The 72,089-nt window shown below is 41.7% G+C and overlaps 3 protein-coding genes across 3 annotated transcripts; 2 read left to right on the top strand and 1 right to left on the bottom strand.

Moving 5' to 3' along the window:
* The first annotated feature begins 6,470 nt into the window (after window positions 1-6,470).
* Window positions 6,471-15,010, top strand: LOC125897113 (proteasome subunit alpha type-6). Its single transcript, XM_049590193.1, has 7 exons — window positions 6,471-6,655; window positions 7,604-7,698; window positions 10,340-10,421; window positions 11,982-12,137; window positions 12,250-12,428; window positions 12,604-12,698; window positions 14,803-15,010. Exons 1-7 carry the CDS (start codon window positions 6,580-6,582, stop codon window positions 14,858-14,860), a joined length of 741 nt encoding a protein of 246 aa, XP_049446150.1. The 5' UTR covers window positions 6,471-6,579; the 3' UTR covers window positions 14,861-15,010.
* A 4,120-nt stretch (window positions 15,011-19,130) lies between these two features.
* On the bottom strand, window positions 19,131-21,425 carry nfkbiaa (nuclear factor of kappa light polypeptide gene enhancer in B-cells inhibitor, alpha a). Its single transcript, XM_049590191.1, has 6 exons — window positions 21,128-21,425; window positions 20,494-20,599; window positions 20,195-20,402; window positions 20,004-20,092; window positions 19,646-19,906; window positions 19,131-19,556 (listed from the first exon to the last, which is right to left on the bottom strand). Exons 1-6 carry the CDS (start codon window positions 21,358-21,360, stop codon window positions 19,527-19,529), a joined length of 927 nt encoding a protein of 308 aa, XP_049446148.1. The 5' UTR covers window positions 21,361-21,425; the 3' UTR covers window positions 19,131-19,526.
* A 17,400-nt stretch (window positions 21,426-38,825) lies between these two features.
* On the top strand, window positions 38,826-54,231 carry LOC125897110 (breast cancer metastasis-suppressor 1-like protein-A). Its single transcript, XM_049590190.1, has 10 exons — window positions 38,826-39,113; window positions 39,311-39,401; window positions 43,036-43,163; window positions 45,059-45,138; window positions 45,264-45,360; window positions 48,028-48,117; window positions 48,251-48,315; window positions 48,400-48,439; window positions 48,639-48,768; window positions 50,633-54,231. The coding sequence occupies exons 1-10, from the start codon at window positions 38,978-38,980 to the stop codon at window positions 50,748-50,750; spliced, it is 975 nt and encodes a 324-aa protein (XP_049446147.1). The 5' UTR covers window positions 38,826-38,977; the 3' UTR covers window positions 50,751-54,231.
* Window positions 54,232-72,089: the final 17,858 nt, after the last annotated feature.

Genomic DNA, 72,089 nt, shown 5'->3' with positions numbered 1-72,089 from the left:
GAAGCTAAAACAGGAGAAATATGATCTTGTTTCTTAGTTCCTGTTAGTACACGTGCTGCTGCATTCTGAATTAGCTGGAGAGTTTTTAAAGACTTACTAGAGCTACCAGATAATAGAGAGTTACAGTAATCCAGCCTTAGCTATGTCACATTTTTCACGTCACTATATCACCGTTTAGACTAATCTGATGTTTGTAACGTCTATAAACACAATGAATGAACAAACATTACTATTTCTGTGTGCACGTTTTGTAATTAATAACATGGTTATCGTAGATTAGCTGGGCTAACCGTTAGCTGTTAGCCGTTAGCGGTGTCTGTAATAACTCAGTAACTCAATAAACGGTCTGTGAAAAAAATATTTTCTCCAGCGGATGTCTTAGTTACAACATGATTGAGCTAACTGGAGTAGTTTCATGACGTATCCGACAACAGGAGGCTTTTAACAGATGACGTCCTGATGTTAGCTTTGCTGCTGCAGCCACTGATTCTAGACATCGTGATTTCCCAAAACTGAATAAATACCACACATAGCAACAAAAAACTGCTTTGCTAGCTCAATCATGTTGTAACTAAGATATCCGCTAGAAAAAATACTTTTTTCACAGACCATTTATTGAGTTACTGAGTTATTACAGACACCGCTAACAGCTAACAGCTAACGGTTAGCCCAGCTAATCTACGATAATCTATTATAACCAACCTTATTAATTACAAAACGTGCACACAGAAATAGTAATGTTTGTTCAGTCATTGTGTTTATAGACTTTACAAACATCAGATTAGTCTAAATGGTGAAATAGTGATGTGAAAAATGTGAGATATAGCTAAACTCTGCTGGTTTTCTACCCGGAAGTATTTGTAAACAACAAGGCGATTCCCTCTGTAGAGGCAGCATATAATCACATCTAACTGGGTGAATTGAGGCTTAATTTAAACTAAACCAGAGTTGGTGATTGTTGGAACAGTGGAAAGATGAACCAAGACGGTTTTTGCAAGTTTTATTTTGTTTCTGTCAACCTGAAGTGTGTTTTATGATGTTAAAATTACTGTTTAATTAAATGGAGTCTGGTGGGTCTGGTGATAGCAATTTCTGGGCTGTTTCTGGTTAAGACACAAAGGATAGTACTCTTTAATGCAAAGGTCTATCTCTGCAGGGATCCTTTGTATAATGTTGTCAGAAACTTAAAATACCAATCTGAGCCTGTCAGTGACAAAAATAAACACTTTAAGTGGATGAAAATTGACAGTGCGTAATTGCCCTGAGAGGTTACAGTGCAGCCTGATTCATGGCTGCCAGCTGCAGCACTTTCTCTCAATGCTGTGGCAATTTCAAAAATTGTTTTTCCTATTACTCACTTAGACACAAAAGCATAGAAAAATCAAATCCTTGATGAAGGACCCTTTAACTGGCCCCTGGATAAAGCAATCTAAACTTCTCTAAGTGACTGCAGGATGTTTATTTTGGAGTTAAACTCTTGTCTTTATCTCTAGCTCTGTTTAGTCAGACTGAATCCTCGTGGTTGTGCAGGAGTGGACAAATGTTTTGCAATCCTGGACTTTGCATTAATTTTAGATGATGAACTGTTTGTTGTTAAAATACCTTATTGCATACATGCTGTGTGATTGTGTCACATCTGTGGTTCTGTGGTTGGACACAAATACTCCCATGTATGTCATCTATGAGTATGTGGCCAATTATATACATTTCAAAATAGGATACTGACGCAGTAATCAAACATGGGGACTTTTTGCTGTAAAACCATATCAGAATATTTTTAATATGATCGCAAACCAAAGGCTGAACTTCGATTCAGCTGCTTATCGCTGCTCATGATACCACACTGAGTCATTATCTAAATGTGTTAGTAACTTATAAAGAGGAAGCAAACATCCTCTTCTCAGCCAAATCAGCTACCTGCAGACCGGTGGGAAAATCCCTGGTGACACACGCACATTTATTTTTCAGGAACAAGGAAACGGGATTTGTGTTTCTCAAATGATCTGTCAGTGATTTTATTCCACGAATTGAAAAAAAAAAAAAAGTCTTGCTTATGTTCCATTTAACAGACAGCACTATTTCCTCTTGGCTTGTCATGTGATAGGAGAAAGTAAACCTGTGGTGTCATAAGGGAGTCTGTTTTCACTTTGTCTCAGTAATATCAGCTACAGTTTTAGCTTCTCCACACAGGTTACACAGATATTATGTTGGTGTCTGTTGCAGGCAAAAGGAAGCTGCTTAGTTTACACAATATTGGTAATATATAGCTACTGTAACAAAACAGGGAGCGAAGGCTGACACTAATAAGAGGAGGTGCAGTTGAAGTATAGTTCAGACTTTCCAAATGAGGGTTTTATGAGGCACTTATAGAAGTCAGTCAGCATGCCCCCAGTATGAAGAAGTGATCAGACTGCAGCCCTGGAAGTTAAGCAGTTTGCTGTATTTTAGCCACCTAAAAAAAATTTAACATCAGTTTAAGCGTACGCTATATTGAGAGTATTTTCACTGCTTTACCTTCCCCTCAGACAGCCGGTTCCAACAGGGACCTGAAAGTGAAACTCATCTGTGCTCTCTTCAAAGCCACCAGACTCCATTGACAAAACCAGTCATTTTAGCTCGCTAAATATAGAGAGCTGCTGGTCAACCACTGCCTCCATCGGAGAGTTAGTTTGTGTTATTTTGTGACTTTGGTGAATCAGAGCTAACGCCTTTAAACACCGAAGTCCCACAAAAAGACAGACAAACGAACCGATCAAAGCAGCGGTAGACCAGCAGCTCTCTATATTCAACAAGCTAAAATCACTGTTTTTCCTCAATGGAGTCTGGCTTCAGTTCCCCATTGGAAATCACTCAGTACATTTACATGACATCAGAGAAAATCAAGTTATTGTGTTAGCCTGACTAACTAAACTGAATTTCTCAAAGTGGGACTAACACACCCAGATCATGTGACTCCTGCATGTTTACAGTCAATCAGACCCAAACTGGCCGAGGCGCTCTGAGCATGCTCCACACTTTCTGCCCTGGGCTTTGACCCAAAAGTCCAATAGCATGTAACAGAAGAAGAGCCGGTGATAACATGGTGAAATCTACATCCAGAGCCGTGACTTTTTGGACGGACCAAATGTACAGAGCTGTAAAGTTGCTGCTAGCTAACCGTAGCTAACTTGTTTGTCCATTGTTTGGTCTGTGACGTAATAGGTCAACAGGAAAAAGGTCCAATACTAACAAGCTGAAAGGGGGCATATCTCCACCTATCGTAGAGGAGTTGCACATACTTGGGTCAATAAATGGATTCCCCTTCCGTGCTTGTATACTGGGACAAGGACAGTAGTCCAGTTAAATGGCCTGGTCGAGTTGTAACTGTAGCTCCACTTCACTGCATGTAAACGTACTGAGTGTCTGACGAAGAGGTAGATAAAGATAGAAAGATAAACACCTCAAACCACATTATTGATCAAGATAGCACATTAACAGACGTGTCAGTGTGTGTGTGTGTAAAAGGGAAGTATGTACAAGACGCAGCAGCACTTGTACGACACACTGTACATTTGACACTTTGCAGATTTGAGGCAGTAGTTTGTGGTGATTTTGTACTGAATTGCATTATACTGTAAGGTGCCATATTGAGTCACCAGCTCCCTGACGCAGTAAAAGTTAAATATTACAAGATTTACGGAGGCAGTGTGGGCCTTCTCCACAGCAGATATTTTGTCTCTTCATCGTAGGGAAAGCACAGGTGTGACCTAATGACATTAATGTCAGTAATGATGGCACCTTTCAGTGCAAGCGTTCCAGTAAGCTGTGTCTGTGAGGGCTTTTTGTAATGGGAGGCATTTTAAAAGCACACATGTAAATAATGAAATGAATCCTTGGCTCCAGGTTCTGTGCACGCTGGCTCACTGGGACACTGGAGTATAGATCAGAGCCATAATCAGTCAAAATGTCAGCCCATATCTTTCCTTATTCCACACTGGATGTTAATTTGTGTATTATTGTGTACAATATCACTATATATTCATATTTTGCAGTTTTTACAAGCTATTGACACACTTAACTGTTTCATACTGACAGGAAATGAAAAATTATTTTGCTTTTCACTGACCTCACTGCCTTGAAATTGCAAAATCTGTATTTTTTTTCCCTTTAAAGTTCCCATATTGTAAAAAGTCAGATTTTCATGTTTTTTTTTTATTATTATATAGCAGGTGTAGGTGCTATATAAATACTGTGAAAGTATCAAAACCTTTAGTCCATAGAGAAGTGCACACAGTCCGTATTCTGAAACTGTGCCTTTAGAAGAGCTGTCAGGGCTTCTGTGATGTCACAACTATACTATATAAAAGAAGAAATGAAGAAACTGGCGCTAAAATGGAGCGTTTCAGACAGAGGGTGCATACAGGTATATTTAGGCAGACAGTGAGTGCGTTTACATGGACAGTTTTATTCCCTTTTCATTCGTAATGAAAGTTCATTCATATTAAAAGTGATGTTGTAAACACCTAATTCGGAATGAAAATGGCCAATGCGATTGAAAATTCAATCCGATGTAAGGGGCTGGAATATTCCGTTTCTAATTCCGAATTAAAGAATTTCTCGCACTTGTATACACTCTTTCCTCTTTAAGTTCATTCCGGTCTTTCTGCGCATGCTCATTTTCTTGCGCGATTACGTATATAGAGGGAATCGCCTTGTTGTTTACAAATACTTCCGGGTAGAAAACCAGCAGAGTTTAGCTATATATATATCTATATCTCACATTTTTCACATCACTATATCACCGTTTAGACTAATCTGATGTTTGTAAAGTCTATAAACACAATGATTGAACAAACATTACTATTTCTGTGTGCACGTTTTGTAATTAACAACATGGTTATGGTAGATTAGCTGGGCTAACCATTAGCTGTTAGCCGTTAGCAGTGTCTGTAATAACTCAGTAACTCAATTAACGGTCTGTGATATAAATATTTTTTCCAGCGGATGTCTTAGTTACAACATGATTGAGCTAACTGGAGTAGTTTCATGTCATATCCGACAATGGGAGGCTTTTAACAGATGACGTCCTGATGTTAGCTTTGCTGCTGCTGTTAGCTGTCCCTGTCAGCTGCAGCCACTGATGCTTTCTAGACATCGTGATTTTCTAAAACTGAATAAATACCACACATAGCAACACAAAACTGCTTTGCTAGCTCAATCATGTATATATATAGCTAAACTTTTCTACCTGGAAGTATTTGTAAACAACAAGGCGATTCCTTCTATAGCATGCGTGCGACAAGATGGCAGCTTCTAAAAACAAGAGATGGTCCTGAGCGGTCTTCTACCTCCCTTCTCCTCCTCAACAGACGAAGCATTAGCAGAACAAGGTTGTTGTCGTACTGCTGCCTCAGGAATATAAGCAAAACAAGCCCGAAAAACGCACTAAGAACGGCGTCGTCAAGCATCTTGTTATCCGGAGCGAGGACTACAGTGTTTTCTTCCGGTACATCCGCCCCGCCCCCTATCCAATCAGAAACCTTCCCTGCCCCAAACCTTGCGCAGACCCGAATAAACACGATTAAAAGGTGATTAAACTGATCTCCTGTGTAAACCCTCATTCAGAATGAATATTGTGTGTGAGGACAATAAAGTGTTTTTTTTAAACTTGAGAGCATGTAGACGTGTTCTTGCAGAAAACCGAAATACAAGTATGAAGCTGAATATGAGCAGACTATGGGACCTTTAAATACTTTATTCCGTCTCTTCTCATGACCTTTATAATAAACTGGACTGAAATTGATGAAGATGACCTTATATGTTTGGGGTCAGTTACTCCACAGAGAGGTATAACTAAGGCCTTTTTAAACGTATTATTGTAATTATTATTACAAATGTATTCAAGTGTAAATATCGTGTTTTTAACTTTTATTCAAGCAGATAAAAAGCAATCTCTTTTTCAGTGGTGACCGGGCCAAGAAGTCAGCAAACTTACAGTTGAGTGAACGTCGATTACATACATCAAATGAAATATGAAACCACAGCCTAAATTAAAAAAAAGTTTACTTTGAAGCTGGTCAAGGTACAGCTCATTTAAATTACTTTATTTACTGCTGGGTAGATAAACTCGTAGCTTAAAAATTTTCTGCACTAATTTGTAGCATAAATGTTTTGTCAGAACAAATGTCCTCTGCTACTTTAATGTTTTTATGGAAGGGAGGGGGGGACAAAATTCACAATATTGAGGGGTAAGTGCCCCCTGTGTCCACCCTGATATCGACACCTGTGCCTGTAGATTTCCTTCTCAAATGCAGTGTACATATAAAGCAGCTTAAATTAGAATTACTCAAGCAAATGCAAGTACCTATAATTAATTCCTCAGTTTAATACCTGAGAATGTTCACTCTACCAAAAACCATTTAGATTTTATCTCATGAAGATCCAGCATGGGAGTGTATCACCATGGAAACGACACAGGCCGCACACCGGATGTAGTTTGGATCCCATTAGTTCAATTTCCGGGTGAAAATATTGTGCATGAAGTAAAGTCTGCCTGCAGATTCATTTGGACGAACTTTTCATCCAACTTAACTTTGTAAAATGTCCCGAGGCTCCAGTGCAGGGTTTGATCGACACATCACCATCTTCTCTCCCGAGGGCAGGCTCTACCAAGTCGGTCAGTATCCGGTTCTTTTCGGACAAAAGCCGGCTCGGATGCTAATCTGTGTGCTAGCTAGCTAAATGCTCTGTCATGGTTCGTTTAGCTTCGCTTCTAGCTGAGAAATAAAACCCAGCCAAAGCGAAAGTAGTGTGATATAATACGATGAAAGTCACACTTGAGTTGTGCTAGTTGTTATTTCTTGTCTAATTTGCTTCAATCAAACAAAAAGCGCGAGTAACAGTAGCTAGCCGGCTAGCAGGCTACTTAGCATGTTTAGCATTACAGTAAAGCAAGCTGATTCATTGCTCAAAGTGTTAACATGCTACAGAGAGAGATGTTTCGGTTCTTTAACGTTAGTTTAATATTTCTTTGTATATTAAATAAACTTAATCATGAGAGCATTTGTCTCAGTGATGGCTGTGTATTATTATTTTCTTATTCGGCATCCATTAGTTGAACTTAAAGGAAAATTCCACCCAAAATATCAACAACAAACATGTTTGTACAGTTTGCAGTACAGTTACATGCCGTGAAATGGATTCTGTCTTCTAACTGAAGTTGAACTTAACATGAGCAGGACTTTGTTGGTGTTGTCTGATCAACAACAGACAGGACACACATCTTAAAAGATGCTTTACAAACAGTAAATAACTAAACAAATCTTTGTAAATGTGCTGAAATACAGCTGAAGCTGCCATAAAGTACCTTGTAATTGATGCAACATCTCAAACAAAACTCACACAGTTATTCAGTGGCAGCTGGTCAATCAGATGACATCTGATAACAGTCCTTGTCTTGTTGCCTTAGGTTTCCTGCTGATGGAAACAGCTGTCTGTGTCCATTCAGTCTGCTGTTCAAAAGCATCAAGTGTTGTGTTTGTTTTTGTTTTGTTCCCTAATGTCCTTGCTGTTGTCAGCTGAACACGTTCACTCAAAGATGCCCTCCTCTCTTGCTTATTTGCAGAATATGCTTTCAAGGCCATAAACCAAGGAGGACTCACATCAGTAGCGGTCAGGGGGAAGGACTGTGCAGTTGTTGTAACACAGAAAAAAGTACCGGTGAGTTGATGTCAGGTCTCTGTGTTCACACACTGAGAGTGAGCATTATAAACTCACTCTGCACGGTTATCCTATTACGTCACAGATCAAACAAACGACAAACATGTTAGCTACGGTTAGCTAGCAGCTAACTGGTACCATGGTGGACAACTTAATGCTACTGGACTTCCAGGTCAAAGCCCGGGGCTGAAACTGTGGAGCATGCTCAGAGCGCCTCAGCCTGTTTGGGTCTGATTGACTGTATACATGCAGGAGTCACATTATCTGGGTGTGTTAGTCCGACTTTGAAAATTTGATTTAGTATGATTTCAGTCTGACTAACGTGTTTACATGGATTTTAAAAGTTCGGTTTTAGTAGGTCTGACGATGTCATGTAAACGTAGTGACTTTGTGGAATGCAAGGTGAATCCACCTGCACTGACAACTCTTCGTATGGATGATGGCACATATGGTGGGAATGGGACTGAGAGTTTGATGTATACAAAGCTCTTTACTTAAAAATTATACTATTTTTGTGGTAACTTGATATGGTTCATACATTTGTTAGTGAATAAATGTACACCCTGTGACCAAATTCAATTTGGAATTGTCTGTCATAGCAAAATGCATTACACTGCACCTCAGTGTCTCTACAGGAGAATCTTCATCTGCTGGTAAAATACTTCCCATTTTAGAGGTTTATCTATCATGCTTTAAAAAAAAAATATTTACAGATGCACATCATGTTTTTAGATCTCAGAGTGGTGACTTAAAGGGACAGTTCAGTCCAAAACCAAAAATGCATATTTTCCCTCTTACCTGTAGTGCTGTTTAAAAGTGTAGATTGTTTTGGTGTGAGTTGCAGAGTGCCTGAGATTTCGGCTATTTTCTATTACTTACCATTACTATTTTCTTTCTACCAAACTACACCCACCAAGCATACAAGTGCACAGAAGGAAGTGTGCATCTACTCATGGATGAGAGGCTTGTGACAGCTCAAGATGTAAACATTAAAGGGGCAAAAAGCGAAATCGTTTCATTGCTAGGTTTGCTGTTGTGCACTGCCTGTAGACCAAAACAAAGTGTGTCATGAGCCACACCTCCCTCTACCTCTGCTCTCCAACTCCAACCCCCCACTCGCCTCGGCTAAACTTAGTTTAGCAGTTAGCGATGTCTTTCACTCACTCTCGGCCTCTGGTGTGTTTAGCTATTCCCCTGCCTACTTCAGTGATGATGGTCCCTGTAATAAATGCAATATATTTGCTGAGATGGAGGCGAGGCTCAGTGACTAGAAGAGCTGGTAGAAGCGCTCCATAACTGTAAGTTACTCCAGTAGCCGGTGGCAGCTGACTCGGCTCGAGCCATTGCCAGATCCCGGCAAGTGCTAACACCGGGAGCTAACGCTAATGTTCCTACTCTTCTCCGTGAGTGAGAGCGATGTTTTAGCCTGGCTACGTTTTACAATGCTAATTGCAAATGTTAGTTGGGCTGCCGGGCTACTCACCTAACACAACCGTAACGCCTGACCCATTGCTGGGACCGAGCCGCTAATAACTCAAGCTCCAGACATTAACCCATGCTACGATTGTAACATTAAATTTAATTGAATCGACATAGCAACATGTGCCTAACGTTGCTGTAACACTAATTAAAACAGACATTTGACTTTATGTTGTTACTTAACGTTACCTGTCCAGGAGAGGAAGAGCTAGCCCCGAGTCAGATTGTAGCCCCTTTAGCTCTCACAGTGCTCTCCACCTTGGAAATGCAAGGCCAATGTTAATCCGGGTTCTGTCCCTTTCTATATCCGACAACTTCTTCGCCAACGACCGTTGTTTCTTTAGAGGTAATGTCAGATCCTGGTCGTCTTCAGGTGAACTTTTGGTTCCAGTTAGTCAGTGTAGTTCGGGAAGAGAGAAAATAGTTCCTACATAAAACTGCTCACAATGAGGTCTGTGTATTATCTTGAGTAACAGGGTCATGATTTCTGTAAAGAGACATTGCGTTGGAGTTTATCAAATGTATTTTTTTGGCGCTTTGAGCACCACAAGCCGAGTGCCATCTAGTTCCATTACATTAGAGAGAAGGCAGACACCTCTACGGCTGATATCTTTAACACTCGGCAACTCACACCAAAACAATCTAGACTGATAAACAGCACTACAGGTAAGAGTGAAAATGTGTATGTTTGATTTGGGGGTGCACTGTCCCTTTACATTGTGTCATGCTCGAACCAGCAGTCTAGACTGTTGTTTTCAACTTACAGTGTACAGTTTTTATTATATGACTAAAAAAAGGATGAACTTGAAGCATTTATGAAGTTTAAACCAGCGAATATTTGGTAAAATACTTAAATGTTTTATTCATAAAGTTTCCATCTGCATAGTTTCGTATTGGCAGGAGACATCATTGCATTTATACTCTTGATTATTTTTCCAAATGCATCTTTGGATGCAGCCACAGAGAACGACGGGATAATTACAGCCTCCTGTCTCGTGACGTTTTTTACCCATTTCACTGCTTTCCGATCAGACAAATACCCGAGGCACGTATTAATTTTAAATGTAATAAATCTTTGGGGTGCAGTGATGACATAAAAAGAAGAGACCTCTGACCTCAAACCACATTCATTTTCTATTAAACTCTTTCTTCTTTGAAACAGGACAAGCTCCTGGATGCTGCCACAGTGACCCACCTTTTCAGAATAACAGATAATATTGGATGTGTAATGTCTGGGATGACGGGTAAGACACAGTTTAATTATGCTGGCACAAACAGTTAGCACCATCTGTTATTAATCATGAGGGTTTATTGTTTTCAGATTTATAAAAACAGTATCTTTCAATATCTTTGTTTATGTTAAATATGGAATAAACTGTATGTAAAAACCTGGGTGAAAATTAGATTTTTGGGGGATTATTTAGCACAAATAATCTGTTTGGGGTTTTTTTTGTTCTATATAGGGAGCACATTCAGTCAGGTGTTTTCATCTTCTCTCATTTTTCTCCTCACTTTCTATTACTGGAAAGATTTTGGAGTTTTGTCTGTAAACTTTTGGTGGTCGGTGTTTTCTTGCAGCAGGAAACGCAGTAGTTTTTCAGTATACTGGAACAAATAAAACATCTGTCTGAAACACAGTTAAACCCCAAAATACCCTTTTTTTTTAAAAACCCCAACAGTATTTTCAGTAAAAATTGAAAGTGATGTGTCTGAATGGATAATCTGACATCTCTGTTCTCAGTCACAGCGTTTACTGTCACTGATGGTTCCTCTTTCCTAACAAGCAGCTGTCTGTGGACTTCATGTAAACATTGCATCAGTGATTGGAAGTGTCATTATTACCCTTTTTTCCACCAAAACATGTGTGCAGGCTTCTCATCTGCAGTAGACGAGTGTGCCTTTCTGTTTTTGTAGTTAGCGAGATAACTTCAGGGTTAACTCTGGGTGTTCAGTACAAAGCTGGTTCTGTTTTTACCTGGATAAATCACCATGGTAACTTATGCTGAACAGTTAACCTGCTTCAAAGCAGTCTCAGGTAAAGAAGAGGAGCCTGTCTATTGATATAGGTCAGTATTTAAAGTTGGTCATTTTATTGTTTCAGGGCTCTATTTCTACAGGTTTTAAGGGTGCTTTCACACCTACCTGTTTGGTTCGGTTCAGTCAAACTCAAGTTCATTTGCCCCCTCAGTGCAGTTCGTTTGAGCAGGTGTGAACACAGCAATGACACTCAGGTGAGCACCAAAACAACCAGACCCTCTTGAAGAGGTGGTCTCAGTCCGGTTACAAACGAGCTCTGGTGCAGTTGGTTTGTGGTGAGAAGGTGTTCCGACCTGGATGTGAACCAACTGCAGTCACATGACACATTGTTTGGGTTAAACATGAGCATGTTACAGTCCTGGAGGATTATTAATGTGCACCTCCTCCTGTACTGCCTTAATATGCACATTCAGCACATCCAATGCATCAGAACATTGTTTTCTAGTTGGAGCCGCGCCTCGTTTTCAAACTGTATGCTTTGACTAAAATGAACAATGACAGCAATATAGTCCACGATGAGCAGCGCTAAAATCAACCTGCGTAGTTGTCCCTCCATTGTGACATTAGAAAGTGTCACATTTATCTTGCAAGTGTACTCTTCTTCAGCATTTTGTTTACTTCCTGGATTTTTCCCACATGGAAATTCTGATCAATCAAGAGCAGCTTTCTCACACCAATTCAGTCATTTAAATAAGCACATTAAATAAGTGAATGATGACGTGTTCAGGACTCAAAACTCAAAGGTTTGGACTGATCTCCTCTTCCAGCTGACAGCAGGTCTCAAGTCCAGCGAGCTCGCTACGAGGCGGCCAACTGGCAGTACAAGTACGGTTATGAGATTCCAGTGGACATGCTGTGTAAGAGAATCGCTGACATCTCACAAGTCTACACGCAGAACGCTGAGATGCGACCACTGGGCTGTTGTGAGTATATTTAATTATATACTACAGTCATTTTTTTGGCATTAGACTCATCTTAAGGCATAAAACACTGAAGCCAAATGGTCACTGTCACCATCCTCTCTGATGCCTGCAGGTATGATCGTGATCGGTATAGACGAGGAGCACGGCCCCCAGGTGTACAAATGTGACCCAGCGGGTTACTACTGCGGCTTCAAGGCCACCGCAGCTGGAGTGAAGCAGACAGAAGCCACCAGCTTCCTGGAGAAGAAAGTGAAAAAGAAACTGGACTGGACCTTTGAACAAACTGTCGAGGTACAAACTCTCTGTACGCTGATGTAACACAGGTCGATAAAGGAGGAACGTGAATGTGAAAGTCACCTGATAGGTGGTTTCCAGCTGTGTGGCCTCTGATTTTATTACCATTACTAAATGTCAGGTAGATTATTATTATATCATAAATCTGATCTCTGATCTGTTCTCCCCTCAGACGGCGATCTCGTGTTTGTCAACTGTTCTCTCCATCGACTTCAAACCCTCTGAGCTCGAGGTGGGCGTTGTCACAACGCAGGACCCCAAGTTCAGGTAAAATAAGAACAATATGTTTTGGTAGTTTGGTTAATATCACTTTTATTGTCAAATGAGAGCTGCAGTCGACCAAAATAATTTCTTGTATCTTTGGTATCTTATTTAAAGTGAAAGCTTTTTCTGAAAGTTTGGTTTCGCTTTAATCATCAGTCAGTAATTACTCAGAAGCTCCAGGATGTTGAGATGTTGCAATCGCAACTGTCAATCCCTGTGAATTCTGTGCAGCCTTGCAAATTTGTCCAATTATTACAGACTTTGCAGCAAATTTTAGTGTTTAAAACTAGAGCACTTGGAGAGCACAGACCTCCGCCAAGCAGCTCGGATTTCACGTCATTTTATTATTTTATCCAACAAAATTTTATCATCTGTTCCTTGTCCCATTATCAACCTTTCCTGAAAATTTCATCAAAATCCGTTCAGAACTTTTTGAGTTATTTTGCAGACAAACAGACCAACGCCGGCGAAAACAACCTCCTTGGCGGAGGTAATAAGTAAAATCTCATTGCATTGTAGACTCAAGATTCAGAGTTAAATTTATTGTCCCACAAAGAGGGAAATTTGTCTTGGGTTCTCCACCCATGCTTCAGCCATGAAAAATACAACATACAACAGGGTTCATGAACACATCAACATTATACTCCAAACATAACAATAACGAAAGAAAACAAAGGAGAGCTACTTCTTAACACCCATGCTAATGTTTTTAGCACAAGCCTATGTTAATTTATATTGTATAAATTAGCCTAGCAGCTAGCAGAGTTTTCCTCTACTCATATGAAGCCAGGGACAACAGCAACATTTACCAAAGGTAATGTTACAAAATTCAGCTCCATTACAACTCACAAGGTTCACTGACAAAACAACTGTCTTATACTAAACACGTTTTCCAAACAAATACAACATGCTAACGTTATTAGCGCCAGCCTATGGCTTTATTGTCTTCACAGTTTATAGTTTCTTATCTGTGAAATTAAAGTAAAAGTAATTCAGCTTACAGAAATATGCAGGAGGTCTGTGAATTGATGCTCCAACAGCAACGTAAGTTCTGCAGAATTCTGACAGGATCACGGGCATTTTCAAGCAGCAGGTGTTTCTTTGTGTTAACTGGTGACTCAGCTGACTGTGTCGTGGTTGCCGACGCCAGCTATTGAAAACGGACTGATTCAGCTGAAAGTCACCAGTTAACACTCAATAAACAGAAACACGGGTGGTGTCAGATGTTACCGCCGGACCAAGGACACAATCAAAGCCTCTCATGTAACAATGAAACAGAAGCAGGATTCATGGTTTTTGAACTAACCTGTTAATATCATCAAGCTGTGAACTATGCTAGCTACTGTAGCAGGCCAACAACACACCCTGCCTGCAGGCACAGTTGAGATGTAATATTAGTTTGTATGGTGTATTAATTATAACCCAGACCTCATGCAGAGCGGTCTTGTGTCCTTGTCTGTGGCTGGAGAGGATTTCCTTCTCCATTTGTCTGTGTTTTCTTCCATTTTTCTTTTTCATCACGAGCTGGTGATTTTGTTTTGTGTATTTGAAGTTGTGTACGTGACCACAGATAACATACTTGTCAGCATGTAGTGACTTGTGTGCTCGTAGTTTCTCATCAGTGTAAACGCTACTTATCTCCACAAATGCGTGTAAATATCTGGCCACCAATGTCTTCTACACACTCACAAAAGTCATAGTCGGTTTGTTGAGGCAGCATCAGGCCAACTGTCAAAGAGTAAAGCTGATCCTGGCCATCAAAAACACCCAGAGGGAATTTTTTCAAATTTAGCGCAAATGTCCAGATGCACTAAAGGCTCAGTTTTGAAGCTACAGCTAAAGCACATGTATCATATGAAACTAGAGGACCTGAGGCATAAAGACATGTACTCAAAATGTTGTTTTTATATATATATATATATATATATATGGCAGAGAAAAGCATCAAATACTCAAGTGTATCAGTCTAGAACCAGCTTATGTTCGGCTTTAAAAATAGTCAGGGAACTCGGTTATCGTTGAACTGCTGCAGCTGTAGTTGGAGGTTAAAGTAGATTTTTTTTTGGACATGAGAGTCATCGTCCACCTTTCTGTCTTCTGTCTACAGGATGCTGACAGAGAGCGAAGTGGACGTCCACCTGGTGTCCCTGGCAGAGCGGGACTGAGCGAGCAGAGAGGCGTCACCTGTTGGATTAAGTTAGAGCATGGTGGGATCTGCAGTTCCCAGATGGAGGCTGGTGTTATCTTTGTTTGCTGTACATTTACCCCACTGTTTCATTCAACAATAAAAAAAAGTTTTTCGAGTAAAATAACCATTGCTGTTGTACCTGTTTCTTATTGATCCTGAAGATTTAACCTGCACGTGGAGCTGTGTGTGCGTTTAATTTACACTCTATAAATACGCACTGAAGCTTCTAACCTCTCACTCATGTAAACAGAAGGTTGTTTTCTGTCAGTGGAGTATAGCAGCAGTGGAAACGTTTATGGGAACGTGAGCGTGTGCAGAGCTCTACCTCTGAGCTTCCTGTTGTGGCTCTGAATGCACTAAATCACATGACACACCGCGGTGCTGCACAGAGGTGATTCTACTACACGCTGATGTACGCCTGATTTGACCTCATTCTCTCAACATTTAAGCTTCTTCTTTTTTTTTAGATGCACATGTAGCATGTCAGAAATAGATTGCTTCGACTCACCGGATACATCATACAAGTAGTTTCTCTTTGCAAAGGGAAAATTTGTTCCCCCAATACATAACGATACATCAGCTGTGTGTCAGCGTCTGGTCCGGCCAAACATTTAAAAGCTTCGTCATCAACATATGATCAGAAGTGATGATTAGTCCTCAGAACAGTTCCCGTCAGTCTTCTTCCCCTAAAGTCTCTCTGTGTCTTTATGGGGCTGTTACAGAATCAGAAATACACCTAAATGTGCTCTGCATGCCTCCGCTCTGGTGATAGCCACGGCTGGAGACTTTGCGTTTACAGGTTGTAGATATGTCTGTACATCTGTCCCATTCTTGTAGACATGATGAACTGGTTAGATTTGGTGATCAAAGGTCAGAGGTCACTGGCCTTGCATGCATTCTCATGAATGCGAAAGCACAAGAATTTGTTTTCAGATTTGGCAAATTTGGATTAAAGGTGCAGTGGGTTAGATTTTAATGATCAAAGGTCAAAGTCACTGTGACCTTGTCCATCTCATTTTGGTATCACAACAGCTTAAGAGTGCCTTGATGGATTTTTTTTTTTTTTTAAATTTTGGCACAAATTTTCACTTTGTCTGAGGAATGAACTGATTAAAAAGTGGTGGTCACAGGTGAAAGGTTAAGGTCACTGTTACCTCGTGTGTTTCATTCTTGTGAACGTGATATCTCAGGAACACCTTGAGGATTTTTCTTTTCAAATTTGTCACAAACGTCCAGCTGGACTAAGGGACAAATATTTTAGATTTTAGTGATCACAGGTGAAAGATCAAGGTCACCTTTACTTCGTCTGTCTCATTCTCATTAACGTGATATCTCAAGAACACCTTGAGGAATTTTTTTCAAATGGGCACAAACGTCCACTTGGACTCAGCGACAAACTGGTTGGATTTGGTGATCAAAGGTCTCTGTGGCCTTGCATGCATCTCATTCTCATGAATGCCATATGACAGAAAAACCTTGAAGGAATTGTTTCAAATTTGGCACAAATGACTCAGGGATGAGCAAATTAAATTTTAGTGATCAAAGGTCAAAGTCACTGTTACCTCATCTGTCTCATTCTCATGAATGTTAATATCTCAGGAACACCTTGAGAAAGTTTTTTTTTTTTTTTTAAATTTGGCACAAACGTCTAGTTGAACTGATCAGAATATGCTGGTCAAAGGTCACTGTGACCTCACAAAACATGTTTTTTGCCATGACTCAAGAATTCATTCATGAGTGACAAATCTTCACACACAAAAAAAGAAGTTATCTAATTTTTATCAAAAAGGTCAAAGGTCAGCTTGACTGTGACATCATCATGTTTTAAGGTCATATTTCGGGAGGAGAAGGGGAGACATTTGGTCAGATACTGAAACTTGAAACTGTGCTGATTGTATAGATCTTCTGTACTGCTGGGGGGAGGCTCTGTGTGAAGCTGTCAGTGCAACTTGACTGGATCGTGGCGGCAAACAACCACGAGGTGGTAATTCTAGTTCATCTCAAATGCAGCGATAATCCTCAGGATTGTACTTCAGTTATTTAAAGCCTTTGTCTCTTATGTAATTTCCACCGTCCTCAATGTCAGGGCTCCTGTGACCTGCCTTCTTTGGTGTGAGGTGGTTATAAAACGGCTGCCCTTTTTCTCATCTTAATGTTCGATAAAATCAAACTTTAAATATTATTGCACATTCTGAGTCCTGTGTGATGTAAACACTGAAGTTCAATGACGTAAACACTGTCAACAACCAATAGCTGTGCCCTCTGCAGCACCAAACAGGAAGCTAGTCGACAGTAAACACTGAGAAACTGGTGCTTTCCGCACCTCACAATTTCACACAATCTTAAAGTATGGCTTCCTAACGTCTTTTATTTTCTGCCCTACAGCTGTACGATGACGTAAAGTGGTGTTTAATTTGTATCTGATCAACCAACTGGCTCTTATCTTATGGTGGAAAATTTACACCAAACTCCCTTTAAGAAATATGACATTTTAACAATTCCTTACATGTCTCCAAAAACACATAACTCCAGAAACACCAGATAAAAGGCGTCATATGTCGACAGTGTTCCTGTCAATTTTGCATCAATATAATCCATAAAGATAAACTGTATTTGAAACAAACTTTACATTTTGCATTTTTTTTGCTTATACCAGTGTGTATCGGCTTATTTTTGATAGAAAACTTCATTTTTGATACAGCTCACCACCAAGTTTTTACACAAATACAGCTTATTTTTATGGATTAAATTGATGGCGAATTGACCAGAACACTGTCGACACCTGACGCCTTTTATCTGGTGTTTGTAGAGTTATGTGTTTCTGCAGACATGTAAGGAATTGTTAAAATGTCATATTTCTTAAAGGGAGTTTGGTGTAATATTTTCCACCAGGAGCAGGATGGCAAAGAATCTCAAAGGAAATGTTGTTGTAGTCTTGCAAATGGTGACCCTGCAAGATCCCCAGTCTTTGTATGATCTTATAGGGAGTGTGACTAAAAACTTACATTGTCAATATGTCTACCATACACTACAACACTTTTAAAAGCCTGAAGTGTGAAACGCCAAACTCCCTTTAAGAAATATGACATTTTAACAATTCCTTACATGTCTACAAAAACACACAGCTCTACAAACACCATATAAAAGGCGTCATATGTTGACAGTGTTCTGATCAATTTGGCATCAATATAATCCATAAAGATAAACTGTATTTGTGTACAGACTTTACATTTTGCATTTTTTGGCTTAATTCAATGTGTTACCAGCACTTTTTGTAGTGAGAAATCTTTGTTTTTGAAACACTTCACCACCCAGTTTTTAAACAAATAAGAGTTTATATTTATGGATTATATTGATGCCAAATTGATCTGAATACCGTCGACATATGACGCCTTTTATCTGGTGTTTGTGGAGTTGTGTGTTTCTGCAGACATGTAAGGAATTGTTAAAATGTCATATTTTGTAAGGGGAGTTTGGTGTAGCATTTTCCACCAGGAGCAGGATGGGAAAATGTATTTTAATTTAAAAGGAATTAAATTTAAATCATGTACATAGTGACCCTCAGTCAGTGCAACATCTTGTGACTTAAAGCTCACAGTGTCTATAGACATGAGAAGGTGTCAGACTTTAGCCTTCAAAGTCTGCTGGTGTATGGTAACAACCTTGTCCTTGGAAAACCCCTCACAGTCTGTACACATCTACAAACCGGTTAATGTTTACAGTCATGATGACAATTACAGGCTACACGCTGCCATTAAACCTAATCAGGAACATTTTCTGAGCAGCAGATACGTGCTGGCTCCAGGTTGACTTCATACTGGGAAAAAAAATTCCTCATCAGCTGACAGGGAAGTCTTGTACTTCCCAAACTCCAACGTTTCCTGGTCACTGTGACACAGCAGTTGGTCTCATCTGTCTGTGGCTCATTTCCAGTCTTGCTTAAAGACATTTCCTCCTCAAACAAAAAAAAATTCCTCGGTATTTCTAGTCCCCAGCGTCTACAGTAGGGTGGAATATTTAAGTACATTATGTTCCCCTTATGCCGCCTGGGGACTTTCAACGCGGTGACTCAGAGACCTGGTGACCTCGCCCCGACAAGGAAATCCCAGACTGTTCCAAGTGTGATCATTTTTGTCTGTGTGTCATTCACAAGTCTGGGCTATGACTCTGCTCCTCGTCACTTCATGTGAAGTGAGAACTAACGCTTGTTTTACAACGTGGAAAAGAAACTCAAACACACAAAGCTCTTTATGTTCATAAACTTCTTTTTATTCTCAAGGTTTTTTTTGTTAATAGTGTTTAAATTCACACAGCATATGTACAGGTACAAAAATAATATCTCTGTATTTACAATATATTACACGTCTTTGTCTCATATATACACATCAATATATATTTATACAGTATATAGAAGGACTATATGTGTGGAGGTCGTGGTCTTCTTTGGTGTTTGGTGCAGATCTTTCTGTGATCTGGACCGGGCTCGACCCGACCGGACGCCATCTTCATTCATGTTTTCGGACCAGCACCTGTGGACTTGGACCTGGACGGGGGACTGACGTGTCCCTCACTGTGGGGGGGGGCCGAGGCTGGGCGACCCAGTAGCAGCTTTCATTCACACCAATCAGAGTGGACGCTTATGTTTACTTTCCGAACTTTATGTCGTCGTACAGCTGTAGGACAGAGGAGACAGGACGTTAGGACGCTGTACTTTAAGATGAGGTGAGATTTTCAGGTGATATCGACTGATTGAGTAACTTACTTCGTCTCCCGATGAGTCCAGATCCTCCATGTCGCTCTCGTCTGATTCGCTGTCGGGCAGTTCCCGCAGCTCCTGCGCCGTCTTCTCGTACAGCTGGCAGCGGATCTCTTCGTTCTGGCGCCCGTAGGTGAGGTGGTACGGCGTGAAGCCACCGTAGTTCAAGCAGTTGACGTCGGCGCCAAGTTCTAAGAGGCGACGCACCAGCGTGGGGTTCTGGAGGTCTACGGCCAGATGGAGTGACGTCCGACCGCTGCACTGCTCCTGTGGGCAACAAGGTAAAGAAACTGTTAAGCTCCTGAAGTTTTCTTTGAGACATCACTTTCCAAAACTGTCTGCCTTTGGAGGTAACGACACCTACCTGTGCATTGATGTCAGCTCCGAGGCGAACAAGGCTTTCAACCAATGAGATGTAGCCGTTAATGGAGGCCAAGTGGAGACAGTTGTGTCCTGTGAGGAGGAAATGAGGAACAGATCAGTCAAACAGATTCAAGAGCTGCTTCAGTGAAACATAAAGTGTGTGTTTGAGGGTTTAAGGTTGTTGTAACTCACCGCTGTAGTTGGGGAAGGACACCATGGAAGTGATGTGCTGCTGGCTGTTCTGCGTGATGACGCCAAAGCAGGCGAGGGAGCCCCTCTTGCAGGCGATGTGGAGAGCTGTGTTGCCGCTGTCGTCAGCAAGACGTGGGTCACAGCCGGCCTTCAGGAGTCTCTCTACTAACTGAGGCTGCTCTGTGATCACTGCGAGGTGGAGGGCAGTCTGGAGAGGACACATTTATAGGATTATTATCTTGGATTTAGGAGGAATATATGTGTGTGAGATGAGGTTTGTGTTTGAGTGCGGGTCTCACCTGTCTCTGGTGGTTCTGTACGTTGAGGAAGGGGTGATTGTGAGACAGTTTGATCATCTGGAAGGCATGATCAGTGGCTTCATGAATGATGGCCAAGTGGAGAAGCCTGTGTGCAGAGGAGGGGGAGAGAAAAAGAAACAGGTTAGTTAAAATAGTGCTTTTCAAAAAAAGAAAAAAAAACTACGCATGGAGGAAGTGGTTCCAGCCAGATGAGAAAGAACAAAGCCTGAGCAGTGGAGCGTTTCGCAAGAATGGAGTTTTGTCGGGTTATTTCCACCAGTTGTGGCTTGACACATCTGATGCTTTATCAGTTCCTGGCATCGGGCCAGGGACTTTCCTGAACGCGCAGAGCGGACTTTAGCACCGCCCAGACTGCGCTCTCAGCCAAAGTACACACGCACGGCACTGAGCACGCGCTTTGCTGCACACACACACTTTAAAAGGCCTCTTGTTTTCGTGCAACTTTAGACAATTTTCATGCGTAATTTTGCAGCTTTTCACATCGTTTCATTGCATCTGATTCAAAGTCTAGACTGTGTGTCTGAGCGCAAAACTCCAACTTCATTTTACGCACCAGGAAGAAATGTGCAAATGCGCCACTGCTTTGTTAATAATGTCCAAAAATTCAACTTACGTGTCACCGTCTTCAGTCACTGCAGATCTCCAGGGCTCGTATTCCTGTGTGAGCTCCTCGCTTATGTTCAAAGTCATTTCCTCGATCTCGCTCACCAGCTCGTCCTCCTTCAGAGAATCCAGGCCGCTGTCAAAACGGTCCTCCTGGCACGGCAACATTTTCCCGTGTTTGGGCTCCATGTTGTCGAAGTTATAATCCATTACGTTGTGGTTAGACACTCTGTGCACGTCCATGTCTGTTGTCACAGCGAGCTCCGTCTCTTTCAAAGGTCAGGGCAGAGTAGTGCAGCTGAGGGAGGCGCACTCCTTTTTGTGCGCTCGGCGGGCGGAGCCTCGGTGGGGATTTCCAGCTGACTTATCTTAGAAAATGCAAAGGGAAATCACACCGAGCCTGTGCTTTTGTGAGAAAAATCCCCCCCAAAGACACTCAGAATGAAAACTTGTAGTTTCCTATTAGGCACCTATTTTCACCTGTGATGTCGGTTCCAGGGGACAGGACTCCATCTGTGTCAATGGAGACATGATGGGCATGAATGAGAGGAGACAGCCCCTGACAGAGCTGCAAGAATTCCCTTCTGCACTGGGGAAATTATCTCAACTGGCTAAGCAAAGTAGCTTTACTTTTTAGAGATATTTTCCATTTGGGCCTAATTGGCTAAATTTAAATGTATGTAAAAATAAAAAAGAGAAGTTTCCAAAAGTTCAGCATGTGCACTGAAAATGGTCCACACCTCCACTGATAACCACACTGTGTTATCATGTAACTGCTCTGAGCTCTGTGGCTGTCAGAGCCATTTATGTAGTTTAGCTTCATCGTCTCCTACACATGGAGATAACACCAAATGTGAGGAATATGTATTATTTAACTGAAATGATCAGTGCTTTTTATTGCTGACAAAAAAACTTGCAACATTTCACTTAATTTGAGCTTCTGTGTTGGCAAAAATAAAACTTAAGTCAGGCTAAAACTACATTTATATACATGCATGTCTCTGCATTTGTGTGTTTTTAAAATATTTGTTTAAAATTCTGCTAATCATCTGCATTTGCTGTCACAATCTAACACTAATCAGATTCTGTTATAAAAAAGTTTGTGTGATCTGCATATTAGTGGAATTTGCATGAGTGCAGATTTCAGGTGGGCACAGGGGACTGCTCACTATTTAAAACATGTAAATTTGTCCCCTGAATAAAAACATGAAAGTATCTTTTATTTTGACTAAATTAAAGACATTTACCTCATAAACTGCTGCAGAAAATTCACCAGAACTGAGTCAATTAAAGGAGCAGTGTGTCAGATGTAGGGGGATTTAGTGGCATATAATTTGAGATTTATACTTTTGCATCAAATCGACACTATTCCTACGCCGTAGCCTGACGTGCACCTCCCCAGAAATGTAACTCCACATCGCAGCGACGCAGACCTCCTGTCTGTTTCTGTAAGCTGAAACCATTTCCCTCAGTGGAAACAAAGCTTGAATTTACTTTAATTTCACAGATAAAAAATAATAAATTGCTAGCTGCTAGGCTAATTCATACAATGTAAAATGCCATAGGCTTGTGCTAATAACGTTAGCATGTTGTATTTGTGGGGAAAATGTGTCCAGATAAAGACAAGTGTTTGTCTGTGAATGCTGCGAGTTATAGTGAAGCTGATTTGCGTACTCATGTTTGAAACTGTCTCTGTTAAGCCATGTTTAATGTGTGTTTTGGGGGGTGTAACTGCAGTGACACAGACGCACCATTGCACAAGTATAAATGCTCACAATTCCGAAGGCCACATGTGTAGGCTATGGCATAGGGTCTGCATAGAGCTGACGCACAGGAGGACTGCAGATTACAACCTCTCATCAAACTGACAAAAATACCAAATAAAGCAGTTTCATGTTAAAAAAAAAAAATAAAAAAAAAATCAGTTTTTCCATTGCTGCTCATCCTGCAGGGCTGCTAACTATGGAGGCTAACGCAAACTTGCAACTGGCCCTATTTAGAGATAGTGTTTGATTTGTCTGCTCTGGGCTACTGTAGAAACATGGCAGTGCAACATGACAATCTCCGTAGATGAGGACCCGCTCCGTATGTAGATATAAACCTGCCAAGTTGCCCTTGTGCAAGGCACCGAACCCCCAACTGCTCAGGGCAACTGTCCAAGGCAGCCTGACATCACTCCCTGTAATGCATGTATAGGTCCTGTTTGTGCAAATGTGTGTGTGTGTGTGTGTGTGTGTGTGTGTGACAACAGAGTGGAAAAAATTGTATTTCCCCTCTGTGATTAATGAAGTATACCTTCTCCTTCTAAATCCTACACACTGGACATTAAAGTGTTCAAAATGTTCTAGTGTAGGAGCCCCCAAATCCCCAGAGTTAAAACAAAACTTACGCCCTTTAGATTTTGCATGAGTGAAAACAGAAAAAACTGACACCCTGCACACTGAGGGGTCAGACAGAGGAAGGTGGCAGGATTTCCACACTTGTGTCTGAACATAGTTACAGTACAAAGTGAGTTTACGCAGCACAGAGGAAGAAAGAAGATTCTAAAGTTTCCTGGTGGAGACTCCCTGATGAAACCAGCACTGCCTGTTCCACAATAGGAAGTTCTGGACTTACCCGTCTAACCTCACACACCCCTGCAGGTGAAATCCTGCACAAACTGATCCAGGAAAACACTGTGTTTATTAATCATGCAGGAAATACACGACTCTTCTTTGACTTTTGGGAGGAATTTTGAACATATTCCTCCCTTGACTTAACTTGTGGTCTTTTATCTTTTGCAATATTTGCCCCTTTGTTCCTTTGAGCAAAGTCATAAAGAGGAAATTCCTCTCTGTTACACAACTCAGTGGTGCAGTGCGTGACAGAGCTACCTGTCTGTGCTCCCCTGACATTTAAGATAAAACTCCCAGGATCACCTCTGTTTACACTGCGAAAGGCTCAGCGAAAACATAGCAACAGTATCTAAGCGTTCACACCTCTGTGGGGCGACGCGCCAGCAGGGCTGTGATGTCATATGACGTCAGCTGATACAGCCTACTGTATCTCTGTCTTTGTGTGTCACACTGGCATGCCGTCTCCTGTGTGTCTCGTTTGAATTCCAAACATTCTTTCATCTGTGCCAAGTATCACAATGAGGTGTTCTGGGACAAACTGTTCTTGCAGTTCTGTGTTTTTTCTCCTGTTGCTAAGATGGCGTGCTCGTGTGCAGCCTTACATGGTCAGATATTTACCCCACACGGGAAATACTGGAACTTCCACTTCACATCCTCGAGAATTTTTTTTTTCTGCAAAGCCGTGAAGTGCTCTCGTCTCTACTTGCCTTGTGTTTACGGCTGGTTGCTATGGACACCAACCGCTGAAAAAACACTGACGCCAGTTCAGTGTCAAGTGCTGTACGTTGCCCTCTGGCTGCGCGGTGGAAAAGCACCACTTATCTGAGTCAGTGAAGAGTCTCAGGGGACATCACACCCTGTGGGTGAAGTGCTGAAGTCATGAAACTCCCTTTTTCTCAATTGATCAACTAACACCAACCTCACCCTGCAACCTTAGAAAATAAACAGTGCAGCTACACTTAGTGACCACTTCATTAGGTCCAGCAAACCAAAACTAATATAGTCTAATACAACAGCTCTGCAGTAATGAGTGGAGCCTGCAGTGCGTGCTGCTGTCTCATTGTGCAGTGGTGTTTCACAGTAAATTGTGAAGACAATAAAGCCTCCACAAAATTGCATTTTAGGTCTTGTGTGTGATTTATCCTGGCTTCATATGAACAGAGGCAATCTCTGCTAGCCCAGAGGCTAATTTATACAATTATAAAATGCCATAAGCTTGTGCTAATAATGTTAGCATGTTGTGTTTGTGGGGAAAATGTGTGGTCTGTGAATGCTGCGAGTTATAGTCAGGCTGCTTTGTGTAACTGTGTCTGAAATTGTCTCTATTAACTCATAATTAATGTGTTTTTAATGTGTGTTTTGAATCAACTAAACTTTACAGCACTTCACAGCAGGGGCGATTCTAGGATCAGAGGTTTAGGGGTGCTGAGCACCCGGAGAACTGCCCGGCCAGGCAAGATAAATTTCATTGTTTTGTACATTTTAACTCAATTTCATTCCCACATTTGTGAAAGAAAAGCACAACACTTTTTAGGAATGTCTGTGACTAAACCATCAAATCTGATAAAGGTTATTTAAATGCTGAGCCACAGCAAAAGAGGAATGGATTGCAATCATAAAAGAAACATATCGTAACCCTCTTTTCTGGGGCAAGACAACTCATTTTGATACAGCAGCTCCTCAACATACACATAAACAGTATGCATGTTTCTGGAGTAAACCAGCCCCCTGTAGTGAGTACCAAAAATACCAAAAATGGACCTTATTTTTTCGAGTTTTATTTGAAATGCAATGCACAACATGTAACATTAACACATTAACAGTAATTGACTTTTTCAATGTTTGTCTCTGCCTTTTTCCTTCTTGTCTGTATTATATAATACAAATACATAAATAAAAATATACTTCAAAAAAAGAAAAGTGCTTGAAATCTACAAAATAATAATAATAAATACACACAATAGGAGTTATAATGTTAATGGGCATCCAGTCAGTTAGCTAGTCAGTAGCACCTTGGCTTTAATATGAACACATGCACATGACACAACAGCTAATTAAAACAGAGGACAGTGGTACTGACCACCTGTAACATTTCCTAGCTAGAAAAAACATCAGCTAACTCCTATCTAACAACATAAACAGTAACCTACGATTAAATGACTGGTAATGATAATAATGTGTTGGTATTGAGTGGTAGAAGTTAAGAAATGTGCCACATATCCTGGTTTGAGCCAGGTACTAACACCACTACTGCATATCACCCACTCTGGAAGGTAGTGCATTGCAACCAAGTACTGTATGGTTTTGACACCTTTCTAGCTTGTTAAAAAGGGACATGCAGTAAAAAAAAAATTTAAAAAAAAAATCTCTCAAATTTTAGGGGTGCTGGGATTCAATTTAGGGGTGCTTCGGCACCCCCAAAAATGGGCTAGGAACGCCTGTGCTTCACAGAAACACCAACGCTGACCAGTGTTTTGGAGGTGTAACTGCAGAGTGACACAGACACACCACCACACAAATATAAATGCTCGCAACAGTGTAGGGTCTGCATCGAGGTGATGCACACGTATAAATCCCACTTTAGACTGCATTAGTTAAGTATATCATGTAGTTTTTTTACGTGTACCTAATAAACTGGAAACTGAATTAATATCTCCAGGCAAAAAACAACAAAAAACACTGACATGACCAAATATATAAATTTTGAGGGAAAAAAAGGATGAATATCATAGGCCGTGGATACTTAACCTGCTTAGTCCAGGAGCCACTTTTGCAAAAGGGCAGGAGGCCAGGGGCCAGTTGCAGCAGCCCCGCACAGGTCAGGTGTACACAGTGGTGTCTCTAGGATTTGAGGACATTTGATAATTTAACTCAAATGTAATTTGTGGAAATTGTCTGTCTTTGCAGTGAAAAGTTTGTGACGACGACTGCTGATGTAACATTAATTAATGGTTTATAACACCTGTAAAGCAGAGTGATAATTGCAAAGTTCCAGTGATGTTGTGACCTGTATCAGAACACATAAAATGCCTCTTGTCCAATTAAATTATTTGGTCAGAAGTAACTGTTGTATAAACATTTTTTAAAACAGATTACATAATCATACATTTTTTTGGTAAAAGGAGATGTCTCACTATTAGAAACATTATTATTTTTAATTTAATTTAATTTAATCTAATTTAATATTTAATTTGTAATTTAATTTAATTTATGTTTTTTGGCAAATGTTTGGAAGATGTAAATGATGGATACCTAAATTTGGTACTTAGGCCTACTGCACTGGAAGATTTCTGTTAAAATGAGGGTTATTTTTTTTTAAGCAGGGGGTAAATGCCGCTCATGAGGAAGTGGAGAGACAGTGATGGGGGAAAAGGTTAAATAAAGTACTAATACTGAAATTACATCATGGCTAATATATGAAACTGAAACACTTGTCATTTCTGGAAAGCATCCACTACTTGTACTTAAGGGAACAGTTTGACATTTTTGGATACATGCTGTTTACTTTCCTGCAGAGAATTAGACAGGAAGATTAATACCACTCTCGGTTACAATCATTTCAGAGCTAGAGCTGGGAGATGGTTATCTTAGCTTAGTATAAAAACAGGAAGCAACTGGCCTGGCTTTGTGCAAAGTTAAAATAAATGCATTACCTGCACCTTATAGACTGTTATACTGTTTAGCTCATACAGATAACGACCTAGAACACGTAAAATATTAAACTTAAGGTCACTAGTCAGGTTTGTTGTTAAAACAGAGCCTGGCTAACTGTGTCTGCCTGCTTCCAGTTTTTAAGCTAAGCTAACAGCCTCCTGCCTGACTCAGCGTCCATAATTAGCCTACAGACAAACTTTCATCTTACTTCTGTTTCTTAACAGGTTAAATAAAAGTGAAATGTGTTAAACAATTTAAAAAGGTGCTGGCATGTGTATTTTTTTCTTTACTTTGAAGAAATGGCTGTTTGAGCTAACCAAAGCTAATAGCTTCCTAGCTCTAGTTTCATAATTAGCATACGAACACACCTGTAGGCTACTGATAATTATTTGTTTGTGTGCAGATTAAACAACAGTTAAATAATGAAGTAATACATCTTACAGTATGTGCAGGCTATGTTTTCACTTTGCCAATAGTTAGCTAGCTGTTTCTGTCTGCTTTTAGTCTTTAAGCTAACCCATGCTAATACCCTCCTAGTTTTAATCTCATAACTAGCATGTACGCACAAACCTGTACTCACAATTATTTGTTTGTGTACAGATTAAACAAAAGTTATATAATGTAATCATAAAGCTTGATGTATGTGTAGCTATTTTTTTTTTTTACTTTGCCAATAGTTAGCTAGCTGTTTCAGGTTGCCTCCAGTCTTTAAGCTAACCTAAGCTAATAGCTTCCTAGCTCTAGTTTCATAATTAGCATATGGACAAACCTGTAGGCTACTGATAATTATTTGTTTGTGTGCAGATTAAACAAAAGTTAAATAATGAAGTAATATGTGCTATTTTTTCACTTTTCCATAGCTAGCTGTTTCTGTCTGCTTTCAGTCTTTTAGCTAACCCAAGCTAACACCTTCCTGTTAATCTCATAACTAGCATGTACGCACAAACCTGTACTCACAATTATTTGTTTGTGTACAGATTAAACAAAAGTTATATAACGTCATCATAAAGCTTGATACATGTAGCTATTTTTTTTTTTAAATTTTGCCAATAGTTAGCTAGCTGTTTCTGGTTGCCTCCAGTCTTTAAGCTAACCTAAGCTAATAGCTTCCTAGCTCTAGTTCCATAATTACTAAAGAAACATATATCTCAATTTTACTCAATTCTGTTTGTGAACAGATTTAAAATGTGTTTACAAAGCTTAAGACGTGCTATAATGTAGTTTTTAATTTGCAGAGAGCCAGCTAACTGTTTCTGTCTGCTTCCAGTCTTTGCAACATTGTATCGCACCGCTTGGTCGTGGACTGTCCACGTCGAGAAATCACGTGCGAGGGTTGTTAACATTCTGGGACGCTGTGTCAACTTCAGCCTGTTACATGCATTGTCTGTTTTCAAAATAAAAAAACCTGTTTTCACATGAATGTACAGGTTGCGTACAGTCTCTTTCAAAATAAACATACTGTCTCGCTACCATATGGCATATTGACGTTTATTTCCTTCAGCAACAAACGCATGTGGTTACGTTTCGAAAAAATAACAGGATTTGGCTTTACAATCTGATGGGATATGAACACCGGCCTCCCGGGTTAAAACAGTGATGGACCCAACCACACCCAGGTGTTTTGGCCCTGTAATTTACGTTGTTGTCCGGCCATGTTCCCCTCTGACATCAGTGGGCACCCTTACACACTGACAGCACCCGGCCGCGTATCATGCCAACATGAAAGGTCAGCTTTTTTGTCTGTGTCTGACATGGACGTCACTGCCCAAGCGCTGGTATTCGACAGCTTCAGAATGAGACAGAGTCAGTCTTTGAGCTTATCCACCTTATTCGTGATGGTGCTCCTGTGGAAGTGATAATGGGTGAAACTCAGTGAGCTAGCAGAAGCAGCAGTAAGCTAGTCACGTTGGCTGTCTATGGTTAGTCTCAATGGCTAACCTTGGTGGCTAGAAACGGCAGTTCTTTTTGAAAGTAGTTCACCTACTGTTTTGCAAATAAATGCTTTTTAACAGATCTAACTAAGGTTAAATTAGCATTTTCTAAAATGTCCTTGAGGAGCTCTGGTAGGCTACATGTTGCGCTGTCCCTGTGTGTAACATCAAGCTACTAACGGGCAGACCAAGCTAAATTTGAGGCTTCGGCAACAGTGTTGAACGTGCACCCAGAACAAAAAGGGGATTGTTCCTGTGACCAGGGGTAAAGTTTCCATCGCCATCCTACACAGAGGAACAGGTTGCCACCCGCACTGTGTAACATCATCCCGTATTAATAGAAATAAAACTTACTGAATCAATACGGGACGTGACTTGTCCTGTATTTTCGTGCACACCCTACTAAATGTATACTCTATGTTTTCATATGCTTGGAATGACATAAGGGATAATAAAACCTAAAGAGTTTTGAGAGCTGAGAAGTATTAAATCAGAATTTGCAGCAGAGAATGACACCTAAGGACAAGTCTGTCTCTTATCGTCAGCACATGATATCCCTGTCTTTACTGTCTGCTTTCTCAGCCTACAGCAGAAAATAAACTCAGCAGTGTACCTTAAATTATGAGTTTAACGTTCGTCACCTAGGCTGAGAACGTGTTACTGATACCATGCCTCTTTTATAACATAAAATGAATGCCTTTCGTTACTTATTTTCACTACAAATGTACTGATATTACTGAAGTCTGCTGCTACATTTGGTGTCATGTTTCTCTCAGTAGATTTATTCATTCATTCATTCATCTTCTAACCACTTCATCCTCTTGAGGGTCGTGGGGGGGCTGGAGCCTATCCCAGCTGACATGCAAACTCTGCACAGAAGGGCTCCCACGCCCGGGATTGAACCGGCAACCCTCTTGCTGTGAGGTGAGAGTGCTAACCACCACACCACCGTGCCGCCCTCAGTAGATTTATAATTTAATAAATCAATCAATCAATCAATCGAGCGAAGCATCACCTTAACACAAGCGTTAGCCGGGAAATATAATGTTTATTCACTTTACATGGAGCTAGAAATAATACAGAGTTATATTAAATGTTTGCCAAGTGTGTCTGTTTATGAGTGTAGGAGTATGTTTACCGTAAGCTAGCTCGGGCCCTGTTAAATTTGACAATATGCTAACGGAGCAAGGCAAGCTAATTGCTAAGAGTTGGTTAAAAAGGGAAACAACCAATGCTTTAAGATGACTGTCAGAGATGGCAGGGGTATGATCACGTTGTCCTGTCTGAGGTGTAACAGGTGGTGTGTTCCACATGTTTTATTTCCTAATTGCTTTAGAAAAGAGGATTAGCGTACCGTTTGGTACCGTTACCATTAGCAAACGCCAGTTCTAGTTCAGTGCCGAATGTTGTGCCCATAATTCATGGAAGGTAGGAGGCGAGGAAGGAGGTGGACGGCCTCCTGGCTCCAGCTGCATGACCTGCAAACAAACCTGAGAGTGATTTTGATTTTTTCATATAGCCTGATTCCCAAAATGCTGAACTATTTGTTTAAATCTTACCTCACTTATTTTATCTATTTGTCAGCAGGGTCACGCTGTTTGATACACGTACGGTCAGATGATTTAATTTTCAATGTGTTGTTCATGTCACTAGTTTGTATCAGTGATCTGCTCAGCTGTCTAAAAATATCTCCCGATACGTGTACATGTCATTCATGATAACTCACCTCCTGTTTCAGAAAGAAGTTATCACTCCATTGTTACAGTAATCACTCACTGGATAGTCAACCTCAACCAGTCCTGTCCTTGTGTGGGCTCGGTGACACAGCAGCTCTCCACCCAGAGTTTACACAAAATACGCCCACCTCATGTTTTCACAATGTGTGGCTTTGGTGTAAAAAGGAGTATTTTAGTATGACAGCTTCACGCATGGCTGTTTTCCATGGTGTTAAATAACAGGTAGGTATGCTCGCTGTTTAATGATATGAGTCAGGCTGCGTCTCTGTCAGAGGGACTTCACCACAACATGAGAAGAAAAGATTTGAGCTGGTTGTTATCTCATGTAATTGCATAATGCCTGACATATTGCATTTCATATTATTTTAATGGAGTCATGAGGAGAGGACATGAATGAAGAGTGACCTTTATTCTCATGACCTAATCCCATGATCTCATTCAGTGGGAAACAGGGAAAAAACACAAGGGAGGGTCATTAACCCTGTGTTTTACCCATAACAATAAAAACGCTGTTCAAACAGGTTTCATACCTGAGCATTGTTATTCCCTCTCAGTGGCATGTGATGGTCATGAGAAGTTTCAGCATCTTTTGCTAAAGCTTCTGAAAAAGTGACAGAAGACATCCGAGACGCAGGGTATTGATTGAAACTTTCAGACTCTGGTAAGGTCCTCCCCTCTGCTGCCTCGGTTTCACGCTGAATGTGCAAATGCATATTATTTCGGGGAAGCGTGGGTGTTTTTCGGGGAAAGGGTTATACCTCTGTTTCCCTCCCCAGGCATTCCCACGCTACACACACACACACACACACACACAGACACACAGAGGGATTAATTGTTTGCGATATGATCTTTTGTCCCACTGATCTACTGCCACCAGGCATCTCTCACGGTATTGTCACTATCAGGTTTAGAACATTTAAGGGTCAGTTCAACCAAATTACCAAAAAAAAAAGGTTTAATTTGCAAATGTTTTGATATGTTTGTCGGAAATACTCTTATTTGCTTTCTTGCACACAGCTAAAACCAGCAGGCGATTAGCTTAGCTTAGCATGAACAGACGGAAACAGCTAGCCTGGCTCAGGCCCCAGTCACACAGAAAACATTTTGCAGGTTGCAAAACACGAGGTGCACTGCACTGCCTTTTTTTAAAAAAATTGAATGCCACTGATTAAAAAAACACCTGTTGCGCCTTTTTATTGTTGCCAGGCAACTACCCCATCACCTCCTTACACTAACCTTTCATTTTTTGGTCCAATTCTGGGACGTCATTCATGTCGAGTCTCAGCCAAATTGGGGAACCGGACACAGCTCAACTAGTTATTTCCGCCATACTAAGTTTGGGCCAAGTTGGGCAACCGGATGCAGCCTGGCTAATTTCTTCCTGCATGCCGAATTTGGGCCAACGCTGGGCCAGGTCATTTTTGATAATGACCCAGTGATGGCGGTGTTCGCAGCCAGAATCAGACCAGCTGATTTGGCCCGATTCTAGGGTGGTATTCATGCCAGGTCTCAGCTGAGCCAGCAACACATTCTCACTCCAACCTTGTCACATATCGATGTTTGGTCATGGACTTTCCATATCCAGATACGAAGCGAAAGGTACCCTGGGTGCGTTGGTTGTTGACATACTGGAACACAAATTGATGTTTTTTTACCTCCAACAACTAACATACGTGGTTAGGTTTAGGAAAAAAGAAAAGGGTTCGCCTTTATAATCTTACGGGACGCGAACATCTCTCTCCCAGGTGACCACATACTTGGACTTTCACCACCTTAACTTTCATTCTTGTCCTGCCACATTTCTCTCTGATGCCACCGAGCACCATTAAACTATAACGGCAACCAGCCGCGTATCATGCTGACGTGAGAGGACAGCTTTTATCATCAGTGTCTGATGCCGTAAGTCATTGCCCAAGCGCTGGATTTCAACCTTTGCGTGAGACCGGGTTGGAGCCAGGTCTTTTGGGCTACCGAGGGAAAATCAAAATGTGGAAAAGTTAATGTTGCTCAGTCACAATGCAAACAGGAAAATAACCACTTAAAACAAATGCAAATACAAATGCATATGATCCTAAACGTGATATTTAAATTTCGAGCAGCAGGGGCAGGAGTGCGTCAGGCTGTGCACATGTAGAACTCAGAGCTCTGTAATGAAACTAGAGTTAATTAGGTTTAAAACAGGATCATTTTAATTTGAATAAAATTGTCTGGAGGTTAGCAGAGGAGGGTTGCTAACGTTGGGGATTTACAAACACTTTGCTTGGCCCCAATTCAAACACATGCTGCTGCATATTGAACAAGCCCGAGATGTAAGAGTGACTTTTAAGGCAGTTCAAAGGAGATAAAGATAAAAGCATCAGAGACCTACTTCAACATCTCCTCTGATTGGCATTTTTCAACTGTAGGAAGCATGTCTTTACTTGTATCTCTGCATGTTCTGTAACAGTTGAGTCAATAATCTGACCATTGGGTTTGTTGTGAAAGATCGAGCCCCACGATTCTTAGAAAACAGGTCCTTTCAGAAGAAGTCACACCAATAGGAAACGGTTTGAAAGGTTAGAGTATTTTTGAAACTGCAGGTCTGAAATCATATTTAGGGCGAGCAGTCTGTGTGCGCAAGTATGGTTTGAGGTCAGATATTTACATTGATTACACATCGTTATCACAGCGCTGACTCTCGTGTGAGTGCACATGCAAAGCAGTCCAAAAAATGCAAATAACGCAGCGCTCAGAACTTCCTCCAGGCTGCAGAGACAGTTTTAGTTCAGCTTTAAATAATAACACTGGAAGAGACATGGAAAACATGCCAGCTGAACATAAACTGTGGTTCATTGTTTGTCTTCTCATTCTTCGACTACATTCCTCTGTTTGCAACTTTATTGATTGTCCATTGTGTCAGCAGTCTCTGCTCTGGACCATATGAGAGAGAAAAAAGCTCAGTATTATGAAATAAACCACAAAGACAACTCAGACTTTCTGCTCACACACTGTTCTGCCCTAAATACAAATCAGAGCAGCAAAGTTTCCTGACACACTTACAGCAGTGTGTGAAAATGGATCTGACTGGCAGCGTGCTACACACCACGGAAATAGTGAGGCTACAAGACAAACCGCAAATCAACTGAGCAAAATCTGTCACTGATTAGTGTTCTCTTGAGCGTTTTGTGAGGTTCGAGCAGAATCTGTCTGACATCTCATGTGTTACAATTAAAACTCCAGCTTCCTGTTTTGTCTTTTGGTGACAACACGCGAGCAACAATGTTCATTTTTACGAACATGTCACTTGAATTAAGCAACATGTTAATTATAGTACTGGGCCTTTTTGTCCCATTTGTATAGAGCAAGCATATGTTCGTTACTTCTTCTTCAGTGTGCCTATTTAAAGGGACAGTTCACCCCAAAATCAATCAGTCACTACAGTTAAATATGATCCATCAGCTCCTGTAATTTGTGCACTGTGACTTCACTCTGAAGTCGTCAAAATCTGACACTTGGTCAGTGACTTCATGGGTCAGACGCTAATAAAAAAGCCATCCTTTCACATCGGCATGATACGCGGCCAGTCACTGTTATTGTTTAGTGGTGCCCAGTGGCATCAGGGGGAAACGCCGCAGTACAATGAAAGTTAAGGTGGCTGAAGTCCATGCAGGGCAGGCGGGAGGGGTGGTGGATGGGTCCAACAACCACAGACACCTCGGAGGCCGGTGTTCACTTCCTGTATGATTGTAAAGCCAAACCCTGTTTTTTTTCCCTATAGGTAACCACATGTGTTTGCTGTTGATGGACAAAAAAAGTGTCAGTTGGCGGTGTTGTACCGACGTAGTGCTTTTATTTTGAAAGAGACTGTATTTTTTTTTTAAATGTGCCTCTTTGCGTTCATTTTCATCTCTCTGTGGTCATGTAGAGTCTCTTCCTGGTCAATATGAGGTCATTTGATAGACAGTTTGCAGGTGAAGGCTAGGGGGTCCCCCTGACACTTTGGGTCCCCAGGGGCCCATCAGTACTTTCAAAAATCCACCCATGTCTTCAGGAGTAGATTAGAATTGAAGCGACTATTCAACCACATAGCAAAGATCTTTGTCACCCTCCTGTGGTTGTAATGTGGATTGCAGGTCCTTCTTCCTGCATGTAAATACTTTATTTATTTTTAATCATTCCTTCTCATGTTTTAACTCTTTCATGCTCAGCACTTGGAGATGCATTTATTCATGATTTGTGCGATATAGATAAAGTTTGATCTGTCATATCATGTATCAGTTCATACTGCATAGAAGCCAGCGCTCAGAACGCCGCTGCTCAAGTCCTCACATAGACTCTGAGGTCTTTACACTGACTTCCTGTCTGTCAGAGAATCGACTTCAGAGTCCTGCTGTTAATCCCACTGAATGGTTGAGGGGTCAATACGTTTCTGACCTTCTGCTGCAGTACAAACCCTCCAGACCTCTCAGGTCTTCGGGGACAGGTCTGCTTCGTGCCCCCAGAGTCGAGAATAAACAACAAGAAGCAGCATTTGGTTTTTATGCTCCACATATCTGGAACGAACTCCCAGAAAACTGCAGCTCTGCACCAACTCTCACTTCTTTTAAATCAGTACTGAAGACTTCTCTGTTTGCTGCTGCATTTTGTTAAATCAAATATTTATTCATTTCTTACAGGACACCGCTACTTTCATTCTTGTATTTTATACCTGTCTTGTTTTTAACTTTATTTTCTATTATTTGGCTCTTTATAATGTGTTTCTTTTGCACTTTGTCCCAATTTGTTGGCTGCATATCCATGATGAGAATCTCCCATTCCAGCACATCCCAAAGGTGCTCTACTGGACTGAGATCTGGTGACTGTGGAGGCCATTGGAGTACAGTGAACTCATTGTCATGTTTGAGATGATGTGAGCTTTGTGACATGGTGCGTTATCCTGCTGGAAGGGTGTGGTCATAAAGGGATGGACACGGTCAGCAACAATACTCAGGTAGGCTGCACTCACAGCACACACTAACAACCATCCATTACACTAGTCGACAGCCCCACGGCTTTACAGCAGCACAAGTTGTGAGATATGAGCAGTATTTAAATCTACAGGAGACAGTAGTGTTGAGGAAGTTCTCTGCTGCTGGTGAAGAATGAAATAGAGACTTCTGCCGGCCAACAAGGTTTTTATTTTCTTTGCAAAGAAAAGGTCAATCAACGCACGAGCGGTCAGAATGAAGAAAGACCCCGAGCATGGGAAGGCCTAAACATTTATACCTGAGGAACGCCTCTTAAGGTGTGTTTCACACCTGGGGTAGTCTCTATATACAGACTCTACGTCTGTAGGCAAACCTCAGAGATCTTGCCTCTGGAAGAAGAGCAGAAGAGCCCTGGTTTCCGGTTGTAGGCTGTTTGTAGTCTGCGTGATATTGACCAATCACGTTTGAGCGGGCTGCAGTTGTTGCCAGGTTAAACACTGCGGTGAGCTAATGAGGCAGAACATAATTGGCGTCACTGCAAACTCTGAATCCATCGCAATGGTTCAGGATATTTACTTATATATAAACAGAAGTTGGAAACGGAAATTCGCCTCCTCCGCCCAAATCAAACCGGAATGCCAAAAAATCAGGGGTCTGCCCCCAGAGGCTGTATTATCGCTGTCTGCCAGAAGTCAAACGCCAAATACATCCGATGGGTTCCGAGAATGTACCTGGGGTATCCTGCAGGGTTTTGTATTCAGGTGGGAGGTTAAGAGGTCTAGACATCACAATTTAAAACACATTGGTGGAAAGTGGGAGGTGGGGCATCTCAAGTAGTTGAAAACACAAAGAAATTGAAATTACAATTACAACTGACACAGCTGAAGATGTCGAGGTGGAACGAGCACAGAGGAAGGTGTCTGTCATACCACAGAAGAAGAATCAGACGCGTTGACTGCTGACTCGTGGATGAGAACATGTTCATCCTGCAGGTCCAGACTCAAACACATGCTGTCAGTGTCATCATCACAGTCAGTCAGGGAACTTTCTTTGGCACTGGAAGCAGACAGGAGCTCTTCACAGTGAAGGCACCCTGTACAGCTGCAGGGATGTGTTGAAGAGGTGCCACACAGTCTCTGCTCGCTGACTGGCAGATGATTCAAGCACCCCGGGGCTGCAGCTGTCACAGCTTAATGCTCAACTCTTTTCTCACTCACCTGGGTGTCACTGACGGACAGACTGAGGGGTGGGTGAAGGCTGAGCTGTGGTGTGATGGACAGTTGTTAGTGTGTGCTCTGTGTGTGTGTGTGTGTGTGTGTGTGTGTGTGTCAAGTCAGTGGGTCTCTCATAAGGCAAAAGAACTGCAGCATTTCAATTTGAAAACTAAATAATGCTTGTTTATTCCTATGCAGAATTTTTGTGTGAGGTGTTCCAACTAATTGAGAAAAATACAATAAAATAAATTAAGCAAACGTCTAATCAGGTTGACTTTGTGTGTGTAGGAACAGTGTGTCAGATTTAGGGGGATTTAGTGACATCTAGTGGTGAGGATTGCAGACTGCAACCAGCTGAAACTTCTCCCAGTTAGAATTCCTTCAGTGTTCATTGTTTAGCAGGTTTTTACCAGGAGCTGAATTATCCACAGAGGTCTCTTCCTCTCCAAAACAAACAAACCAGCTGATTTAAACCAGTAAAAACGCTAAATGGAGCAGTTTCACGTTACAAATCAGTGTTTCTTGTGCAAAGTCACAACATCATTGTGAAATACTACTTTTCAATATCATGATCACATGTCAATGTGGTGCGTGGTGCATTTTTTCAATCATGTGCAATACTACTTCTCATTTTTATATCATATTCAATACAACATTTAGTTTTCCACCATTTTATACTCTATTAGGCAGTGGTTTTGCTGTTTGAAAACACTTCTTATTTTGTGTAGTTGAATATTTTGCCAGATATTTAATACTCTGTTGTTTTAAAAGTGGACCCACTGGTTGCGAACGTTAAAATGTTGTTACTGTACTTAGTGTTACTGTAATTTGAAGCATTCTCTGGCACAAGAATTTCCTTTGGGATAAATAAGGTTGTATTGAATTGAATTCTCCAATGCTGCTGTGTTCTCACCTTTTTTCTCCGATAACTTAAGATCCAGACGTTCAGGAGGTTTTTACTGGGAACTCCACAGAGGTCTCTTCTCCGAAACAAACAGATGAAGTAATTTTAAATGGTAAAAATACTGAAAAAAAGTAGTTTTACATTGTGGAGGGGCTGCTTACTATGGTGGCCAACATTGGTTTGTCCATTCTGGGCTACTGTAGAAACATGGCAGTGAAACATGGCAATCTCCGGAGATGAGGACCCACTCCTATTGGTAGATATGAACGGCTCATTCTAAGTTAACAAAAGTAAATAAATAAATAAATAAACACTGAACAAACAGTGCTCCAGGTAATACAGTACAATATAGACAAAGAGTTGGAAACAATAAAAAATAAAAAAATAATTAAAATAGAAAGAATAATAATAACAACATACACAACAGGTTAATTTAAATGGGTATAATTCTGAAGAGTTTGCATGAATTACTATTTTTGTCTAAGTTTTATTCCAAGATTTTAACAGTGTTTGAAGATATATGCTCATTTAAAAAAAAAATATATATATATATATATATATATAATATAATATAATATAATATAATATAATATAATGTACGGGTGTTAAAAGTTTAAAGAACTACAAATCCCTAACATCTCCGCGTAGCCGTTAGTCACTCATAGGAATATCTGATTGGACAGACTTAGTAAGGCCTCCTCTGATTGGCTGGCGGTGGCCATGTTTGCCTTACCAGCTGTCTAGATGCGGGCTAGCTAACCGGTTAGCTGTCTGAGGTACATTTGCCTCTTTCTCCGGGGTAAAATAAAAGAGCAGCAGCCGTTCCTCTCCCGTTAACACCGGCTCTTCTGACGGTCGCCATGCCGGTTCACTCCCGGGAGAAGAAAGAAAGTAACCACGAAGAAATGGAGGTGGATTTTCCCGAGCAGGACGGCAGCAGCACAGACGAGGAGGACACGGTTAGCTCGTCGGTGTCTGAAGATGGAGACAGCTCGGGTATGAAAAACAGGCCTTAAATATCAACACACAGATTAATGAGATATTTAACGCTCCTCTGTCACACAGGGGGTCAGTGTGGGGGGTGGGGGGTATTTAACATGAGCTGACATGTCCACTAACGTTCAGCATGAGGTGGAGATAATGATGATGGTGGTGGTGGTGAAGTCAGAGCTGTCATGTCTTTATGTGGACAGAGATGGATGATGAAGACTGTGAGAGGAGGAGGATGGAGTGTCTGGATGAGATGACCACTCTGGAGAAACAGTTCACCGACCTGAAGGAGCAGTAAGTTCATCCACATGACGTCACCAACACAACCTGTCCTCCACCTGCTCTGACTCAACTCTGTACTTCATCATGAACTTTAACCAAAGTCTGAGCCACAGATTCAGATGTTTGTCATGACATCTGTTCAGGACGTTGGTCAGATTAATATTTCCTGTCAGAAATTCTGACAAACTGTACTCTGTTTAGAAAATGGCTCATAACATGTTAAATCCAGCTGGTGTATTTGAGACAGCATTAGATATACTGGCAGGTGCATTAAAGGGATAGTTTAGATGTTTTAAAGTGTTGTTGTATGAAGCACTTATCCATAGTCAGAGTGTTAAATATAAATGGTGTGGCGTGGATTATTGTGATAATCATACATTATCATTGCAATATTCCTCTGGGCCTATGCAAAAAGTTATGAAAGAGTTTTTAATTCTATGGCTAAGTCCCGCCCTCAAACTCGATGAGCCAATCACAGTGCGTATAGCCATTCCCATACACTCGGACATTCTCTGCCTGGACGTCCATTGAAATGCATTACAGAAAGTCAGTTTACAGAAAGTTCGGTTTTATGAGCTTTTTCTGAGATTTGAAGTCTAAAAATGGTCAAACGCTGTGCATGGGGTACATGCAACTCTGACACAAGGTATCCTGAGAGGCTGGGCGACCAGGTGTATTTTTTACACTTTAAACCACATCTCAAGCGAGAAAAGTGTCTCCTTTGGATAAAGTTGTGTGGTAACGTTAGACCACAACATCAACTCAACGTGAATAAGATTAACAATGATGTCTACATCTGTTCTAAGGTAAGTCAACATCGTGTTTGAGGCAACATATTGTCACTTTGCTGGAAAGAAATATAAAGTTATCTTTAACATCTCTAGCTAACGTTAGCTAAAGTTAGCCTAACGTTAGCTCCTAGCTGCGTTGTTCATCATGTCACCTTGTTTGCTGGGAGTTCATTAGCCTATTTTGTTCTAGTTTTGTACTTTGGTGATCGCACATCATTGTTAGCTGTTGTCCAAAGGGCTCTAGTTAAGCTAACGTTAACTTCTGGAGCTTAGCTTCATTAACTTATCTGCAATCTGGAAATCCATCGGTAAAACAAAACAAAACAAAAAAAATTTCCTTCCTTTACCTCTGGAGGCACAGTCCGGAGTTTTTCGACTAACGGAAGTGCAGGGGCCTCGGCATTCACTCAACCCCTTCACTTCCAGCGGTGCCCCCAGGGAATCGCCGTGTTGTTTACAAATATTTCAGGTAGAAAACCAGCAGAGTTTAGCTATATGTCACATTTTTCACATCACTATATCACCGTTTAGACTAATCTGATGTTTGTTAAGTCTATAAACACAATGATTGAACAAACGTTACTATTTCTGTGTGCACGTTTTGTAATTAATAACATGGTTATCGTAGATTAGCTGGGCTAACCGTTAGCTGTTAACGTTAGCCGTTAGCGGTGTCTGTAATAACCATAGACTGTATAAAAGTAACGTAATAACTCAATAAACGGTCCGTGAATAAAATATTTTTTCCAGCGGATATCTTAGTTACAACATGATTGAGCTAGCAAAGCAGTTTTGTGTTGCTATGTGTGGTATTTATTCAGTTTTGGGAAATCACGATGTCCAGAAAGCATCAGTTGCTGCAGCTGACAGGACAGCTAACAGCAGCAGCAAAGCTAACATCAGGACGTCATCTGTTAAAAGCCTCCCGTTGTCGGATACGACATGAAACTACTCCAGTTAGCTCAATCATGTTGTAACTAAGACATCCGCTGGAAAAAAATATTTTTTTCACATTGATGAGACAGCGTTTGGGTGGAGCGGTCGCTATGCACGCGGAGCTTGCTGTTTCTATAGGTACACATACCACACACACTGGGGACACCTGCACGTCTCGGCCCCACCCCCTCCATTGTGAACAGCTAAAGCGCAGCATCGTTCAAACTCAAATTCTGAGCCAAAAACCTTAACTTCAGTGGCACTTTAACTTGTTGTCTTTGATGGCGACGGCAACGAGATGCGGTTCACAAGCGTACACTGTGACCTGTAAATTTTGGCTTGTAATTTAAGCTTTTCATCAAGCTTCTCAACAATAAAATGTTGAATATATCCCTCCAATGCGTAGTTTAGGCCCTTTTGGTTACTTCTCAATGACATCTCATCGTTATGTCTCCAAAAATCATCAGTTTCCTCCTGTGAAATGTCGTGTACTGTGACACCTGCCATAGCGCCGGTCACTGAATGTTGATAGTTTGTCCGAGTGAGTGGAGGGGGGCGTGGCTTAGCCATAGGTCAATTGACTGTATCAGTATGTTGTGCACACCCATTTTCTAATAATGAGGCAAACTGTAGCTAAAAAAATGGAATTTAAGTAAATTTAATTAAAAAAAACTATCATGAGGAACCTATTTGTCGCCGTTTGAGTGTAGGAAAAATCCCTGATTGGTATCCAGTGTGAGGGATGATAACAGTCAAAAGGAGAAAGCTGTGAGTGGGACAATGGAGTGCTTTATTGTACGGAACAAGTTACAGTAAAGCACCAGAGAAGACGACCTACCACTGAAAGATAAGAGAAACAACATTGTCAGTAGACAGTAAAATTAAAGCTACCTGTCTTATTTTTTATTGTTTTTATTGTCTGATGTCGTAATGAGAGTGATAACACACATTATAAAAGCTACCAGGCACAGATATAAATACAGGAAGAAGTCGGCAGTTTGGAGAAGCAGGCTGGAGTCCAACATGGAGGCTAAGTAATACACTGCTGTGAAGGGGTCAGTAACAAAACATTTTTAGCCACCTAAAAAACAGTATCAATTTAAGTGTTCACTATGTTGAGAGCATTTTTCACTGCTTTACCTTATTGTCAGGCAGTGATTTCCAACAGGACAATGAAGCCGTTATGTGGCACTCATCAAAGCCAGACTCCATTGAGAAAAACAGTAATTTTAACATCACTGAACACAGGAGCTGCTGGTCTGCTGCTGTCTCCATTGGTTACTTGATTTGTGTCATTGTGTGACTTCGGTGTTTAAAAGGGTTAGTTTATATTCACCAAAGTCACACAATAACACAAACAATCTATCGATGGAGGCAGCAGTAGAGCAGCAGCTCCTGTGTTCAGTGAGCTAAAATGACTGCTTTTGTCAATGGAGTCTGGCTTTGAGAAAAGCATATAGGTAACTGCAGAAAGGTAAAGCTATACAAGTCCTCATAATATAGTGAACACTTAAATTAATATTGATTGTATTTAAGTGGCTACAATATGTTTTGCTGCTTCTCTAAACTGGGGATGAGTCAACATGTTTGTATTACACTGACTATAGATAAGTACCTTTTGCAACCCCTCCTCAAAAAATCTGAACCATCCCTTTCAGTAAACAGCCTCCTGCTGTAGATGTGCCACAGCATCCTGCTCAGAGATTCATCGTTTCTCTGTACTGCACACCAGTAAGAGTTGGGAAACCATTTTTTTCCACAGTTGTCTTTTATTCTGCTTTTCTTCACAACCTACTCTTTCTAAAGACCCCTTGAGTTTTATTCACATTTCATTTTTATTACCACTGTTTTAACTGTTTTAACCGCCAGTTTAAGTTCATGAACTGATTTGCTTCTTCTCCTTTTTCATTGCCCCTCAGGTTGTATAAGGAGCGCCTGAGCCAGGTGGACATCAAGCTGCAGGAGGTCATGGCTGGCTGCGCCCAGGAGTACCTGGAGCCTTTAGCCAACCTGCAGGAGAACATGCAGATCAGGACCAAAGTTGCTGGTGGGTCAGTGTGTGATATCACAGCACAGCGTCTGTTTTTAAACGTGCCTGTTGTGAACGGACTGACTGCTTTGACTCCTGTGTGGCTGCTTGCAGCTTTCTCAAGAACTGTACATGCAAACAACTCCACATTAGACACTGAGAAATACACCTGCCATAGTCGTCTTGAAGGGCGGTGGTGTCCCACTTCAAGAGAAGGGTTCATTCAGTTTTTTAAAGTGACTGTAGCTTCCATGCTGTCTGAGATTCAATCACTTCTCATTCACTCACTGCAGCAGGCAGCATGAGCAGTAATCTCTGATGTGGGCGAGGGGAAAAGTCAAGGAGTCATGAGAACTCAGATATTCGACAGGCCGACCTGGTACATATTTGACACTAAAAGAGTTGTTTAAAAGGATTCGTTTGTTCTTTTTTGCCCTTTTCTAACAGGTAAAAATGGTCCCCTCCCTATACCCTACATAAGTCAGGCTTCTATCCAAATGTAGTGCAAATTTTAATTTAAGAAACTCTGCAAAAGAAAATGTATGTGCTTTTCCATCCATCACTGTTGTGTGAATATTGGGAGTTGGTTCATGGAGATAAGCAGCAGGTGGTGCTAATTCTCCAGATGACGCAATTAAAGGAGCAGCAGTCAAATATCAAACAAGGGGAAACTGTGGATGTTTAAAAACAGAGAGCACACTGGACAACGGAAATAGAGTTTTGAACAACTAATGTCAGCTCTGTGCTGTTGGGAGAGTTCTGCTAACAGCCGTGTGTGTATTTATATTGAAGAGACACTGCAGTGGACGATGCAACGACTGTACGTCATCATTTATTTGCTGAATCTGTTTCTGTTGCACTTAGTCGCATAATACATTGCCATCTCTCCCAAGCCTCAAAGTTTTGTTGCAGTATTTTGAGATTTTTTTTTAAATTTTGACCTTGAGTGCAGATTGAAAATAAACATTAAAAAAGTTAGTACACCTACAGTGTGTATTTCTGCCGGTTGCAACACACTGCTAATAAATATTATTCATACATCTCAAGTGCTCGCACTCAACACCACACTTCCTTGGGTCTCCAGCAACATATCGGCCAAGTGTGAAGTCGATGGGTGGATTTTTGAGAAAATCGAAGGACAGACAGAGCGATAGATCCTTACCAACTCCCGTGGCAGCTCTTTATCTCTGCTTCTGTGGCAGCTCGACTCCTCGCCTCACCATGGATGTATAAAGAGAACTTTGTAGCTGTTGCTGTGTCTTGTGTGTGACAAAGAATGGATGAGGAGAGACTTCTTGTTGAGGTTAGGAAATATCCCGAGCTAAATGACCCACGAACCTGTCGTTATAAAGACAATGGCCAAAAAGATACTGCCTGGCAAGTCACAGCTCTGGAGATTGGCTCTTTAGCTGAGAAATAAAGTTTTAATCAGTCGGTGTCCACATGTAATTCTAAGCTAATGCAGAGGTGGAGGAAGTAGAGATCTAAAAGGGATAGTGCACCCAAAAATGAAAATTCAGCCATTATCTACTCACCCATATGCCGAGGGAGGCTCAGGTGAAGTTTTAGAGTCCTCACATCCCCTGTGGAGATCCCAGGGGAGAGTGGGTAGCAACAAAACTCCACCTAATGGAGGCTGACGGCGCCCCAGATTAAAATGTCCAAAAACACTCTTTCGTCGGCATCTTGAGGAGGCACTTGACGCGCATCACATAACACGTTGCACTGATGCCACCAACTGAACACACTACATGTCAGCCCTGTACTGGAAGAGAAGGTGAACAGAGCACAGGTGTCTTTAATGATATGGAACGAAACGTAATGAGCTTTTTGGGCTATTAAAGGTGTGATTAAAAACAGTTATATAACCTTTACTGCCTCAAATTGATTTGTTGTTTAAATGTGCATCACAGGGATCTACAGGGAGCTGTGTCTGGAGTCAGTGAAGAACAAGTATGAGTGTGAGATCCAGGCCGCCTGCCAACACTGGGAGGTGAGAGGTCAATGAACGAGTCGGGGCTGATGTGACCGTTTGGTTTGTGTTTTCCACCTCAAAACACATTTATTTCTGTTTCTCCATCTGATATATGTTGTCCCTCTTTGTGTCTCTGTCTCCAGAGTGAGAAGCTGCTGCTGTTTGACACTGTACAAAGTGAACTGGAGGAGAAGATCAGGAGACTGGAGGAGGACAGACACAGTATTGACATTACCTCAGGTATCAGCTGGGCGTCACACTCACATCCTGGCCACAGAAGTCAGTTTATATAGTTTCGAATTGATTGTATATTACAACATACCTAAGATAAATTGCACGATTCGTGGTGTTAAAGGAATCGTTGTAGACTTCTTGAAGTGGGGTTGTATGAGGTACCTTACCAAAGTCAGTGAAGTACCTACTGTAGGTAGCGGTTGGCGCACCCTCAGTTTGGAGAAGCAAGTGATGTACTGCAGCAAAACCTATTTTAGACACCTAAAAAAATCAGTGTCAGCTTAAGTGTACGCTATATTTAGAATAGTTTAACCACTTTACCATGAGACAGTTACTTCCAACGGGGAACTGAGGCGGTTACATCGCTCTCTTCAAAGCCAGACTCCATTAATAATTTAACATCACTGAACACAGGAGCTGCTGGTCCACTACTGCCTTGAAGTAGTTTGTGTTATTGTGGGTTAGTTCAGATTCACGTCACACAGTAACACAAACTAACTGATCGAGGCTAGGCCTGTCACAATAATTATAAATAAAGTTAACTTATCGTAGGATATCTGGACATGATCTCGATCATTCCGCTGACCTCAGTGTTGCTTGTTGTGTTAACATGCGTGCTTGTTAAGAAAGTTACCTACATTTAAGCCAACATGATGCCACGACAAACGGCAGGGTTTTCCAGACCATTTTAAGACTCAGGTGTAGTGAATCTCCCTTGGTTTTTCCTCTTCACCCACACCATCTTACAAAAGTCCAAGGAAAAATAAAGAGAGACAACACAGTGTAGCTCACCAGTGGCCTGCAGCTGCACCTTTGGAGTGGAGGACACACTGTCCTAATGGTCGTTAGCTTCCCATCCCCTGGCAGCGAGCCAAGAAGTCAGATCATTGTAGTTTTATCCTTCAATAACTTTATCCTCCACTCCGTAAATCCACCAGCAAACCACTTGACTCTCAGGCGACTGCAGCACACTGGCAGCATTACGGAGATAAAGCCTAGTTCACGTTACACGATTTTGACCATGATTTTGACGTCGCAGAGGATCTTGAGAGCCACTTTGGGTCGGAGGTGAGTCGGCAGATAGTCTGCCACAACGAGTCCTCATGTGCGAACAAGCCTACGAGCAAGTTGTCTGCAACTGGGACTGGATATCTGGCATGCTAGAAAAGTGGAGAAGTGTGACACAACTGACAAAGAGCATCAGCTAATGAGAGGTGGGATACGTCCCACATCAGCACGCAGAAGGATGGAAGAAATGTCAGGAGGACAGGCCGCAGGGTTGCCAGGTCCGCTTATTAGCCGCGACTTTGGGCTTGATTTTTTGTAAAGTCGCTTACAAATATTGGTAGTCGTAGGTTATGGTTTTTTGGGCTTGTGTCTAAAGTGGAGTTGCTTATTTGGGCTTACTCTCTAAACGTCACCTTTCTCTCTATATATATATATCCGTCGCTTCTTTTGGGCTTGTTTCCATAGCCCTGGTTACTTGTTTCTCTCCCAAGATCTGGCAACACCGACAAACCGGCAAGCAACAACAACAATGGCAGCATCCACAGGATCACGGGGAGCGCGTTATGTTTGGACCCAGGCACTGGAGGCAGATCTGATTCAACACTGGGAAGAATATCCATGCCTTTACGATGTGTTGTCTCCAAGTTAAAAAACGTAGTTTGGTGACGTCATCGCATTATCTGGGGCTCTGACGGCGAGGGCTCAGCGGAGAAAACTTGTGGTGTGCATACACAGGTCGTAACGCAGTTGGCGAGACTCCCGATGACAGAAACATACGTCGCCAGGTATGAACATTCAAAAGATTACGATAGTCTCCGCAACGCAAAATTGGGGTGAAAATCATGTAATGTGAACTAGACTTAACCCGAAGCTTCACTAAGTTTGTCCTAGTCACTTGGTTTTGTTTTTGTTGGCCAAATTTAATTTGAGTAATGAGTAATCTTGGACTACTCCTATGAAGGAACTATAATGTTATAGATATATTTTCTTGTATATATTATTTTATTGTATTTAGCCCATATTTAACTTGGTAAGTCCCGTTGCGATCAATGATCTCTTTTACACGGGAGATTAACAGGTGGTGATTATGTTTTCAAAATGTCACTAATATCATTTATCATAATTATTTCAGGGTCAGTATATCACCCAAAAAACCTATTTATTGTGAAGGGCCAAGTCGAGGCAGCAGTAGACCAGCAGCTCCTGTGTTCAGTAAACTAGAATTACTGTATTTGTCTATGGAGTCTGGTGACTGACAAGAGTTTAGACTGAAGCCATTAACAGCTACAGTGCCCTGTTGGACAGGGCTGTTAGCAGCAAGGCAAAGGTGTGAAAATATTCTAAGTGTAGCAAACACTTAACACACTTCAATACATGTTGCTGCTGCCCCCGCCCACAGCTTCGGTGCCGGTACTCCTGCCTGCTTCTTCAAACTGATGGTGTGCTGACTGACATCTACTGCAAATATCACGCTGACTGTGGATAAGTACCTCAGACAACCCCACTTCATAAAATCCAAACTGTCCCTTTAATGAATAAACACTGCAGATTTGATCAAGAATAAAACAGACAAGTTGCACTGATAATCTGTAAATCAGATTGAAATATTAAGGGAATATCCTCCAGTGTTTGTCCTCTCTCTGATCCGTCCTCTTTGTTTTCCAGAGTTATGGAATGATGGATTACACTCACGGAAAAACAAGAAGAAAGACCCGTTCTGTCCTGTCAAGAAGAAGAAGCCTGTTGTTGTCTCTGATATCCTTTTTCCCTTTGTCCTGTCCTTGTCTCATTCCTCCCATCATTCATCTGCACCCCATCTCGCCACAGCTCTTCAGACAGATGTTTCCTGCCGCTTAACTGTATGTTGTTTCCTTAACTGCTCCATCACGGCCTTATATTGTTTACATGCTGCAGGATCTGGATATTCTTGAAGACTGGACTGCGATAAGAAAGGTATTTTAGAGAGGGACAGATTAGTCACTCTGTGAATAAGTTGTGATTTGACCTTTTCCTTGTGTCTGTTTCCTCCCCCCTCAGGCGATGGCTTCACTGGGGCCACACAGGGTGAAGGTGGATGGTAAGAGTTTCTGCTCGTCCTCAGTTACAGTCGATATCTGGCTGAGCACAGCCATCGACCCACAGCTACACAGGAGGGGCTGATTCAATACTTTGAGCTCAAACTACTCAAGTTCATAGTTAAAGGAGACAAATGTTACCTGCTCGTCTGTCCTTGTCCCTGTCCTCTTTCTTTATGTTCTCTGCCTATCTCCCTCCAGTCCCTGCAGTCAAGCCCGACAGACATCACCATGTGGCGCGCTTCGAGGACGGTCGACTTTTCTATGACAACCAGTGGTACTGCAGGGGACAGGCCATATGCATCAACAGGAAGGACGAGTACCCGACTAGGTGTGTGTGTGTGTGTAATAATGACCGGACGTCATGGGTTTTGTTATAGCACGTGTTATGACACTGAATGATGTGTGTACTCATCTTTAAGTGTTTGTCTGACTCATTGTGAGTGAGACTGATCGGTCACACGGTGGGTTAATTTGTAATGGAAATGATTGTGGATGGATTTAAACAAAGAGAGACGCTGTGGGTATCAGGCCGAGGGATTGTGATTCTGCATTCTGTTCTGTGAGTGTCAGGACAGGACAGGACGCTCAGTGAAAAGAGTATTTATGTTTTCCCAGCACACCACCCTCCCTCAGCAGCTGAGGGTAACACTAACGCAACAAAAAACTGCCACGAAGGAGTTGAGCAAGACCAAACCGGTATATCAGTTTACCAGAAGGCAAAACTTTCGATTTACTGGTCCATCTACCTCCCAACCCTCACCTATGGTCATGAACTTGGGGTAGTGACCGAAAGAATGAGGTTGCGGATACAATGAGTTTCCTCCATAGGGTGTCTGGGCTCAGCCTTAGAGATAGGGTAAGGAGCATGGTCATCCGGAGGAGTAGAGCTGCTGCTCCTTCGTATCAAAAGAGGTCAGTTGAGGTGGTTTGGGCATCTGATCAGGATCCTCCTGGACGCCTCCTGTTAGAGGTGTACCTGGCACGTCCCACTGGTAGGAGGCCCCAGGACAGACCCAGAACACACTGGAGGGATTATTTATCTCATCTGGCCTGAGAACACCTTGGGGTCCCCCAGGAGGAGCTGGAAAGCGTTGCTGGGGAGAGGGACGTCAGGGGTGCTTTGCTTTGCCTGCTGCCCCTGCGACCCGGCTTTGGATAAGTGGTTAAAAAAGGATGGATGGATGGACGGACCAGACCGGTATACTAGATTTTACCACTAGGTGTCGCACTTGACTCAGCAGCCACGTTTTCCTTCCTGCAGTGTTTAAATGTTGCCTCGTCTGTTTTTCAGCTCACCTCTTTCGTCGGCTTCAAATCCAAAACGTTGCCGTATTATTTAGTTTTCTTTGAAACCGAAGGTCTTTGTACAGAGTCTCTGTTTTTCCATGTTATTTTTAAATCAAACCTGTGTGAGTCTGATCCGTTTTAATTGTTCAATTTTCTTTTTGCAAAAATTCGCTGTACGAGATAAAATGGAGTCGTCAAGCAGTGAGGATGATTGATTGTTGAATGTGGTCCTCTCACTTCTTGAAAGTAGGGAAAAAAATGACGGACCAAAGTTTCAGAGTTGGTGTGTGAACTTGATTTACGCATTTTAGGTCATATTTATTTTATGTCTTCAACAGTTTTGGATGAGAAACACAGACTGGGTGTGCAAAGGCCTTAATGCTGCATTAACACCAAATCCAGCGTTTCCTGGTACCAACACTGCTGAAGAAAAATGAGTGTGGTCACCTTCTCAGAATTTTGGCATCAACTTGGTCCCAAATTATCAGTCCTTGTGACACCCGTAAGCCAGAAATGACTGGTGTGCAGAGTCATAAAATAACGGGGCCATAATTCTAGTTTTTAAATGGCGTTTGCATGGTTATCATTGTTTATACATCTAGTCTCCTGGACGCTGGTGTTAATTGGCGACCTGATCAATGATATTCCTGGTATTTATACTCTGTGAACATATTTAAGATTTTTTTTACATGTTCTAGTCATGCATCGTCAGTTAATGTTGCACAGCCCTTTAGAAAGTACTGCTTGTTTCTCTGTAGTCTTTGGTCGTCTGTAAAAACTTCCTCATCCTGAATTCTCAGTATCTCCACAACTTCAGATTTTCCATGTTCACTTTCCCCTCTAAAGACATGATGACAACATGACCATGGTGACCTCTGACACTGTTGTATGTTTGTGTCCTGCAGTGCCATCATCACCACCATCAACAACGACGAGGTGTGGTTCAAACGACTGGATGGCACCAAGTCGAAGCTGTACATCTCGCAGCTGCTGAAAGGCAAATACACGATCAAGCACTCATAAAAACACACTTCAACACACACACAAAGACAAAGACCGTCATCTCTGCTGTGTTTCTTTTTGTCTCCTCTCCATTTCTCTCTACAATCCTGCCATATGTACAGTCACACACACCTCACGCCACCTCCTCCGTGTGTAAGCAACAAAAAACAAATATCAGCTGACCCCTCTTGTCAAAGGAGACGATCCTCTCTGTAAATATGTATGTATGTTGATATTACTGACAAGGTCACAAAGTGTCATTTTCTCTGGAATGGAGAGCAATGCAAAGTGCTGCTAAAAAAACAAAACAACAAAGTGCGAGGAACTGGAGCGAACTTTGAACCGCGGAGCTCAGTCGCGTGCCTTTCTGAGACAAGACGATGCCTCGGCTGATGGGATAAAAAAAAAAAACTGAACTCTTAATATCAATGCAGTGAAGCCTTACTCTGTACAGTGTTAGCACTAGGAGGACTGAAGCGGGTCAATGAAGGAGCGAGTGACAAACTCTGATCCAGGTGAGGATGCTGTCAGCAGTATGTTTGATTCGCCTCCCAGGACGCGCCGGTTAGACTTGAATTTCATGCTCCATCGAGCCGAATAAATCTGTATTAGGGTCCCCAGGGACCCCAGTTTGAGGAAATGTTTCATTTAGTTAGAAAAAAATTGCACAAGTGTCAATATGGAGCTGCAGAGTGATTAATCAATTTTGAGTAAATGATTATATTGTGAACATAATGAGATGAAACTACCCCGGGGGAGTGTTGAAACCCACTCGGGGAGCCTCTCTGCTGAATGATCTCTTGATGCTTTAGTGTGATTTTCACAGCACTGTATTTTAAGTTCAAGCCGAGGCTGCCCCACCCACACTAAGACAAACATTACAACTGTATTTTGAGGATACAGTAATGGGAGGTGGCCTGTATATAGAGATGACTGTGTGTTTCGTCTTCACTGTGATTCTTCCCTCCGTCTCTGATCATGTTGCCATGTGTCTGATAGTGCCTACTGTTAACGTAGAAGGCAGGACCCAGGCGTAAAGGGGAACTTTGGCATTTTTAAACACAGACCCTATTGTCTCATGCCTTTGTGTTGAAGTGACTAATGAGAAGAACAATTTCTGAAACTGGTCCAGTATTGAGTGACAGGGCTGCAGCTGGCAGCGGTGACACAGGCTGCAACATAACCACTCGGGGTATGTGTGCACCGTCAGTGTACGTCCATTTAAAGTGCTTGTTTTTGCCACTGACAGGCTCTGCGGCGCGTCATGAGACACGCTTCAAGTGCCGCCCCATGTACACACTGGGCGCGTCCCACTGCAGCTTGTCAACAAATAACCACATAAAGTTATTACTACTTTTACTGAAAGATCTGCACTTCCTTCACCTCTGCGTTAGCTCAAATCATGTGCCAACAGCTTCTAATTAAACTTAATTTCTCACATGTAGAGCCGATCTCCAGAGCTGTGACTCACCTGGCAATATCTTCTTGGCAATTGTCTTTACAATGACGGGACTGTAGGTCGTTTAGTTCGGGATATTTCTCAACCTCAACAAGAAGTTTCTCCTTGTCCATTCTTCATCACATACAAGACAGCAGCAGCTACAGAGTTCTTTTCATACATCTTTGGTGAAGAGAGGCGTGGAGCTGCCACAGGAGCTGAAAAAAAGAGCTGCTGCTGGAGCTAGAATGTACAAGTGGAGAGCGAGTGGGGAAATAATGCGTTTCATTCTGGTGGTGGTGAGGCTGAAAATAGGACAGTGGTGTAAAGTGCCTCAGGGCAGCGTGTCCAGGAGTACTTTTTTGATGCATGGTGTTCACTGCTGGTGTGTTTCGGCCTTTGGTCTATTTGCATGTGCTACTACTTGGCAGCAGTTAATGAGCATTAGTAGTTTGCTTATCCACAAATGCCTGAGACGAAAAATGAAGCCAAAATATCCAGGCTGTGGCCGCTACCATGTTGTGCTGGTGACGTTATTTGGAGCCAGAGACTGCGCAGTAGCTAACTCTGCCAGTTCCTGCCCATACATCCATCCAACCAGTTGCGAGCAGCGCCATTGTTAGCAAACATCAAAATACCAGTTAAAACCATACTTATTAGAAAAACAAACACTTGATCAGACATCAGTGTGATAAGAACTACCTAAAACAGAAAAACCATCTCTGGGAAGAATTTATTTGATGTGTTCTTGGAGTTTTTAGTCTGGCCCATGTCCCATAAGCTAACATGGAGGGGTGGAGTTTATGAGGTATACTGCAGCCAGCCACCAGGAGGTGATCGAGATGTTTTGGCTTCGCTTTTTGGGAGCTATCATGTCATCCATCTTCATGTACAGTAATTTTATCATCATAAAACACACTTCATTCAAGGTCAACAGAAACTGTCTTGGTTCCTCTTTCAACTGTTTCAACAATCACCAACTCTGTTTTGCTTAAAATTAACCTTTAATTCACCAGTTAGATGTGAAAACATGCTGCCTCTATGCATGCTAAAATCTCATTTTATTTAAATGGAGTCTGGTTGGTGTGGTGATGCCAATAGTGGGGCTGTTTCTGGTTAAACAAAAATGATCTTACTCTTTAACACAAAGGTCTATCTCTGTAGGGATCCTTTCCATAATGTTGTCAGATACTCAGAATAATAATGTGAGCCTGTCAGTGACACTTATAATTGCCCTGATTGGTAACACCGAAGTCTGTCTCGCTCAATACTGGACCAGTTTCAGAAATGGTTGATCCCATTAGACACAAAAACATGAGAAAATATTTTCCAGGTTGAAAAATACCTTTAAGTTTCTCTTTGCCACAGGTGTGGACAGCATCTTTGTGGTGGGGGCCTCATAACTGCCTCAAATGTGTAGCTCATTGTGCCATTTTTACTTCTTTTTTTATTTTTTTTTTGTCTTTATTCAGCCCGTTTTGTGTGTGCTGTGAATAAAATAGCTGAATGGATTGTTTATTAAGTCCTGCAGTGTAAATGTTACACCTGAAAAATCAAAAGTATCTCCTGTTCTCTGTCCTATCTTCTTACCTGTCTGTGTTCCTCCCTCTCAACTGTCACTTTTCTTTCCTTATTCTCCTCGGTTTCCTCCTCCTGTCAGTAAAAAAATGTTCCTCAGTATTGATTTATTTACTGTACAATGAAAAAGCAGGATTGTGTGTGAATAATCCGTCCAACTGAACCTTCTTCATATGTGTGTGTATCAGAATTGATTGAATGAAGGTGATCTTTGTGTTGTGTTTGCGGTGCTTTATATTTCCAGCGCTGCATCCATATTTCAAACCTGCCAACAGTATTGTAAAGAGTGATGCCTGCAACATGATATCAAAGTGTCTGTGAAGCCCTGTGTGGCGTCCACTGAGTCCAACTTTTGATAGTTTGCTTTGTTTTTACCTTTTTTATGCATTACAGTTTCTTTTTTTCACATCCGAGGTAAAAAAGAAAAACGTGACATTGTGCCAATGCATGTACAGCTGATTAAAGATTTCCTTTGTATCATTTGAAGAGAGTCAAACCTGCACATAAACAATTTTTTATCGCTTTTACATGTAAGAAAACAGAGCGGAGAGTCTCACATTGAGTAGAGTGGTGTTTCTTTAAAAGGCTTTCTGCCCAAAAAGGAAGTGTCTGTGCATTGCGGTGATTACAGTATCAACATGCACCGCTCAGCTTGAGTCAAGTTAATTTCCCTTTCTCAGACTTAAGAGCTTTGGATAAAAAAATATCGCAGCTTTGCATAGAACTTAAATATCCGATTGGATTTGGCCGAGCGTGCACAAAAAAAAGCCCAGATATGATCTTACATAATACTCCAGTGTACAAAGGGAGAAAGTCTCTGACAGTGCTCAACCCAAAGTCACCCTTGAGGTTTGCTGAACCCTGGCTACACTCTGGGGAAAAAAAAAAAAAAAAAAGTGGCTTATTTGGGAGAAACATGCTGAGCTGGTCCTATTTGATAATGGCTCTTTGGTCTGCTGTGCTGTTCAACCTTTCAGTCACTGCTTTCTGCCAGAGGGACACTCACTAGATTAACTCCTCACACTGGTATTGATTCAGGATCTGCGCTGATGTACAGTTTTCTTTCCTCCCTCGCTGTCCTCATGCAGCTGCTTCAACCCCTGATTGATCCATCGGGGTTATTGATCAGTGCAGCCAGTAATCAAAGGAGCATTAATTGAAAGGATAATTGGTTGAATTTCCTCTTTTAGAACTTTATGACCCAAACTGATGTTTTAATTGTTTTTCTTTGTCTTAATTTAGTGGTTCCCAACCTTTTGGTCTGACGTACCCCTTCATCCATGACCAGTATACACCAATAAGCCTATACACTAAAACCACAGACAAGTGAAGTGAACATTAATCGTCATGTTACAATGCAATGTTCTGTTGGGAAACCTTGGGCTCTGACATTCACATGGATGCCACCTGACATGCTCCACCCACCTAAACACCAGTGTCCCATTCCTGGGGTCATTCTTGAGCAGTTTTTGTGGTGTGGCATGGTGCATTGTCCTGCTGGGGGGTCACTGCCATTAACCAGTGCCGTTGCCATGAGGGGGGTTTACTTGGTCTGCAACGGTGTTCGGGTGGGTGGAGCACGTCAAGTTGTATCCACATGAATACCAGGACCCAAAGTTTCCCAGAAGAACACTACACTGTAATATGATGATCAGTGTTATTCACGTCACCCACCAGTGGTTTTAATGTTTTGGCTGATTGGTGTATGTTCCAAATGAATGATACCAATGATTAACAAGAGTGCGCAAAAAAATATAGTTGGGCTGCCCCTGAAAAATTTTCCCAATCGATCAATAGTCGTCATTTAGAGCCATTCGTCGACTAGTCTCCCACATGTTTCTGATATTAACGTAATGATTAAATGATATATTTTGGTGGTTTGTTGAAGTTGAAGGTGTGAGAAAGAATAGTATCAGTAACATTGTTAACACTGTGCTACATTACAGAGAAATACAAAACCGTACTAATGAACCTTCATTAATATAGGCCCATATTTTATCTCCAAGTGCATGTCACACACTGAGCGAGCCGCCTGTTAATGACGCTGTGGGCTAATGGGCATGTAGCTACTTCCATGTTTCAGATGATACGTCATGTTTGTAGTCGACCAATGAAGATGAGTTTACATATCACCTTGGGTTCGTCCTTCACCTTCTCAAAATGATCCCACACTTTGGATTTCCTGCCCAACATGTTATTAACTAGCCTGTGGAATAACCGCAGGTACCAGCCCTGGAAATTAACCTGACTCCTGTCTGACTGCTGAGCGTGGACACTTCCTGTGTCTGTCCTTTCAAATTAAAGTCCCACATTGTCCAGTTATAAAGGTTTGATTTATTTTAACAAAGTGCAGCTCCTAATAGAGTTTCATGTTTGTTTGGTTTTTTTTTGTTTGTTTTTTCTGCAACTAAGCGACCAATGAAATCTTGCTGACTAATGACCTTTCTGGTCAACTAACGTTTGGTCGACTGTTAGGGGGCAGCTCTACAGCATAGTATTGCCATATTTTGTGAAGCAAGATTGTATCAATACACTATCGATTTTTAAAATTGTATTAACATCGAAAACACAAATTAAACTTTTGGTCGCTTACTAGAATACACTGGATACATGTTGCTCCAATAATACCTCCTAACTAGATGCAAGCATCAGACTATCGCGCCGCATTGCAAATTCGGACGATATCTGTCCACACTGGATCCGTTAAATATAAAACTCCGTCTCATCATGTAGACAAACCACTCACCCAACAGCTGTGGTCTCAGAGTCACCACTGAGAAGATGGGTGAGTACATACTTCTTTATTATTCATAGTGTCAGCAGTTCACCCTTTTTCTCTTTAAGGGCGGCGGCCTTGTGGGTAACTTGTGAGTGTGTGGTGGGAAGCAGCTTGTTCTCGGGTGTGTCATGGTGAAGAGTGCATAAAAGAGTGATGACAGCAGCAGAATTAAGTGTCTAGATAAGCTGCATTAAAGCCATTGTTGGTGAATGGCACCCGAACGCCTCGCTTTGGACCGCAAGAAGCTAGTTACCAGCAAATAACAAGCCAAGCTAAATTAATGCCAATACGCCAGTGTGTCACTTTTTATCCAGCTGCCCAATCACAGCGGAGGATGGGCAGGACAGATACCACAAAGACCAACTGTCACATCATGTTTGAGAGCTGAACAACAGAAGGACGATTAATGAAGTGACGAATACTGCCGGCTTACGTGCTTCAGCCCTCTGTTCACCCAGAGCAGCTTCTCTACCTCGTGCTGACATTTTTACTTCTGCAGATATTCCATATCTTAGTAACCAGATGCCTCCAAGGTGTTGTGGTTTCTCGTCTTCAGAAGAGCGTCTGGCATTATGAATGTAACACCACTGGTTGTCCGGCCAATGAGAATTTGGTCAGACGAGTATATCAAAAGCTAATCAACCAGCCAGCCAGAAGTTGACAGCCGTATGGGATGCGCACACAGCCGGACCGTCTTGCCATAACAAACCACAGAGGGAGCGTGACTTCATTCCCTGCCCAGGATGCCATTCTGCCCCTGTATCTTTACATAACAGATGCAATATTAATGCTCTGAATGTCACATACAGAACCTTTAAACCCAAGGCAACTGCAGAAAGACACCCGCAGGTACAGGTACCCCAGACTGGGAATCACTGCCATAATTTACCACATGGCCACAGTAGGTCATGAAGGTTACAAAGAGAATGTGTCTTAAAATCCCACATCTCAAACAACCGAGCAGGCCCTCCTCACAGTCCTCTGCTGTGTTCCTGTTTCCTGTCCAGAAGGTGTCAGTGTTGCTCCACAGTGAGGAGGAGGCAGCCTCTGCACTGGATGGGAGGAGGGAGGTGGTCTATGAATCTGGGGCACCCTGCTACTGAAGCCCTCCAGCTGATGAGAGAGAGGAGAGGAGGGAGAGGAGGGATGAAGGCACAGTTTGATCACAGCTCGCTGGCCACGTCTGCTACCGCAACAGAGAGAGGGAGAGCGAGGAAGAGGAAAATCCCCATCACCGCGTCAAAGGCAGCAGCAGCAGCAGCAGCAACAGGGCTGTCTGTCTCTCTGCACGCAGCATCTCTCTGGAGCTTTCCCTGAATCTGCTTCACACACTCCTGTCAACATGTACACACACCGTCGTGCATGAACCCGTGTGTGTGTGTGTGTGTGCGTGTGTGAATATGATCAGAGATGGACATGCTGCACCCCCCCCCCCCCGCGTGCACACCACAACAACATATATCTGTCTAATGATGATGGCTGAACCTGGATACTCGTCCCAGGGTTCTGGCCATCTTCGGCTCCATCTATACTTAATGAGTAACCAGAACTGGAGGGTCATTGGGACGTGTTTACTGCAACACTGGGGCTAATTAGACCGTGAAAGTGTCACACTGTGCTAAATTACTTATACCCCTGCCCCTCTGCGTGTGATGTACGCGCCCGAGCATCGCTGTGAGTTTTCAGCACAGTGAGACTGTGTATGTGGGGCTCTTTGTGCATGCATACATGTGGCGTGTGGCGGGCCGCTGCGTGGGCGTGTGGTGTACCTTTGATGCTGACTGTGTAAGTGCATACATCCATAAGTTAACATCAGAGGGATGAGGCAAGCTGCTCGTCATCACCATCAGAATCAGAATGAGGTTTATTCAAGTAGGGATTCACTGACAAGGAGTCTGCCTCGGTGTTTGGTGCATACAATAAATATATTAAAGGGATAGTATGAGTCTTTTTAAGTGGGGTTGAATGGGATACATATCCATAGTCAGTAGATTATCTATAGTAAATGTCAGTTGGCATGCCCCCAGTTTGGAGAAGCAGGCTGCAGTCCGACACGGAAGCTAAGCGATGCACTGCTGTGGAGGGGTCAGCAATAAAACGTACTTTAGCCACCTAAAAAAAATCAGTTTCAGGTTTTGCTATATTGAAAGTATTTTCATCACTTTATCTTTCCATTAGACGGCCCGTTTCAACATGGAAGTCCTTAATGGTTTCACTTCCACATCAATGCTCTCTTCAAAGCCAGTTTGCTTTGAGAAAAACAACAATTGTACCTCGCTGAACACAGGAGCTGCATGTCTACTGCTGCTGCTTTGATCTTTTACTTAGCTTGTCTTATTGTGTGACTTTGAATCTGAACAAACCCTTTTTAACACCAAAGTCACACATTGTTGGTAAGACAAACTGACTGACTGATTGAGCCAGTGGTAAACCAGCAGCTACTGTTCAACAATATTAAATCACTGTTTTTCTCAATGGAGTCTGGTTTTGAAGAGAGTAATGAGACGGTTTCATTGACCTGTTGGAAATCACTCTCTGACATTAAGGTGAAGCAGTAAAAATATTCTTAATGTAGCGTACACTTAAACTGATATATTGATAGGTTTTGTTGCTGCCCCAGCAGTGGCTGTGCGCAATAACTTATATAACGTGTGTTATCACTCTTACCACGACATAAGACAACAAAAATAATAAGAAAAAAGATGGGTAGCTTTCGTGATAGTGTCCATTCATAGCGTTTTCTCTTGTCTTTCAGTGGTAGGTCGCCTTTGTTGGTGCTTTTCTTTAATACGCTCGATATAATAAAGTGATCCATTGTCCCACTCACGGCTTTCCCCTTTTAAATGTTATCATCCCTCACAGTGGCTACCAATGCAGGCCTTTGATGTGTCACAAACTTATAATTCCTACACACAAACAGCGACAAATAGGTTCCTCGTGAAGGTTTTTTTTAAATTAAATTAAATTATATTATGTTAAATTACTTTTCATTTTTAGCTCCAGTTTGCCTCTCTATTAGGAAATGGGTGCACACAACATGCTGATAGTCAATTAAAAATTCAGTCAGAGCTTTTGTATAGGCCCAGAGGAATATTGCAATTAATTGTGGTTATCACACATTCCCACGGCACACCATTTGAGAACCACTGGTCTACTGTATTTAATATATACTGTATATGGATAAGTACCCCATACAACCCCACTTTAAAAAATCTGAACTGTCCCTTTAAGAGGAAAAAAATAACGTCAACCCCAGATTCTCTCTGGTTTTGAGACATGTATAGCTGCAGACACAATTTGTTGGTAGCGCACACAACACTGCTACAAACCACGTCCACCACCAGTACATGGCAAATTGAAATGGACTTTGTGTACTACAAGGCAACACTGTAGTGAATAAATATGAGGTCAAATGTCGCAATAATCTACTTCATAATTCACAATACATGAAGACATGATTCACTTTATAATTAATGAGATGTCACCCTTTCCATTACCCTTACCCAGCCCTCTTTACGTAATACTTCATAGCTAGCTAATCACTAACTTAGCATTAGCATAAGTGTAAGTAACAGCATGTAGCCTTCCCATTATCCTAACCTTAACCACCTCTCTTTTAACCTACCTTATAGCTAGCTGGTCGCTACCTTAGCATTAGCATAAGTAACAAGATGTAGCCTTCCAATTAACCTAACCTTAATGACCTCTTTTTAAGCTAATAATTCACAGCTAGCTAATCGCTAACTTAGCATTAGCATGAGTCACAAAATGAAGCTTTGCCAATACTCTTACCCAAACCTTAACTGCCTCTCTATAATGTAATACGTCATAGCTACATCACAGCGTGTAGCCTTCCCATTATCCTAACCTTAATCACCTCTTTTTTAAGCTAATAATTCACAGCTAGCTAACAGGATGTAGCCTTCCCATTATCCTCACCTCAATCACCTCTTTTTAAACCTAATACTTCATAGCCAGGTAATCACTAACATAGCCATTTTGTTGGGACTACTGATTCCGGGCGAAATAGCAAAGGGGGCTAATCGTGGACTGATGTGTAGGTTATGGTGCTTGAATGATGTAGCTAGTGGGCGTGTCACGTAGCGGCTCCAGCTGCAGTTATACCTACTCGCTTGTTTTGGACTAAGCTTTGTCAGGTTGGAGTTTTGCCTTACTAAATTTTACATTTTCGGTGCTGCCTACGGTTTTCATAGTTTTCTCTTGGATATGTGATTTTATGGTCTGGCACATACTTGCTACCTTTTTATAAAGTCCTGACATCGCCTGGGCATGCTCTTATTGGCTGGGGCCTGTATATGTAACAGCATGCTCAGTCTAGCCTCTCCCAAGGGTGGACGTTATAACAGTCATTACCCAGTCTGTGACATCTCTTTTTGGAGAGTGAGGTCAGAGCCTTGCCTCCAAACATTAATGCCGTACATGTTCTACATTTGTATAATAATCTATTCCACGTGAGTTGTCTGACTAGTATTGTTTTTAGATTGTTGGTAAGTAAGACAAAGCAGTGGGAACAAGACCACATTACACAAAATGTCTCTTTCGATTTGGAAATGTAGTTATACATTTCTTTCATATTACCAGAAATGTCTGTATTTTCCACACGATTGTTCCATTTGTCAAGTAAAGATAACAAGTGATTCACTTTTGAGGAAACTCAGGCATAAATAAACTTTTCTCCCACAAGGTGACAAATGTCTGGTGAACAAAAATGTCACATTCGAGTTGAATAAAACAATGCAATCACTTAATAGTACATTCGAAAGGACAACATTCATAGTGCTTTATGTAACAGGTGAGTTAGTCAACTTAAGGTGGTACTCGTGTTTGAGAGTTAGCAAGAGAAAAAAAATCTAAATCAGACTGTTGCCTGTACAACCAATGCACAACACAGTTTTTTAAGTGCGGTTTTCCAGATGTCCCTCTCCCTAGCAACATTTTCGAACTCCTCCTGGGGGATTCCTAGATGTTCCCAGACTAGATGCGACATATACTTCCTCTAGCACCTCCTGGCCTTTAGGGCCTCCTACCAGTTGAACATGCCCTTAAAACCTGTAACGGGAGGTGCCAAGTCGGATCCTGATCAAAATCTGAACCACCTTAACTGGCCCCTGTGACACGAAGGAGCAGCGGCTCTGCTCTGAGCTCCCTCTGGAAATCTGAACTTCTCACCCTATCTCTATGTCTGAGCCCAGCCCACCTGTGAGGGAAGCTCAGTTTGGCTGCTTGTATCTGTGATCTCATTCTTTTGGTCACCACCCAAAGCTCATGACCATAGGTGAGGGTCGGAATGTAGATGGACCAGGAAATCGAGGGCTTTTCACTATGATGCCACAGCAAAGTGCCTGTCTATCTCATGCTCCATTTTAACATTCAAGTAATGGTTCTAGTGGCGCCAGTGGCTTGATGGTTGAAGCAGGTGTCCCTTGTGCAGGGGCATTGTCCTTACTGTAGTAGCTGTGGGTTCGGTTCTGGCCTGTGGCCCTTTGCTGCGTGTCATCGCTTTCTTCCCCTTTCGTGCTTGGATCTGTTCGGTCTAATAAAGCCAAAGGCCAAAATGATAAACTTTTAAGTGTTGCATCTGACCAGCTAATTAGTTAGCTGTCCAACTTGATAAGTGACATTAGCAGTACATTGTTCACTGGTGAATGCTTGTTTGGTCGCTTGTTTAACGAGCCGAGTTGAAGAACAAGATGTGTGTTCATGTTTGTCAGTCAGCTCGATAAAAAGGAGACTTTAGCAGGAAAACTGATGTGGTTGTTGTTCAAAGTTGGTGGCTCTTGTGTTGTGTATCAGGCTGCCGGGAATTTGACTTTATGTCTGCTCCTGACTAGGCGTAATGCTGCATTCCATTAACTCCAGGAGTCAGAGATCGGAGCTGGGAATGATGTCAGACCGGAGTTGATCACATTACAGTTCAACAAGTTGAAAAACCAAGATGTTGTTAGTAATATTAGTTCCAACCAGGTTAGCCATTGTTAGCAACACCAGTTGATAACAACGCATTACACCATGTTGTGCGTATTCAGTGTCGCAACACGTCCACAGATAAAACTTGGACAGGACTGTATGTTTGTACTATTTTAATGAGATACAGATAAAACAGAAGTGCCAATAAACGGTATACTACTACAGACATCTTGGATCTTGAAGTTGGGGTTGGTGAGGTTCCTCTGACTTTCTGAGATGAAAATCTGACCTCAGGGGGCACTGCAGTTGAAATTTTCAACTGGGGACTCGGAAACTCCATTTTCCCTGTGCAAATAACACAAACTCTAAGATTTACATTCTGTCTTAGTGAGAAAAAGCCTCAGGCTCGATGGGGCAACTGTCCTGAGTAATAGGTCAGACTTTTTCCATTCTCACTCTTGGCCGCACTGGGTAAAGACATGCCACGCCGATTTGTGTTTCCATTGTCAGTTTAGATGCGCTGTGCCATGCCAAGCTGCGTCGGAGATGGGCCTTCTCTGGAGTAGGTCCAAAGGCCAGGGAGCCCGCCCTTAGGCTGATAATGGTGGTGTCTCACCGACTGCAGCCAACTCTGACAACCCATCTCTGCTTTAAACATCATCAGTCAAGACAAGCCATCACTAGTTTAAGACATACCTTCAAGTAGCTGTACCTTAGAATCTAGGGTGAGGCCCAGCATTTTTATTAGGTTTTACCTGTCGCATGTTGGTACTTATTTAAATGACCTGTAAAGGACCGTGTGAGTCGCTGTCAGTTGCCCCCCACCTCTCTCTCTGTTCTATACAGAAGACTCAGATCAGACTCCCTCAAGTAGCACAAGTAGGTGTACAATTTAACTTTGCTAAATTACTGCTCAATGAACAGTTGGTGCAGCCTTGTCACTTGGAGTAAGATACTGCATCCTCTTGCGCTTTCGCCAAGTAGCTTGGTTGGCACCTGGTCAGTGCTACTTGCCTACATGCAAATTTTAAATGCAGAGATCCATGATGACAAGTGGCCAAGCTGTTAGAGCGCTGTCTGAGGAAGAATGCTCACAGAACATGGGTTATAATGTGTATCCATAATTAGGATTCCCTAGCTATATAACAAGAGATATTGATGACATAGGAACAGGTGTTTGTATGTTGTGATATTAGAGCTCTTAAACTCTGACCTTTGCCTAAAACTTAAAAGTGATCAACTCTACCTCCCTTTAGAGTAAATTCCTATATTTTAATAGATCTCTGATGATTGATTTCTGGAGTCATTTTGACGTGATAGCTTATAAAAGAGAGGTGCTCCAACAGGCTGGCGGGCCTGTACTGTATGTGTCAGGTTTATTTTATCTGACTTGATGAGGTGGCAGTATCACCTTGCACCTCTACACCCACTGTCCTCAGACACCATACAGTATCTCCTCATTATGTCAGGTCTGATATGCAAAGTAACCCCGGGAACCACTGCAGCATGGCAGAGGCAGACGGGGTAATGTTTGTGTGTGTGTTCGTGTCCTTCTCTGTCTGTATTTGTGTATCTGGACGGGCTCCTCAGCCAGTGGCAGCAGTGTAGCTATGATTTTACATAGAGAGGGTATCAAGTTCAGCATCATCTCCCCCACCAGATAAACACACACCTTATCCACCTCTTGCAGGCTCAGCCTCAAGTGCTCAGTGCAGGCTCAATATGGAAATGTAGTCAAATGGCCAACTGGCATCAGCGACAGGATAAGAGACTACAGGGACTTGGTTTTCAGGGCGATTCTCTTGCGTCACAATTTAAATACAGGCTTCCTCTCTTTCAGGATGTTTGTTTATTGTATGAAAGCGTGTGCATATATGCGTGTGTAAACACAGGCCCACAGCTACATGTTTCAGGGTATATGTATATGTATGCCCGCCTTGTTTACTGCATGTGTGGATGTGCATTTCAGGGTGTGTATGTTTGTGCTGGACGCAGAATCAGTGGAGTGAGAAACAGAAAGCTCACCCAGCCATTTGGCTGCAGTCCTAATTGGCTGTGCGCTGTTGACAGGATGCTGACAGAGCACATCGCACAGACAGGTACTCTGTTTCTCTCTGTTTCATCTCCTGGGTTTGTGAAACTATTTCCTCTGAGGAATTCCCTGCTCTACTCATTTTCAGGCATAAAAAAACCTTAAGTGGCGCCCTTTGACAAGTTACAAAGCTTGTTGTTTTTCTCGTGTTTGGAGACAGAAAAAAGGGAATGGGGAGGCTGGAGGTAGGCCAGCCTTAATGAGACTGTTCTCTGCCTCTTATCGGGCCCGGGTGGTTTCCTGTTCAGTGACCTGCTTTGCTTCTGACTGTGTGTGTGGAAAAGCACTCACACCTACACATTTTACTACTGGAATTCCTTTTATGTATAATAAAAGCAAAGGTATGTGCACCCATGTAGACACCCCTGCTAAATGCTAATTAGCTTTGCACTTAAAAAGTGGAAAGCAGTGGAGCCCCCAAAATTTTAATAGGGGTGGTCAGATGGGGCCACTGAAAAATTACAAAATCAAAACCAAAAGCCATAATTGGATTTCAGGAATAGCTTGTTTGCAATCATGTGAGGATTACGATGCACAAAATTCAGATGGAGGGCAGGAAGTGATAAATCCATATACTGTGTGAAAGTACACTACATTTAAGTGTTGGATGAAGCTGCAGGCAGCAGGTATCATCAGAAAATTGATATTTGTATGTGGTCCATACAAAACAAAGAAAAGTGATTTTTCTCAACAACGTGACTGGTTTGACTGGTGTGGACACGATAGCGGTTACAAATTACCTCGTCTTCCAGGCATCTTAATGTTACTAACATTACACAGCGAGATGATGAAGATGTACAAAAGTCTAGAGGACGATAACTATTTGTGTGCAGTCAGGTTCACGACTGAAACGACTGCTGCTGCTGATTATCTTGCTTTGGCCGGTGAGAAAGTGTGCTGAGAGTAACTGTCTTTTATATTTCAACTCTGTACACGGACGCACTGCTGGCAGACTAGCATTACTAGCTAACATTAGCTAACTTTAGTTACTATTCTCTACCTACTAGGTCTGCTGTTCCCAGAGGTCTAGTGAAACGCTGTCAGGCTAATGTTACTAGCTAACGTTACCTAACTTTATCTACTATTTTCTAACTACTAGGTCAACCATTCTCAGTGGTCTGGTGTAACATTGTCAGGCTAATGTTACTAGCTCAAGTTAGCTAATTTTAGCTACTATTTTCTGCCTACTAGGTCTGCTGTTCCCAGAGGTCTGATGAAACGCTGTCAGGCTAATGTTACTAGCTAACGTTACCTAACTTTGTCTACTATTTTCTAACTACTAGATCAACCATTCCCAGTGGTCTGGTGTAACGTTGTCAGGCTAATGTTACTATAGCTCAAGTTAGCTCATTTTAGCTACTATTTTCTGCCTACTAGGTCTACTTTTCACCAGGCCTCTGGGAACAGTAGACCTAGTAGGCTGTCAGGCTAATGTTACTAGCTAACGCTATCTAACTTTGTCTACTATTTTCTAACTACTAGATCAACCATTCCCAGTGGTCTGGTGTGACATTGTCAGGCTAATGTTACTAGCTCAAGTTAGCTCATTTTAGCTACTATTTTCTGCCTGCTAGGTCTACTTTTCACCAGGCCTCTGGGAACAGTAGACCTAGTAGGCTGTCAGGCTAATGTTACTAGCTAACGCTATCTAACTTTGTCTACTATTTTCTAACTACTAGATCAACCATTCCCAGTGGTCTGGTGTGACATTGTCAGGCTAATGTTACTAGCTCAAGTTAGCTCATTTTAGCTACTATTTTCTGCCTGCTAGGTCTACTGTTCCCAGAGGTCTGGTGAAACGTTGTCAGGCTAACATTACCCTATGTAAGGATTTGATGGCCATTCCCATGCTCAATTCCTTCTCATAGATTGTCATAGAAATTTTTGGGTCTATTTTTGGGCTAATTGAGTCCGCAAGAGTCTCAGCTTCTCAGTCATACCCAATTTTTACAACTCCAAGACTGTTTGGGGACCCCAGTATGCAGAAATATTTAAATGCACCATTTTTAGAATAGGTGAAAATAACTATACTGCATATAAAAAAATATTGCATGTTTTCTGCCAAAACATGGATGTGATTAGCATAAAGTGGGAATGTTTGTAAAGGGGAGACATGTGGGTACCCTAGAACCCATTGTCCATCAGATTTTGAGGTGAAAGGTCAAAGAACCCTTTGAAAATGCCCACGTCGGTTCTTCCCTCTAAAATTTGTCCTAACCTTGTTGCGTTATTTAGCACATCTTGTGTTCAGATAATCAAGAGTACCACTCTTCTTCATGGTGTACTTGACTCTCATGCACACGCTCACACAGTGTTGTTGATGGACAGCAAAGACCATTGGGATGCGAGTAAGAGAGGGGGAGGGGACGTAAGCAACATCTGAAACGAACCATGTCTAAAGACGAGAAAGATTGCCGCCTCGGGCTGCTTTTACCCAACACTTTACTTTGATGGGTCACAATGATATCACTTAATGCACTTCTTTCTCTCTGTGCCTCTCATCATTCAGAAATACATCTCCTGAATCTGGGATCCCTTCAGGTGACTCTTCACATGGTGTCCACTCTGTGAAGTTATGTCACACACTGTATGTCTCTGAGAGGTGTAGATGTGCGGTACCCACTGATTCACACAATCATCATGGCCTTCAGTCTAGACTCGAGGTTTAAAGAGAAATGTCACTATCAGAGATTCTGGGTTGTGGAGCCTCTCGCTTGATGAAGCTACATTAGCTAAATCAAAGCACTCTTTTTCCAAGGTTTCCTCACATTTTACAGTGTGATTTTGCTTAAAGCAATGGTTAAAAATGTTGTAAAATTACTTTATTTGCTTTCTGGCGGTGAGATAGATGAGAAGATTGATGCCACTCTCATGTTTGTCCTTTAAATAAAAGAGAAGCCAGCAGATGGTTAGCTTAGCTTAGCACATATAGGTTGAAACAGCTAGCATCGCTCTTTCCAAATGTCACTGGAGTCCCTGCTGGTTGCCTGACAGTTAATGCTCACAGCCCTGAAATAGTGTGACACTTATGCTGCTTTCATGCACAACCTAATCAGGAGATTCAATGTTGGCATTGCCTGTTTCTGCAAACCATGGATATGCTCATTTTGTATGTTTCATGTGTAACAATATGTTAAAACTTTCTGCTCTTACGTTTTAGTTTTCAATTTTTTGTTGAGACAGTGCTGTGGATAATGTGTGGTTAGGTTTCGGCACAAAAAGTACTTGGCTATGATCAGGGAAAAGTAAACATTATACCAAGCGGCAACCTCAGAAACTGAAAAATTAAGCCAATGTAGACGTGCCTTAAACATCACTTCTTCTAATGTCCACTTGAGGCTGGGGTAAATCCTCATTTATATAACTCACCTGTTTACATTTTATCTAGGCTTGAAGTTGCACATAATTTAAGGGCGGGCCGTATTGAGTGACAGGCTGTCTGCCGATAGTGTCTCGCAAAAATATGGACACTTCTGGCTCCAAAAAGCCAAGATGGCAATGGCCAAAATGCTTAACTTGAGGGTTCAAAACGAGAGTCTACAAACCAATGGATGATGTCTGGGTAGCCACAGGCACGTGCACGGATAGACCCAGGTGGTGTTCAAGTACCTGCCCTTTTGCCCTCTGACTAGACAAGTGCCCTTTGTGCAAGACATGTTTTTTTCTCATTTCTTTTAATAATTTTAGATTTTGTTTTTAAATTTGGCCCATGGCATCAATTCCTAGTTAAAAGTGTGTTGTTTGCCCAATAACTGCATTTGAGTGGAGCTTCTGCCCCTCCCTCTTCAACTTCCACACAAATTGTGCGCCCTGCAGAGCAGCATCACGTCTCCCTGATCTCCCTTCATAGAAAGCCAGGTAACGATAATATTAACGATAGTATTTGCCCTGAGCCTTGGCATTGTATGTCACTGTTGCCTGGTGCAAGTCTTTTAAACCAAAACTCAACCTGAAAAAAGTTTATGTCGCCGATGTTGCGTCTCTAGTAATTAATTTAAACAAAATTGACATGCAGTTTGGGGCTGCGGAGCGTAAAGTGCGCAGAGGAGGAGAGGAGGAATGCTGGGCTGCTCGTGTCTGTTCTCTGGGATTCTTTAAGAATATTTAAAGCTTATTTAAAAGATGATTATACAAATTAGCATGTGACTATTTCTAAAAGAAAGAAGGAGAAGAGAACGAGGAGAGGAAGAAAGGATTGGAGAATTAAGGGAGGAGAGGAGAACGCACTTCGCCTGATGTATGTAACTAAACACAGGCCTACTTTGTAGTGTGGGGGCAGGTTGGTTGGTTTATTACTTTATTAATTCAGAGAACAGCGTTTTTCTCTTTTGTGTAAAGACTTGTTGTTTGTGATGATTATGTGGCATTGTTTTCTTTGTTGTTGCCTGTTATAAATTATTGATTGTAAAAAAGTTAATGTGTAGCAGCTGCTAGGTGTCTTTACGATAGATATTTAGACACCTCATAAGTAAGTAAGACATTTCCCCTGCTCATTACTGTGCATAAATATATATGTACTCAGGCCTCAAGCTCAAGAAACCCTCTGGTGCTGAAAACCTCCCGGCAGGTTGCGTTTTGCGTGTGCGTATTTTTTCGCGCTTGCAAATATTTGTGGAAGGGATGCCCCTTTTTTCTGCTTGAACACCTACCCTCCAAAATATGTATGCATGGCACTGGGTAGCCACGGCCATTATTTCATACAGTGTTTACATCATACCTGCTAAACATTAGCATGTCTAATATTGCCAGTGTGAGCATGTTAGCATGCTGATGTTAGCAGTTAGCTTGGAGCACCACTGTGTCAAAGTGCAGCCTCACAGAGCTGCTACCAAGTAGACACTCAGTCTTGTTGATATTTTATTCATGACATCAATTACTTAAATAATTTGTGTATCATTAATATAATGTTTCATTAGGCCATAAAATAAAGTTTATTATGATTATGATTATAATCTACAGTAAATATGGAAGATATTGTTTACTGCACAGTTCTTTCAAGGAATCTTCCAGAAGAAAGGAGGAGAGTAATGTTGGAGGCTCATGGGAGGCTCAGCATTGAGAGGAGCTGAAGCGTCCTTAATTCCCTTAAACTGGAGGGAGAGTTTAAAAGGTGAAACTGCTGTGGGGCTGAGTGCAGAGAGGGAGGGAGGGAGGCGGGCGGGAAGCTCAGACCCATCAGGGGACGGCCCCACATTTTAAAGTACAGTCTCTGTCTCCTTTCTCGGCGCTGTGCTCCCTCCTCTCCAGCTGCCTCTTTAATGTTACATCACTTCTTCTCTCTCTTACACTCTCCTCCACTCCTAAATCCCTCCGTACATGTTAGGTTTATAAATCAAGCCTTCACTTTACTTTGCTAACTTTTTCATGACGTGGCAAACAGCAGTGATAATAAACAGCATCTCGTGGTTTCACAGCTTTAATTAGTATTTCTCGTTTCTTTTTTTGACTTTATCAGATAATTCACGGTGGCTTTGACAGGAAATGACTCGAGAGACTTTCATGATCACCCCAGTTCAGTGAGTTCACCTCATGTTGCTATAGATAGCATTTTAAAATATTCACATGATGTTCCAATTTTAATAAAGCTCTACCGCCGGAACTGTTAATACCAACTGAGCAAATAGCATATGACGTGTGATCCCTTGCATATTTTTTTTTCCTTCTAAGATGTTTTTCACTGGGACGTGTAGCAGCCAGCACTGTGGCATCTGCCTGTGATAGAGCAACTCATGCAGTGTGGAATACCACAAAATACAATGTAAAGAAGGTAATATATGTACAGTTGTTAATCCCCAGTGTTTCATATTCTGTCCTTACTCAGTTCCCAGGAAAACATTTGAGGTTTACCACACATGCATTAACATAGGTTAGCACCTAAGAGCTCCTTCCTGGCGTTTCTTCCCTAATGGAAATGATTCACGTAGCTGTGACCACTGTAGCACTTCAATAATGAATGTAGTTAGTTGTCTACAGATTTTCACAACAGCTGCAGTGAAGCGGCTCAGAATTGAACCGCCCACATCAGAATCCACCATCGTTACATGTTTCCCATTGATGTTGGCCTCAACTGGCTTTAGTCTGCACATAACAGGTAGCTGTGGATGTTTTATATATATGACATTGTCTTAATATATGTGTATGAGCACCATATTTAAAGGGTAACTTCAGTATTTATCAGTATTTTTACCATGTTTTGTATCTAAAGGCAGATTTATACTTGTGCATCAGCTCTACACAGAGCCTATGCTGTTGCCTACACACGTGGCCTACGCCACGAACATTTATGCGCTGGTGTGTCTGTGTCACTCTGCAGTTACACCTCCAAAACACTAGTTGGCAGCATGGTTTCTGAGAAGTGCTGTAAAGTTTAGTTGATTCAAAATACACCTAAAACACACATTAAATATGACTTAATGGAGACAATTTCAAACACAAGTACACAAATCAGCTTCACTATAACTCACAGCATTCACAGACAAACACTTGTCTTTATCTGGACACATTTTCCCAACAAATACAAAATGCTAACGCTATTACATTGAGATTTCCTCTACTCAGTCCTTCCAGAAAAATGCAGAGTTTTTTTGTGATTGTTGCGGGCAAAAATCCTTGATTATGCGGCACGTTTTCTTAAAAAATGCGATGGAATATGCGGGATATTTATGCAATTTTTTGCCATGAAATTGCGGGAACTCGCAAAAACTGCGGTTTGATGAAAAAGAGAAAAAAAAAGTGATTCCCCCAACACCCTGTTCTCACTAGGCTACTACCTTAATGGAAAGAGTCATTTCTAATTACTTACTATGATAAGCACGCATAGGCCTACTACATCACAGAAAGTGCAGGGAATATTTAAGTTCTCACCTTTTTTATTTCAGACCTTAATAAACACATGGCTCAAACTTACAAAACATTGCTGAGTCAAACAAGTTCTGTAGCTTTACAGAATATGCTACAATTTCTGTAAAAATGAATAAATAAAATACAAAAAAAAATAAAATGTGTGCACACATTTTACATTTTATTTTTATGGACACATTCAATGACGTTCACGTCGCGTAATTACGTCACTTCATAACGTTCCCAAGGCAACGGGGAAAATGACTGCTCTTGTGTGAAGTAAACGCAACATTTTTCAACTTTCCACTGAGATATATGTGACTTTTTTACAACGAAAATGCAGGGATTATGAAATCATGCAAGCCCCGCATATTTTGCACGGAAATCGGTGATTTATGCGACAAAAGTGCGGCGTCTTTGAAAAAATGCGGGCCCCGCAAAAATATGCGGACTTTGGCTGATTATGCGTTGAATTATGCAATCGAATAATCGCGTTTTTCTGGAGGGACTGTCTACTCATATGAAGCCAGGGACAACAGCAACATTTAACAAAGGTAACATGACAAAATTCAGCTCCATTACAGCTCACAAGGTTCACTGACAAACTGTCTTAAGATTTCATTTTCCCCACAAATATAACATGCTAACGTTATTAGCACAAGCCTGTGACATTTTACATTGTATAAATTAGCCTAGTGATGAACA

Source organism: Epinephelus fuscoguttatus, linkage group LG11, assembly GCF_011397635.1.
Source record: "Epinephelus fuscoguttatus linkage group LG11, E.fuscoguttatus.final_Chr_v1".
Lineage (NCBI taxonomy): Eukaryota > Metazoa > Chordata > Actinopteri > Perciformes > Serranidae > Epinephelus > Epinephelus fuscoguttatus.
Note: the sequence above shows the minus strand (reverse complement) of the source record. Positions and strands in the feature narration are given on the sequence as shown.

Bases quoted from the DNA above. Each gene is read 5' to 3' on its own strand.
- LOC125897113 (XM_049590193.1), top strand. From the start codon at position 6,580: ATGTCCCGAGGCTCCAGTGCAGGGTTTGATCGACACATCACCATCTTC. The intron at 7,699-10,339 runs GTGAGTTGATGT...TCTTTGAAACAG, and splicing joins TAACACAGAAAAAAGTACCG to GACAAGCTCCTGGATGCTGC. The intron at 12,429-12,603 runs GTACAAACTCTC...TTCTCCCCTCAG, and splicing joins CCTTTGAACAAACTGTCGAG to ACGGCGATCTCGTGTTTGTC.
- nfkbiaa (XM_049590191.1), bottom strand. From the start codon at position 21,360: ATGGACGTGCACAGAGTGTCTAACCACAACGTAATGGATTATAACTTC. The intron at 19,907-20,003 runs GTAGGTGTCGTT...TGTTGCCCACAG, and splicing joins GAGCTGACATCAATGCACAG to GAGCAGTGCAGCGGTCGGAC. The intron at 19,557-19,645 runs GTAAGTTACTCA...TCTGTCCTACAG, and splicing joins TGGACTCATCGGGAGACGAA to CTGTACGACGACATAAAGTT.
- LOC125897110 (XM_049590190.1), top strand. From the start codon at position 38,978: ATGCCGGTTCACTCCCGGGAGAAGAAAGAAAGTAACCACGAAGAAATG. The intron at 39,114-39,310 runs GTATGAAAAACA...TTATGTGGACAG, and splicing joins TGAAGATGGAGACAGCTCGG to AGATGGATGATGAAGACTGT. The intron at 45,361-48,027 runs GTATCAGCTGGG...TTTGTTTTCCAG, and splicing joins CAGTATTGACATTACCTCAG to AGTTATGGAATGATGGATTA.